The sequence below is a fragment of the Aegilops tauschii genome, chromosome 5 (genome assembly GCF_002575655.3).
Source record: "Aegilops tauschii subsp. strangulata cultivar AL8/78 chromosome 5, Aet v6.0, whole genome shotgun sequence".
NCBI lineage: Eukaryota > Viridiplantae > Streptophyta > Magnoliopsida > Poales > Poaceae > Aegilops > Aegilops tauschii.
This window is the reverse complement of record NC_053039.3, coordinates 335,592,303-335,664,391: the sequence shown is the minus strand read 5'-3', so window position 1 is coordinate 335,664,391 and position 72,089 is coordinate 335,592,303. Positions and strand designations below refer to the sequence as shown.

Here is a 72,089-nt window from a genome sequence, read left to right as displayed (position 1 = left end):
GGTTCTTCCAACTCTTCTAACTCTGGCTATCAGAACAAGTCTCAGAATCAAGCTCCAAAGTCCAATGCTCCTTATCACCGTCCACTCTCAAAGGTGACTTGCAACAAATGTCAGCAGAAAGGTCACTATGCTAACAAGTGCTTCAACCTGAGGCGTCTTACTCCTCCTCCTCCTGTCAGATCTTCCAGCAATGCAATGGTCAAGCATAATCCAAAGTCTGCTAAGGTGAACATGATGAATGCAGCTCAAGCGGAGGAATCTACTGATGTGATAATGGGTAATCTTCCTGTTAACGATATTCCTGCAAAAGTTCTTTTTGATACTGGTGCATCTCTTTCTTTCATTTCAAGACCTTTTGTTGCCAAGCATGAATTTGTGACGGAAAAGATCCCTATCCCGTTGAAGGTTGTGTCTCCGGGCAAACAAATGACATCTAATAATTGTGTCCCGGATGTTTCCATCAAGATGGGCGACTATATATTTCTGTCTAAACCAGTTGTTCTTGGTGACTCGGATATTGATCTTATTCTCGGGATGGACTGGCTTTCTAAGCACAAGGCTCAACTTGATTGTGCTGCCAGGGAAATTCAATTGACACACTCGTCTGAGGATGTGATTATCTATGCCGCTCGTGATGAAACCATTCGGTTTTTCTCTCTCAATGAGAAGGGCGAATTGAATGCCATCTCTCAAATTCCAGTCGTTTGCGAGTATCAAGATGTCTTTCCAGAAGAGCTTCCGGGTATGCCTCCTCATCGGCCAGTTGAGTTCGTTATCGAACTAGAGCCAGGCACTGAACCCGTTTGCAAGCGTCCATACAAGCTTGGACCCAACGAGCTGAAGGAATTGAAGAAGCAACTCGATGAACAAGAACGTCTGGGTTTGATCAGACCGAGTTCTTCTCCATGGGGTTGTGGTGTTCTTTTTGTCAAGAAGAAGGATGGCACGGACCGACTTTGTGTCGACTACCGTCCATTGAACAAGAAGACAATCAAGAACAAGTATCCACTTCCCAACATCAATGAGCTATTTGAGCAACTCAAGGGTGCTAAAGTATTCTCGAAGCTTGACCTTCGTATGGGTTATCATCAGATTCGCATTCGTGAAGAAGATATTCCCAAGACAGCATTCAGAACAAGCTTTGGTTCTTATGAATATACTGTCATGTCTTTCGGCCTTGTCAAGGCTCCTCCGGTGTTCTCTCGGATGATGAATTTCATCTTCAACCCCTATACCAATGAATTCGTTTTGGTGTATCTCGATGATATCTTGGTCTTCTCCAAGAATAAGCAGGATCATGCCAAACATTTGCGATTGGTGCTCGACAAGCTCAGAGAGTATCAATTCTATGCGAAGTTCTCTAAATGTGATTTTTGGCTCGATGAAGTTCTTTTCCTTGGTCACATCATCTCTGCCAAGGGCATCGCTGTTAACCCTGAGAAGGTGTCCGCAGTTGTGGATTGGGAACCTCCTCAAAATGTCAAGCAGCTTCGAAGTTTTCTGGGTCTTGCAAGCTATTGCCGAAGATTCGTTCAGAATTTCTCCAAGATTGCAAAGCCTCTTTCCAACCTCCTACAGAAGCATGTGAAATATGTTTGGTCTCCTGAGTGTGACGTCGCTTTCAACACTCTCAAAGAGAAACTAGTCACAGCTCCTGTCTTGACTCCTCCTGATGAGTCCAAGCCGTATGAAGTTTTCTGTGATGCTTCTCTCCAAGGTCTCGGTGTTGTATTAATGCAAGAGAAGAAAGTTGTGGCCTATACCTCTCGGCAGTTGAAGCCCAACGAGAAGAACTACCCCACTCACGATCTTGAGTTGGCGGCAGTTGTCCATGCATTAATAACGTGGAGACATCTCTTGTTGGGAAGACAAGTGGACATTTTCACTGATCACAAGAGTCTCAAGTATATCTTCACTCAGCCCAACCTCAACCTCAGGCAGACTCGATGGGTCGAAATGATTCAAGAGTACAATCCGAGTATTGAATATACTCCAGGCAAAGCAAATGTCATTGCAGATGCTTTAAGCAGGAAGGCTTATTGCAACAGCTTAATCCTCAAGCCTTTCCAACCGGATCTTTGTGAAGCTTTCCGCAAGCTGAATCTCCAAGTTGTTCCTCAAGGCTTTCTTGCCAACCTCATAGTATCTCCTACTTTGGAAGATCAAATTCGTGAGGCACAACTCCTTGATGCCATGGTGAAGAAGGTGAAACGTGGTATCGACAAGGGTCTTTCCAAATACAAGTGCTATCGCATTGATGACAGAGACACTTTATTCTTCGAGGACCGGATTGTGGTTCCTAAAGGTGATCTAAGGAAAGTCATAATGAACAAGGCGCACAATTCTCTCCTTTCCATTCATCCTGGAAGTACGAAGATGTATCATGACCTCAAGCAGTCGTATTGGTGGACTCGAATGAAGCGAGAGATTGCTCAATTCGTGAATGAATGTGATGTCTGCCGAAGAGTGAAAGCAGAACACCAACGACCAGCTGGTCTCCTCCAACCTCTTGCTATCCCAGAATGGAAGTTTGATCATATCGAAATGGACTTCGTGACTGGATTTCCAAAGTCCAAGCGCGGAAATGACGCTATCTTCGTTGTCATCGACAAGCTCTCTAAAGTGGCTCATTTCCTTCCAATCAAAGAATCCATCACAGCAGCTCAGCTGGCAGAGCTCTACACCTCCAGAATTTTCTCTTTGCACGGCATTCCGCAATTGATTTCTTCAGATCGTGGAAGCATCTTCACCTCTAAGTTCTGGGACTCCTTCCAGAAGGCCATGGGCACAAACATTCACTTCAGCACAGCTTTCCATCCTCAAACTAGTGGCCAAGTCGAGCGAGTCAATCAAATTCTTGAAGATATGCTCAGGGCTTGTGTCATTTCTTTTGGCATGAAATGGGAAGATTGTCTTCCTTATGCTGAATTCTCCTACAACAACAGCTTCCAAGCGAGTTCGGGCAAGGCGCCATTCGAGATTCTCTATGGCAGAAAGTGCCGTACTCCTCTCAATTGGTCAGAGACTGGTGAACGCCAACTTCTTGGCAATGACTTAATCACTGAAGCTGAAGAAATGTGTAAAGTCATCCGTGATAATCTCAAAGCCGCGCAATCGCGTCAGAAGAGCTACTATGATAGTAAGCATCGTGATTTGGCTTTCGAGATCGGAGACCATGTCTACCTCCGCGTCTCTCCAATGAAAGGCACTCGTCGCTTCGGTATCAAAGGGAAGCTTGCCCCTAGATACGTGGGTCCTTTCAAGATCATTGGCAAAAGAGGCGACCTCGCCTATCAACTTGAGCTTCCTTCCAACTTCGCGAACGTGCACGATGTGTTCCATGTGTCACAGCTCCGCAAGTGCTTCAAGACGCCTGAGCGCACTATCAACTTCGAAGAGATTGACCTCCAGGAAGATTTGTCTTATCATGAGCACCCCGTTGTTATTCTTGAAGAAACTGAGCGCAAGACTCGCAACAAGTCAATCAAATTCCTGAAAGTGAAGTGGTCGCACCATTCCGACTGGGAAGCCACCTGGGAACACGAGGACCATCTCCGTTCCAAATATCCGGAGTTCTTTCAGTCCTAGATCTCGGGACGAGATCCTCTCGTAGTGGTGGAGTGTTGTAACACCCCGCATGTAACTTGCCATATTTGTAACTCCGACTCTTGCCATTTCCGGCTATGTGTTATGTTTTTCCCTCCGTTGTCGGGTTTTGTCTTTCGTTTTGTATTTTGTCATGTCATGCATTTTCATATCATGTCATCATGTGCATTGCATTTGCATACGTGTTCGTCTCATGCATCCGAGCATTTTCCCCGTTGTCCGTTTTGCAATCCGGCGCTCCTATCTCCTCCGGTGCACCCCTCTTGTTTTCTTTCATGTGCGTGTGTCAAACTTTCTCGGAATGGACCGAGGCTTGTCAAGTGGTCTTAATATACCACCCGGAGACTACCGGTCAAGTTTCGTTCCATTCGGAGGTCGTTTGGTACTCCAACGGTTAACCGGGCATCCGCAAAGTCCATTTGAGTGTCCAGCAAAAACCCCCTCTAAAACCAGCCCAAAACCCACCAAACTCTCTTCCATGCTCTAGGTCGTTCGATCACGATCGTGTGGGCGAAAACCGCACCTCATTTGGAGTCTCCTAGCTCCCTCTACCTATAAAACTCCATCTCCCCCGAAAAACGAAATCACAGACGAACCCTAACCCTCTCCCTCCGCGCCGCGCCGGACGCGTCCGCGTCGGCCGGACAACGTCCGCCGCGCCGCCCGGCCAACCGGAGCGCGCCACGTCACCCTCTCTCTCTCTCCTCCACCGCGCGGCCCGCCGGAGCCCGTCCCCGGCCCCCGCGGCCCAAACTCCGCCGCCGCCCGAGCCCGCGACTCCGCCGCCGGATCCCGTGCGCGCCGCCGCACCTGGCCCGCGCCGCCACGGTCCCGCCGGCCATCGCCGCCGCCGCGCCTCCGGCGCCGCCCCTCGCCGCCGGCGTCCCTCCCCGCCGTCGCCTCGCCCGCCTCCGGCCGGCGCACCCCCGCCGGCCTCTCCTCTCCTCCCGCCGGCGAGTCCCACTGCCCGAGCTCGAGCTCGAAGAGAGCTGCTCGATCCAGATCCAATCGGTACCGTTGACTTTCTCGCCCCCTCTTATTTCTCCAAGTCCTGGAAAATCTTCAGCATGTGCTCCTGTTCCCGATGCTATAACTTCTTGCATGTAGCTCTGATTCGCGCGTGTAATATGTAAAATTGTTCGCCTCGTGATGCTCTACATTTTGTTCAATTGCACCATGTTCATTAGAGGTCATCTTGATGCCCAAATCTCTGTTGGAAGAGGGCTAGTTGCTGTTATTCTCTGGTTCTTATCAGAACTTGGAGATTTGTCATTTTTGTATCATTTATTCTGTGCATCTTTTGAGCATGAACTCTACATGTGTTTTGAAGTATGCCATGCCACCTTTCCAGTGGTGTAGTCCATGTATTTTTTTTTGACATCTGTGGTGACTAGCACAAGCATGCAAAGTAGGCCCCGTAATAATTCTGATTTCAGGGACTTAGTGATTTCTCCAAGTCCTTGTCTGCTGTAATTTTGTTGCCATGTAAATTTATGGGACCCCCTTGACAGTTCGCCTTGAATAAAACTCCTCCAGCAAGGCCCAACCTTGGTTTTACCATTTGCCGCCTAAGCCTTTTCCCCCGGGTTTTCGCGAGCCCGAGGGTCATCTTTATTTAAACCCCCGGGCCAGTGTTCCTCTGAGTGCTGGTCCAAACTAGAGCCACTTGCAGCGCCACCTTGGGGAAACTCGAGGATTGGTTTTAGCTGTACGTAGTGTTCATCCGGTGTGCCCTGAGAACGAGATATGTGCAGCTCCTATCGGGATTTGTCGGCACATTCGGTCGGCTTTGCTGGTTTTGTTTTACCATTGTCGAAATGTCTTGTAAACCGGGATTCCGAGACTGATCGGGTCTTTCCGGGAGAAGGTTTATCCTTCGTTGACCGTGAGAGCTTATGATGGGCTAAGTTGGGACACCCCTGCAGGGTATTATCTTTCGAAAGCCGTGCCCGCGGTTATGAGGCAGATGGGAATTTGTTAATGTCCGGTTGTAGATAACTTGTCACTTGACCCATTTAAAATACATCCACTGCGTGCGTAGCCGTGATGGTCTCTTCTCGGCGGAGCCCGGGAAGTGAACACGGTCTGAGTTATGAATGACGTAAGTAGGTGTTCAGGATCACTTCTTGGTCATTGCTAGATGACGTCCGTTCCGTTGCTTCTCTTCTCGCTCTCATTTGCGCAAGTTAGCCACCATATATGCTTTTGCCGCTGCAGCTCCACCTCTTTGCACCATCTTTTCCTACAAGCTTAAATAGTCTTGATCTCGCGGGTGTGAGATTGCTGAGTCCTCGTGACTCACAGATTCTACCAAAACAGTTGCACGTGCCGACGATGCCAGTGCAGATGATGGCGTCGATCTCAAGTGGGAGTTCAACGAGGAACGTGGTCGTTACTATGTGTCTTTTCCTGATGATCAGTAGTGGAGCCCAGTTGGGACGATCGGGGATCTAGCATTTGGGGTTGTCTTATTTTCATCTGGATTTTGGCCGTAGCCGGCCTATATGCTTGTATTTTGGATGATGTATGAATAATATTTATGTATTGTGTGAAGTGGCGATTGTAAGCCAACTCTTTATCCCATTCTTGTTCATTACATGGGATTGTGTGAAGATGACCCTTCTTGCAACAAAACCACTATGCGGTTATGCCTCTAAGTCGTGCCTCGACACGTGGGAGATATAGCCGCATCGTGGGCGTTACATAAGCTCTATGGAGAAACTGAAAGAGGGTTTCAACAAAGAGCGGGCAGATTGGGAGACTGAAAAAGCCGCTTTGATGAAAAGGGCTGAAAACGCAGAAGCCGCTCTTAAACCGGTGGTTGACGAGCTGACTGGTGTAAAGCGGCAAGTGCATGCTATGAACGCTGCTATGTTTGGTAAGCATCTTGTCTTTAATATTGTCAACATATCTTCCCATGCGTTGCCGGTTTACTGATGTTTGCAATGATGCAGGAACTCACATTGGTCATCTGGGCTCTGATGTTCAGAAGAAGCTGAAGGCTGCCTATACGCTGATAGAACAACTGTATACCGGCGCTCAATGAATTATCTGCACCGCTTCTCACAATAAGCCACCCCAACGTTAATCAAAGATACCTTAGACAGGCTATCTATGCTGCCTGCCCGGGTAGAAGAGCTGAAGAGGTTTGCTGCAAGGGCTGGCGCTCTAACCGCGCTAACCTGGGCAAAAGCATGGGTGCCTGATCTTGACCCGACGGACGTGGCTAAAGGCTACCCAAGCTTGAAAGAAGACGGATTAGAATTTTGCACTGATGATCTCTGCGCCATAAACCGGGAAGTACGTCCACTGGCTTGTCAACTTGCTGAAGAGGCTGATCTTTCACATTATCAGGCGAGTTATGATATCAATAACAAGCGGGTTGCTGCACCAGCTCCTGAGGCTCAAAACCTGATCCCTCCAATCCGTAAGCACACTTATGCCCCTGATATTGAACCGTCCACCCTTATAAGCGACGAAGCTATGTTCCAAGCTTTAACTGGGATCGACTGGACAACTGTTGACTTCCAGCCGCTGGGTAGGGACGAAGAAGAAGAACCGGTGCAAGATGACCCGCAGCCGTCAGGTCAAGCTGCTCAGTGATCATAACCCGGGGGCCGGTTTAATCTTCCATACTGCAATGTTTATTGAGAAACAATTATTCCTTTGGGCACTGAAACGCCTTGTAATAGGCTAGTTAAAACACTTGGTCTGTTATGCCTTCGTGCATATTTATCTGCAAATGATGCGTGTTAATCCGCCATGCTTGAGATATGATGTTCATAATCCATAGCTATTTATTCCAGTTGTCCCTGCAGATAAAAAGCTTAAAGCGCCCTGGCGGTTTACCACCGGGCGGGTCATGATACCCAACTATATATATGACCAAGATTTATAACCAAGGTTGTAAAAGATAACCAAGTATGGAAATATATGATACCTGCGACCTTTAGGCATAGTGTTGGCTGACCAACCTTGTAATGAAGGTAATAACCTTAATCCGGAGTAAAAGTATCTCCTGTTATATAATGCCGGTTTACAACAAAACCGTTCCGGGTTGTGATAAACACCGGCTTATTCCATACTGGTGACTATGAGTCAAAACCAGACCGGGCTGATAGTCTCCGGATTATAACTTGGTCATGTACTGACAACTTGTAGTTGACAGCCCAACCGGGTTGATAAACACTGGTTTGAAAACATCACAAATCTTAGCAAAAGAAAAAGAAACTTAGCAAAAGGCAAATAAAACTGTTGTAGTCGAGGCTTTTCACGGGCTGCCAGCCCCAAATTTGATCAAGAGGTGTTGCTATGGTTCGGGTTCGACCAAGCCCCCAAGTGATGCTATGGCATTACGCCGATCAAAAGGCATTGCTATGGTTCGGGTTCGACCAAGCCCCCAAGTGATGTTGTGGCTTTACACCGATCAAGAGGCGTAGCCATGGTTCGGGTTCGACCATGCTCCCAAGTGATGCTGTGGCATTACGCCGATCAAGAGGCGTGGCTATGGTTCGGATACGACCAAGCCCCCAAGTGATGTTGTGGCATTGCGCCGATCAAGAGGCGTGGCTATGGTTCGGATACGACCAAGCCCCCAAGTGATGTTGTGGCATTGCGCCGATCAAGAGGTGTAGCTATGGTTCAGATACGACCAAGCCCCCAAGTGATGCTGTGTCATTGCGCTGAACAAGAGGTGTAGCTATGGTTCGGATACGACCAAGCCCCCAAGTGATCTGATATCAAGCTTTAAGAAGCTAAATCAAGGGGTAAACCGGACGCCGCTTTGTAAGCTCCATGTAACCACACGTGATCTAAGAAAACAACGGATACCCTGCTTTAGCTGAGGTTCCGGTTTATTATATTGATCATAATATATTCAACGTCATAATATGTACATAAGCAGAGCCTGTAGCTCAAGTATAGTAGGGCCGAAGATGAGCAATATTCCACGGCCGGTTGGTCTCCTCCTCCGATTTATGTCAAACTTTGTGCTCTCGAACATCGATTAGGTAGTATGACCCATTGTGCAGATCCTTGCTGACCACAAAAGGTCCTTCCCAAGGGGGGGATAGCTTGTGCATATCTGTCTGATCCTGGATGAGTCGAAGCACCAAATCTCCTTCTTGAAAGGTTCTGGTTCTAACCCGGCGGCTATGATAACGACGCAGATCTTGCTGATAAATCGCCGAACGGGCTGCCGCCACATCACGCTCCTCATCTAACAGGTCAAGAGCTTCCTGCCGTGCCTTCTCGTTATCCGCTTCAACATATGCCGCTACACGAGGCGAGTCATGACGGATCTCACTAGGAAGAACCGCTTCCGCTCCATAAACCATGAAGAACGGCGTGTAGCCTGTTGATCTGTTAGGTGTGGTATTGATGCTCCATAACACTGAAGGTAACTCCTCAACCCAACAACCCGGCGGCCGTTGCAAAGGAACCATAAGCCGGGGTTTGATGCCTCTCAAGATCTCTTGATTGGCCCTCTCCGCTTGACCATTGGACTGGGGGTGAGCCACTGATGACACGTCAAGCCGGATGTGCTCACGTTGACAGAACTCCTTCATGGCACCCTTCGACAGATTGGTACCATTGTTTGTTATAATGTTGTCTAGAAAACCAAATCGGAAGATCACCTTTTTGATGAATTGAACTGCCGTGGCTGCGTCACACTTACTAACTGGCTCTGCCTCCACCCACTTCGTGAACTTATCAACCGCCACCAAAAGGTGGGTCTTCTTGTCCTTGGACCTCTTGAAAGGCCCAACCATATCCAGCCCCCAAGTTGCAAACGGCCACGTGATTGGAATCATCCTCAATTCTTGAGCTGGTACATGAGCACGCCGTGAGAATTGCTGACAGCCATCACATCTTTTAACCAAGTCCTCGGCATCAGCATGAGCTGTCAACCAATAGAAACCATGACGAAACGCCTTGGCCACCAAAGATTTTGAAACGGGTGGTGTCCACAATCTCCTTCGTGGATCTCACGCAAAATTTCACGGCCTTCATCAGGAGATACACAGCGTTGAAACGCCCCTGTCACACTGCAATGATGTAACTCTCCATTGATAATAGTCATGGACTTGGACCGCCGGGTTATCTGCCTGGCCAAAGTTTCATCCTCTAGTAACTCGCCCCGGTTTATATATGCCAGATACGGAACCGTCCAATCCGGGATAACATGTAGAGCCGCCACCAACTGAGCCTCCGGATCAGGAACAGCCAAATCCTCTTCACCAGGGAGCTTGACGGACGGATTATGCAAAACATCCAGGAAGACATTAGGTGGAACCGGTTTACGTTGGGAACCCAGGCGGCTTAAAGCGTCTGCCGCTTCATTCTTCCCCCGTTCCACATGATCCACCTGATAACCTTTGAAGTGACCTGCAACAATATCCACCTCACGACGATATGCTGCCATTAGTGGGTCCTTGGAATCCCAAGTGCCAGACACTTGTTGAGCCACCAGATCCGAGTCACCGAAGCATTTAACTCGGCTGAGATTCATCTCCTTAGCCATCCGAAGACCATGGAGTAAGGCCTCATATTCAGCTGCATTATTAGTGCAAGGGAACATTAAACGGAGAACATAACAAAACTTATCACCTCGTGGGGAAGTTAACACGACTCCAGCCCCCGAGCCCTCCAATTGCCTGGACCCATCAAAATGAATAGTCCAATAAGTGTGATCCGGCTTCTCTTCTGGTGCTTGTAGTTCTGTCCAATCATTGATGAAATTCACAAGTGCCTGAGATTTGATCGCCGTTTGGGGTATGTATTTCAACCCGTGAGGCCCGAGCTCGATAGCCCACTTAGCAATCCGACCAGTTGCCTCCCTATTCTGGATTATATCCCCCAAAGGAGCAGAGCTGACCACCGTGATGGGATGACCTTAGAAATACTGCTTAAGCTTCCGGCTTGCCATGAAAACCCCATACACCAATTTTTGCCAATGCGGGTACCTCTGCTTGGATTCAATGAGTACCTCACTAATATAGTAAACCGGCCGCTGAACCGGATATTCCTTTCCTGCCTCCTTGCGCTCCACCACAATAGCCACACTAACAGCCCGAGCGTTAGCTGCCACATATAGCAACAATGGCTCTTTGTCAACCGGAGCAGCGAGAACCGGTGGATTAGCTAGCTGCCGCTTTAAGTCCTCAAATGCCTCATTAGCGGCGTCACTCCATACGAAGTTATCCGTTTTCTTCAGCATCTGATACAAAGGGATGGCCTTCTCCCCGAGGCGACTGACAAAACGGCTCAACGCGGCAATCTGGCTTGCCAGGCGTTGAACATCATTGATACACTTCGGTTTAGCCAAGGAGGTGATGGCTTTAATCTTTTCCGGATTAGCTTCAATGCCCCTGTTAGACACCAAAATGCCCAAGAGCTTTCCTGCAGGTACACCAAAGACACATTTGGCCGGATTAAGCATCATTTTATAAACCCGCAGGTTATCAAAGGTTTCCTTCAAGTCATCAATCAGTGTCTCCTTCTTCCTTGATTTTACCACAATATCATCCACATAGGCATGAACATTGCGGCCGATCTGTTTATGAAGACAATTCTGTACACATCGTTGATAAGTTGCCTGTGCACTCTTAAGCCCAAAGGGCATGGACACATAGCAGAAGGCTCCAAAGGGAGTTATGAAGGCTGTCTTCTCCTGGTCCTTAACTGCCATTTTGATCTGATGATAACCAGAATATGCATCCAAAAAACTTAAACACTCACAACCCGCCGTAGCATCAATAATTTGATCAATACGGGGGAGGGCAAAAGGATCTGCTGGACAAGCTTTGTTGAGATTTGTGTAGTCCACACACATACGCCAAGTGCCATTCTTCTTGAGGACCAACACCGGATTAGCCAACCACTCAGGATGGAATACTTCAACGATAAATCCAGCCGCCAAGAGCCTGGCTACTTCTTCCCCAATAACTTTGCATCTTTCTTCATTGAACCGGCGGAGAAACTGCTTGACTGGTTTATACTTAGGACCAACATTGAGAGTGTGCTCAGCGAGTTCTCTCGGTACACCGGGCATGTCAGAAGGCTTCCATGCAAAGATGTCCCGATTCTCACGGATGAACTCGATGAGCGCGCTTTCCTATTTCGGATCCAAGTTAGCGCTGATGCTAAACTGCTTGGACGAATCACCAGGTACGAAGTCAACAAGTTTAGTCTCATCAGCCGATTTAAACTTCAGGGCCGGATCATGCTCCGTAGTTGGTTTCTTCAACAAAGTCATATCTGCCGGATCAACATTGTCCTTGTAAAACTTCAACTCTTCTATTGCACAAACCGACTCAGCATAAGCCGCATCACCTTCTTCACACTCCAGAGCAATCTTGCGGCTCCCATGCACGGTTATAGTTCCCTTGTGACCCGGCATCTTGAGCTGTAGATAGACATAACAAGGCCGTGCCATGAACTTAGCATAAGTTGGCCGTCCAAATAGGGCATGATATGGGCTGCTGATTTTCACCACTTCGAAGGTCAAGGTTTCTGATCTTGAGTCATGCTCATCTCCAAAAGCCACCTCCAAAGCTATCTTACCAACAGGATATGCCGACTTACCAGGCACCACACCATGGAACACCGTATTGGACGGTTTAAGATTTTTATCTGTTAACCCCATGCGACGGAAAGTTTCATAATAAAGGATACTGATGCTACTCCCTCCATCCATGAGTACCTTAGTGAACTTATAGCCTCCCACCTGAGGTGCCACCACCAGAGCCAGATGACCCGGATTGTCAACCCGGGGTGGATGATCTTCTCTACTCCACACAATCGGCTGCTCGGACCAGTGCAGATAACGGGGCACGGCCGGTTCAACGGCATTCACTACCCTTTTATGAAGCTTCTGATCGCGCTTGTCCAAGCTAGTGGTGAAGACATGATACTGTCCGCTGTTCAACTGCTTTGGGTTGCTCTGGTAACCTGACTGCTGCTGCTGCTGATTGCCATGATGATTATAGCCACCTTGATTACCCTGATTACTTTGATTGTTATGTCCACCCTGATTGCCATGGAATCCCGAACCAGAATTTCCTCCGCCTGAACCACCTCCTGATCCATGATCATACCGGAAAGAGTCAGAATTTTTGAACCCTTGCATGATGTAACAATCTTTCCAAAGGTGTGTGGATGGTTCCTCCTTCGTCCCATGCTTTGGACAGGGCTGGTTTAACAGATACGACAAACGGTCCGGGTTAGGATTTGGCATTCCATTGCGCCGGGGCAGTTTACCCTTACGTCGCTGGCCCTTGTCATGTGTATTAGTGTTAGCCACAAAGTCTAAACCGTGGTCCGCTTTACGCTTGCCGCCATTTCCATGACCCGCCGGGTTGTGGTGCTGCCCCTTGGCGTTGCCGCTCTTCTTTCCCTTCCATGTCTTATCATCGTCAGACTCGGGATCCTTGGTACTATCAGAATCGGCATACTTCACTAGTGCAGCCATGAGGGTTCCCATGTCATTACAATGACATTTAAGCCGTCCCAACTTCAACTTCAATGGTTCAAACCGGCAATTGCCTTCCAATGTTAAAACTGCTATGTCAGCGTTGATGCGGTGTGATGAATGCAAAATCTCCGAAACCCGGCACACCCAATGAGTTGTTGACTCTCCTTCCTCCTGGACACAGGAAGCTAGGTCCACAATTGACATGGGCTGCTTGCATGTATCCTTGAAATTCTGAATAAACCGGGCTCTCAACTCGGCCCATGACCTGATAGAATTAGCCGGTAAGCTCTTTAGCCAAGTGCGGGTCGTTCCTTCTAGCATCATGGTGAAGTACTTCGCACATGTCGCATGATCCACGTCTAGCATCTCCATGGCCATCTCATAGCTTTCAACCCATGTTTCAGGGGATAAATCAGCGGTGTAATTCGGCACCTTGCGCGGGCCCTTGAAATCTTTGGGCAGGCGCACATTGCGCAATGCCGGGATAAGACATGGCACTCCCAAGGAACTAGAGGTAACTCCTGGTTCCACCGATGTGGTTGGACGAACCGGAGTAAGCTGACGGGCCTCGTGCTGCGCCGCTAACTCGGCCTCTCTGCGTGCCCGAGCCCGGTCCACCACATCCTGAGCATCACCGGCACCACCCGCCGGGTTATGGCCATGGGGCAGATCACGGTTCCGCGCATTGCTTGATACTGCCGGTTCATCCATACGCCTGCTGTAACTCCGGCTTGGACGAGGAGTGGAATGAACCCGATCGCGACTATATGAATAAGCCTCCTGTTGAATCAAGGCTGTCTGAAGAAGCTCCTTAACCCGACGCGTCTCGACCGCTGCTGGAGAATCGCCTTCGATCGGGATGGCCGCCAGCCGTGAAGCGGCAGCGACAATGTTGTCCATTGGGTTAGAATAATGACCCGGTGGTGTGGGGACATGAGGTACCACAACGTTGTTCTGACGAGGCGGATCCACCAAACGTGGCTGAACCGGCGCCCTGCTCCGGGTGCCTCTGCCCGGTTTACCACCGGCGGATTACTGGTTCCTGCTCCTGGGGTGTTAAAGATATTTCTAGCGTCATAAACCGGCGGCAGGCGATATCGGTGCCTCCTCTTCAGGACTTCGTTCGACGCACTCTGATCCAGCATAATCCAGTAAGCTTGTGCATCTAAAGCGGCCCGCTCCGCGGCTATCCTGGTATCCTCAGATGCTAAGTCGGCTTTTGCCTGGGTGATCTGATCTTTCACTTTCGCGATTTCCGCATTGTGTGTAACCTGATCCGCCGGGTTAACCTCCGCCATCAGCGTTGCCAACATATCAAATAAATCAGATAGAACCTGAGACGGCGGTCGCACAGGGCCTCCTGCCCCAGCCGCTGCCGCCGCTGCTGATCCGGAAATCATCACCGCTGCGGTCGAAGAGTGGAGCGTTGGTTGCGTGCCGGCCATGAAGATCGCCACCCGGTTTGGCAGATCAGAGGGGTCCGGAATACTGTCGCCATCGGAACAGACCCCAATCTGGCCATCTTGTAACTGATATAATGACTCGGTCTCTCCAGTCGACGACTCGTCGCCGGAATAAACGACGGTCTCACCACAAGATTCCGATCTATCCTCAGATTCCCCTCCATAAATAACTCCCACGAAGGCACGCTTCATGACAGGCTTGACCCGGGCAGATCTCGCATGCTGAGCCGTTTCGACGAGGTCGGTGCAGATGTCCGGCTCAGGGCCCGGTTCACCGATCTTGCCAATGAAAACGTGTATGCTACCAAAGGGGACCCGGTACTCATACTCGATTGAGCCGGCCTCGGGGCCCCAGCCTGCATCGTCGATGTAGAGCTTGCCACGACGACTCTTGATCATCCGGCCCACAGCGTAACCCTTGAGTCCTTCGAAGCTGCCCTCCAAGAACTTGAAACCATCGTGCGATAGCCCCACGGTGGGAGCCAACTGTCGTGGTTTTGTCATGACAGATGTCCTAGAGAAAGGACTTAGTCGTGGAGCCATCGCTACGGGTTAGCTTGAAGGGGTTAAAGCGGACAAGGGACGCAAGAGAGTTTTATACTAGTTCGGCCCCTTCGATGAAGGTAAAAGCCTACGTCTAGTTGTGATGGAATTGATGGGGTTTCGATGACCAGGGAGCGAATACGCTTTGCCTGGGTCTCGAGTTGTTGTCTGTTGTCCCTGAACCGCCGCCGGGTCGTCCCCTTATATACATGGGTTGATGTCCGTCGGTTTACAGACTCTGAGGCCTGCCCATAATCATGTCCGGCTCGGTCTCTGCCACGCATATCTTACCACACAAGTTTACATCTCAATACCGGTTTGTGTCTACATGCCTTAAACCGGCTTTGGGCCCTGGGCCTTCATGAAGCGTCACCGTCTGTCTTCATGGGCTTCAGATACAGATGAACTACTTATGAAGTTAACCCGGTCTCTCCTGGCCGGTTTACGCCCAGTGGTAATATCCCCAACAATTCTGCAATGTGATGTCCAATTGTCGTGGGTAGAATTTTGTATTGTTCTGCATGTGAGGAATAAATCGTATTTGGCTGCACTTAATACATGAGAAACATATACAAGTGCTATATTTCCTAATTCTTAATTATGCTTGGCTTGGATAAATGGGTTTTCTGTGTGACTTGAATTAATCTGATGAATCTGCAATGTGCTTATTTTCATCAACATATTTTACTGATAGCATGCGAACCCTTACTTAACCTGATGATTAACTACCTTATATGTGTTGCAGGGAAACAATGGGAAGCACATGTAGGTCCTGCTGTCGAATATTTTGGTTTTTAACAATATTTTAGTTTTTAACAATTTGGTCTTGCACATGTAGGTCCTGCTGTCCGAGGTTTTGACCCACTGTTTGACCCTTATTGCATATGGGGAAATGAGTTGTCCATGAATATCAATCAAATCAAGAAACTTAGAAAGATTGTTAGGATAAAGAAATTAGCGACAAAAAACAACAAGATCTTTTTCTGCACAATGATGAAGACATCAGTTCACTACAAGATGGTACTAACTATTATACCTTGCCTTTTTTCTTATTACTTTGCCCCATTTCCAATATAGAGAAGATATTTATGCACATCCTTGTTTTCAGGCATTTCCAAAGCATTTCACTGATGATTACCTCTCAAACCACCTCTATGGTCAGGAGGCGAGGAAGGTTTTCATACAACACCCACGGTTCAATATTGAAGTGTTCCTGAAGAGGACGAAGGACGGACGGTCAATCATCCACAGGCACTGGCCTAAAGTTGCAAAGACCTTCAACATGAATGAAGGCTCAATATTCGCCTTCCACTTCAGCAGTTTTCCAGATGAGATGCATCTGTCTATATACCATCTATGATGCTAATTTCAAAAGGTTCTACATGTTGCATGTGGAATATGGTGCTGGTGCAGTTGTGTAATGGGGTAGTTGAGTGCTAAAGCTATATCATGTTGTACTCTGATGTATTTCAATTATGAAATTCTGCTTCCTTAATATGGTAATGAAATATATTGTGTGTTTAATATGAATGTCAATTAGATTAATAAATGAATTATTAATAATAGGGCAATTAGCCTGCTAATGGCGAATTAGCCTGCTAATTGGGTTTTGATATTGCAAACGGTTATTGAAAAAATACCGTGGGCGATGACTTCAGACAACGCACACATTTTCTAGGAATAAACCGTGTTGGATTAATGAACAATCACACACGACTTTCTGTTGAAAACTGTTTGCGTTAGGCCACCTTGCGCAAATGTTTACCACATAAAAACTGTGTGTGATGGACAGCCTTTGTCACACAGTTTCTTCTACGGACCGTGTGTGATACATTCAATAACGCAAACGATTTAACGGGAAAAATTGTGTGTGATGTACTTGTGAACGGATACGTTTTCCTTGGAGCGACTGTGTGGGATGTACATACGAACGGAAATGTTTAGCGGAGACTGACTGTGTGGGATGTACTTGTGACCGGAAATAATTTCGCCTGTATAATTGTATTTTTTAGCTCTACTGTACGTATTTCCGTATTTGAGCGCTCGCCGGTCGCACACGACCTCATTTTGCCGAGCGTGTGTGCCAGGAGGGCATATCCCCGACGGTTTCTGGGTCGTGTGGGAAGGAGCCCCCTATCGCCCACACTCACTTGGCGACGGTTCCAAATGCCATCACGGAAAGGGGTTAAAAACCGTTTCTTTAGGACCGACGCGTACCAGTGCATTCAAAGCCACATCATCAAATTTCAACCCTTTCTGACTTCATTTGATATTTTTCATGCATTTGCTGATTTTTAAGCTAAATGACCCTGAAATTCAAAAGCACTTCAAAAGAACTCTGAAAAGGTTGAAAGTTGGCATGGTATCATCATTTCACCCACATAGCATGTGCTAAAAAGTTGAGAGGGTTACGGCAAAAATTGGATGCACTTCATGTACAAAATGAACAATCTCTTTCGAAGTATCAGGGTTTCGGACGAAAACTCATCTGTTACAAAGGGATTTCATTTTTTGAACTTATTTGAACTCTAGACTTTTTGTGTGTTCAAATGCACCATTCAAAGCCACATCATCAATTTTCAACCCTTTCTGACTTCATTTGGTATTTTTCATGCATTTACTGATTTTTTTAAGCTAAATGATCCTGAAATTCAGAAGCACTTCAAAAGAACTCTGAAAAGGTTGAAAGTTGGCATGGTATCATCATTTCACCCACATAGCATGTGCTAAAAAGTTGAGAGGGTTACAGTAAAAAATGGATGCACTTCATGTACAAAATGGATAATCTCTTTCGAAGTATCAGGGTTTCGGACGAAAACTCATCTGTTACAAAGGGATTTCATTTGTTTGAACTTATTTGAACTCCAAACTTTTCGTGTGTTCAAAATGCACCATTCAAAGCCACATCATCAATTTTCAACCCTTTCCGACTTCATTTGGTATTTTTCATGCATTTACTGATTTTTTTGAGCTAAATGACCCTGAAATTGAAAAGCACTACAAATGAACTCTGAAAAGGTTGAAAGTTGGTAATGTATCATCATTTCACCCACATAGCATGTGCTAAAAAGTTGAGAGGGTTACGGAAAAAACTAGATGCACTTCATGTACAAAACAGACAATCTCTTTCGAAGTATGAGGGTTCATACGAAAACTCATCTGTTACAAAAGGCATTTCACTTCTTCACATGTAACTCTAGTGATATTATAGATCAAAGGCATCATCATAATAGTTGTGGAGAGAAATCCTTCACTTTTTCTTCGCTTGTGTCCTTTGCTTATTGCGCCGTAACCATGGATAATCTTCATCGTTTAACAGGGTGCTTGGGTCAGCCTTGACTTTGAAGGGAGGAATTTCATGAAACTTTTCATAATCTTCAGACATGTCTGTCCTGTCCTCCACTCCCACGATGTCTCTTTTTCATGAAAGAACTATGTGGCGCTTTGGCTCATCGTATAATGTATTCGCTTCCTTATCTTTTCTTTTTCTTGGTTTGGTAGACATTTCCTTCACATAGAAAACCTGCGCCACATCATTGGCTAGGATGAATGGTTCGTCAGTGTACCCAAGATTGTTCAGATCCACTGTTGTCATTCCGTACTGTGGGTCTACCTGTACCCCGCCTCCTGACAAATTGAACCATTTGCACTAAAACAAAGGGACCTTAAAATCATGTCCATAGTCAAGTTCCCATATGTCCACTATGTAAGCATAATATGTCTCCTTAACCCTCTTGGTTGCTGCATCAAAGCGGACACCACTGTTTTGGTTGGTGCCCTTTTGATCTTGGGCGATCGTGTAAAATGTATTCCCATTTATCTCGTACCCTTTGTAAGTCAATACAGTCGAGGATGGTCCCCTGGCCAACGAGTACAGCTCATCAGAAATAGTGTTTTCACCCATGAGACGTGTTTGCAACCAACTGCCGAAAGTCCTGATGTGTTCACATGTAATACAGTCGTCACACTGCTCCGGGTGTTTGGAGCGCAGAATATTCTTGTGTTCATTGACATACGGGGTCACCAAGGTAGAATTTTATAGAACTGTGTAGTGTGCTTGAGACCAAGAATGCCCGTCCCTACATATTATTGAGTCTGCTCCTAGCGTGCCTTTTCCAGTCAGTCTCCCCTCATACCGCGATTGAGGGAGACCAATCTTCTTAAGGTCAGGAATGAAGTCAACACAAAACCAAGTGACCTCCTCTGTTTAATGGCCCGTGGAGATGCTTCCTTCTAGCCTAGCACGGTTACGAACATATTTCTTTAAGACTCCCATGAACCTCTCAAAGGGGATCATATTGTGTAGAAATACAGTGCCTGGAATGGCAATCTCGTGGACTAGATGAACTGGGACGTGCGTCATGATATTGAAGAAGGATGGTGGGAACACCAACTCGAAACTGACAAGACATTGCGCCAAATCACTCCTTAACCTTGGTACAATTTCTGGATCGATCACCTTCTGAGAGATTGCATTGAGGAATGCACATAGCTTCACAATGGCTAGTCGAACGTTTTCTGGTAGATGCCCCCTCAATGCAACCGGAAGCAGTTGCGTCATAATCATGTGGCAGTCATGAGACTTTAGGTTCTGGAACTTTTTCTCTGCCATATTTATTATTCCCTTTATATTGGATGAGAAGCCAGGCGGGACCTTCATACTGAGCAGGCATTCAACGAAGATTTCCTTCTATTCTTTTGTAAGAGCGTAGCTGGCAGGACCTTCATACTGCTTTGGAGGCATGCCGTCTTTTTCGTGCACACGCTGCTGGTCCTCCCGTGCCCCCGGTGTATCTTTTGTCTTCCCATACACGCCCAAGAATCCTAGCTGGTTCACGCAAAGATTCTTCATCGCGTGCATCGCATCAAATTGGCATGCTCTTTGTTTCTGAACAGACGTTTCAACCGTGGTATTATAGGAGCATACCACATCACCTTGGCAGGAACCCTCTTCCTGGGCCGCTCGCCCTCAACATCACCAGGGTCATCTCGTCTGATCTTATAGCGCAATGCACCGCATACCGGGCATGCGTTCAAATCCTCGTACGCACCGCGGTAGAGGATGCAGTCATTAGGGCATGCATGTATCTTCTGCACCTCCAATCCTAGAGGCCGTAGAACCTTCTTTGCTTCGTACGTACTGTCGGGCAATTCGTTATCCTTTGGAAGCTTCTTCTTCAATATTTTCAGTAACTTCTCAAATCTGTTGTCAGATACACCATTGTCTGCCTCCCACTGCAGCAATTCCAGTGTGGTACCGAGCTTTGTGTTGCCATCTTCGCAATTTGGGTACAATCCTTTTTTGTGATCCTCTAACATGCGATCAAACTTCAACTTCTTCTTTTCACTTTCGCATTGTCTCTTTGCATCAACAATGACCCGGCGAAGATCATCATCGGGCACATCGTCTGGTTCCTCTTGATCGTCAGCTTCCCCCCATTGCAGCATCACCGTATTCAGGGGGCACATAATTTTCATCATCCTCTTCTTCTTCATTGTCTTCTGTCATAACCCCTCTTTCTCCGTGCTTGGTCCAAACAATATAGTGTGGCATGAAACCCTTCATAAGCAGGTGAGTCTGAAGGATTTTCCGGTCAGAGTCAGCCTTCGTATTCCCACATATAGGGCATGGACAACACATAAAACCATTCTGCTTGTTTGCCTCAGCCACTTCGAGAAAATTATGCACGCCCTTAATGTACTCGGAGGTGCGTCTGTCATCGTACATCCATTGCCGGTTCATCTGCGTGCATTATATATAATTAAATATGTCAAAAACCATTACAGAACATCATGAATACAGAAGTGAATTAATAGAAGTTCATCATCACATTAAAACCAAAGTACAGTAGTGATCAAATGTTATTACTAAAAAATAAATACATAAAGTTCATACATATATAGTTCTCATTAACAACATATATATAGCTCTCTAGAGCATCTAATTAAACCATGCAATGAAACTATGTAAAATATTTCAATGCAACAACAAATGCGATCATAATCGCAACTAAGGTAATAATTGATCCAACGGCATAATGATACCAAGCCTCGGTATGAATGGCATATTTTTTAATCTTTTTAATCTTCAAGCGCATTGCATCGATCTTGATCTTATGATCATCGACGACATCCGCAACATGCAACTCCAATCTCATATTCTCCTCCTCAATTCTTTTCAATTTTTTCTTCAGGTAATTGTTTTCTTCTTCAACTAAATTTAACATCTCGACAATAGGGTCGGTTGGAATTTCCGGTTCACATACCTCCTAGATAAAAACATCTATGTCACGTTGGTCGACATAATTGTCATAAACACTAAATTAACCAAATAGTTATAAAATATTATATATATATACCACATCCGAATCACAGACAGGACAAGGGCCAACGGAGGCGGATACCAAAACCATCGCACTATATAATAAGAAACAATAATAAAAGTAAGAAAATTATACAAGTATCTATCTAAATCATACAAGTAATAACTTTTTTCTTTTAGAAAGAAGATAAGAACAAGAAGCTCACCACGGTGGTGCCGGCGACGAGATCGGCGTGGGCGATCAACGACGGTGAGGACGGGGACGGGACAGGACGGACCGCCAAACCTAGACAAATCTTGAGGAAAATGGAGTTTGGACAAGGAGCTTCAAGAGGAGAAAACTTAAGTGTGGCTCGGGCATTTCATCGAACACCTCATGTGCATAGGAGGTGAGCTAGAGCACCACAAAGCTCTCCCCCGCTAGCCAAAAAAATAGAGCAGTGCACTGCTCTGCTCGTGGGCAGGGAGTATATATAGGCCTCTTTTTAGTCCCGGATTGTGGCTAGAACCGGGACTAAAGGACCCCATTTGGTCCCGGTTCCAGCCACCAACCGGGACTAAAGGTTGTGGGCCAAGAGCGAGGCCCATTGGTCCCGGTTCGTGTCTGGAACCGGGACCAAAGGGGCCAGATGAACCGGGACCAATGGCCCCCGAGGCCCGGCTGGCGCCCCTGGCCTTACGAACCGGGACTGATGCACCCATTAGTCCCGGTTCGTAGGGAATCAGGATTAATGCCCTTTTCAGGCCTGGACCAAATCTCTGTTTTCTACTAGCGTATCTGCGGACAGATGCGGGAGAAAATTTACGGGTTGCCGTTGAAGATGCCCTAATCACCTAGCTTCACGTACGGGGCATGCATACAGCTGGCTTAGTTGAGATCTGCCCCATGCCCAAGCAGATACGTGACGACCTCCCAAGCTAATCAGCCTTAATTTGTCGTGCTACTACGAGTCAGGCTGATTAACATATGCACTATTGTCAACTCTATGCGGTCCGATCAAGAAACGGTTTAGCATGCAAAGCACTTGGAAGGGCTTAAGTATGAATTGCAACTCCCATGTACTTGGGGCCTTGGCGTCCATACGTCTTGAGATCTACCCCACATGCACGTTACTTTGCTAGCTTTGCTTGGAACTATGAGAAGTCGGTCCTCTTTTCGCTTAGAGAAGTGCCGAAGTACCAAACTGGATTCCATTGTTGCAGAGGGTGGCTTGTCGTCTAGCAAGCTGAAGTACTTCAAAGTCAGTCCGTTCCATAATATAGCGCGTATAAATTTTCAAAAAAAATCAAACTTTAAATGTTTTGATCATGTTTATAGAGAAAAAACTATTTATATCTATAGTATCAAATATATAAAATATGACTACGTCTTATACACTGCATTATGGAACGGAGTAAGTATTGTCCTCGTCGAAGCAATAGAGGTAGAATACGTACGTCGCTAGTAGTACAAAATATATGATTGAACTCATGATTGCGATCTCAAGAACAAAAATATCCATCTGGCTCGGTGTCCAATTTTGGCTACCTCCACTAATCAGGCAGAAATGGACACCTGTTAGTATGAGATTCCATTGCACGTGAGACCGTGAGAAAGAAAGACTAATATTATTCACTCTGCCATTACATCCCCGCGGTCCCCGCCTATAAATAGGAGCCTCGTCTCCATTCTCATGTCAAGCAGCCACCCACTCCCACCACCCATCAAACAAGCTAGCTTGCTCTTGATCGACCGAGATTCATAAGCAAGCAATGGCTTCCAGCAGCGCCGCGCTTAAGATGGCCACCATGTGCATGCTGGCCCTGTTCGCCAGGCAGGTGCTGATGGCCGCTCCGGCGTCGGCCGCGGTGCCCGCGCCCATCTGCGTCCCCGGCAACTGCCCCATCTGCGTCGAGGGCGCCTGCCGCTTCTGCGTTCCCGGCTGTTCCCAGTGCGTGATCTGCGTCCAGCTCTGCATCTGCGACTGCAACCTGGAGACCTTCCAGTGCAACGGGGTCTGCTACAACAACTGCATGCTGAGGACGCCGCTGCACTAGGACGACGCAAGTACGCGATGAGCGTGCATGCTTGTGGCTGTGAGGGCGTGACCAGCCGGCGGGCGTGCAAGCGTGCGTTCCGTCGATTCGTATGATTTGATATTCCACGTACCTGTTGTTCTTTTCCGTTCTTGTCATCGTGGTTGCTTTTCGTTCCGCTTCTGAAGCGGCTGGCTTCGAATAAGGGATCGATCGATCCCGGCCATGCATACTTCTATCTCTCATGGTGTTGTCATTACGTCGTCAAACAGTTACAATACTATGTATGTATGTGTAGTAACCCTTTGGGTTATCATGCATGCCAATTGGTGTACGGTTATCGGCGATTTTGTTATTATGTACTTTCTTCGTGCAAAAGATGTGGCAGGTACAACATATATATTTTCCTTTGGATGTACAAAACACGATATATACTTCTCACGGCGCAAAATACAGGAAAAAGGATTTTCATTCAAAATCAGCTATAGCGGGCTAAAGCGAGATATAGCGGACTATTTATGAAGACAACAATTTAGCGGTGCCCTGCTGAAAAGGCTATAGGAGAGCTATAGCCGGCTATTTAAAACTATGATTTTTAACCATTGCAAATCAGACCTTTTTTATGATAACTTATGTTCTTGACTGCGAGCATGGCAAATTCTTTCAGCAGACATGGCAATGATTTACCATGTTTGCTGAAGGAACCTGCGTTGCTCCCAACAACGTAAGTTGCCATAAAAAATGTCAGATTTGCCGCCATGGTTAAGAATCCGTTGTCAGATTTTTGACATAACTGAGAAAATTGTACTCCTATATGCTTGGTTCTGAAATCATTTATTGTACTAGAGTGACTAGTTCTGATCGACTTAAAAATATTTACCTGTTGGTTGACTTTCATAACCGTCCATGATGTTTTCATCCCTTATATTATATATGAAGGAAATATGCCCTAGAGGCAATAATAAAACTGTTATTTATATTTCCTTATATCATGATAAATGTTTATTATTCATGCTAGAATTGTATTAACCGGAAACTTAATACATGTGTGAATACATAGACAAACAGAGTGTCACTAGTATGCCTCTACTTGACTAGCTCGTTGAATCAAAGATGGTTAAGTTTCCTAGCCATAAACATGAGTTGTCATTTGATTAACGGGATCACATCATTAGAGAATGATGTGATTGACTTGACCCATTCCGTTAGCTTAGCACGTGATCGTTTAGTTTACTGCTATTGATTTCTTCATGACTTATACATGTTCCTATGACTATGAGATTATGCAACTCCCGATTACCGGAGGAACACTTTGTGTGCTACCAAATGTCACAACGTAACTGGGTGATTATAAAGGTGCTCTACAGGTGTCTCCAATGGTAATTGTTGAGTTGACATAGATCGAGATTAGGATTTGTCACTCCGATTGTCGGAGAGGTATCTCTGGGCCCTCTCGGTAATGCACATCACTATAAGCCTTACAAGCAATGTGACTAATGAGTTAGTTGCGGGATGATCCATTACGAAACGAGTAAAGAGACTTGCCGGTAATGAGATTGAACTAGGTATTGAGATACCGACGATCGAATCTCGCGCAAGTAACATATCGATGACAAAGGGAACAACGTATGTTGTTATGTGGTTTGACCGATAAAGATATTAGTAGAATATGTAGGAGCCAATATGGGCATCCAGGTTCCGCTATTGGTTATTGACCAGAGAAGTGTCTCGGTCATGTCTACATAGTTCTCGAACCCGTAGGGTCCGCGCGCTTAACGTTCGTTGACGAGATAGTATTATATGAGTTGTGTATGTTGGTGACCGAATGTTGTTCGGAGTTCCGGATAAGATCACGGACATGACGAGGAACTCCGGAATGGTCCAGAGATAAAAATTGATATAAGGGATAATAGTGTTTGGTCTCCGAAAGGGTTCCGGAATTCACTGGAAGGGGTTCCGGATGTTCACCGAAATGTTTGGGTACGAGAACACTTTATTTGGGCCAAAGGGGAAAGCCCACAAGGTTTTTGGAAAGCGCAAAAGGAAGTTTTGCGGAGTCCAGGGGCCAGACGTCAGGGTCCCTGGCGTCTGGCCCTGGAGTCCGAGAAGGACTCTTGCCTTTCGGGTGAAACCGACTTTGTGGAGGCTTTTACTCCAAGTTTCGACCCCAAGGCTCAACATATAAATAGAGGGGTAGGGCTAGCACCCAAGACACATCAAGAAACACCAAGCCGTGTGCCGGCAACCCCGTCCCCTCTAGTTTATCCTCCGTCATAGTTTTCGTAGTGCTTAGGCGAAGCCCTGCGGAAATTGTTCTTCATCAACACCGTCACCACGCCGTCATGCTGCCAGAACTCATCTACTATTTCGCCCCTCTTGCTGGATCAAGAAGGCAAGGACGTCATCGAGCTGAACGTGTGCTGAACGCGGAGGTGCCGTACGTTCGGTACTTGATCGGGACGGATCGTGAAGGTGTACGACTACATCAACCGCATTGATAAACGCTTCCGCTTACGGTCTACGAGGGTACGTAGACAACACTCTCCCCTCTCGTTGCTATGCATCACCATGATCTTGCGTGTATGTAGGAATTTTTTTGAAATTACTACGTTCCCCAACAATATATACAAATCCCAATGATAATATTAGATGGCTCTTATTGACTGACAAATGAGTCACTTAAACTCTAAAAAACACAATCTCTTATACAAATATATCCAGTATTAATAATTAGGGAAAATAACATACATTATGCTATAGGAATAGGAGAAAAAGAAGAGATCATAATTGCTCTTCAGCCAAAAATCCTGCACACGCTTGAAACGCCTCCAAAAGGCTTAAATAACGCACAAGAAACTAACATCGCTTGTTAGATACCCACTAGCTCTCCCTCTTTTTTTTGAAATAAACATCGATTTTATTGATTAGAAATAACGGTTACATCGTCAATAAGAAAAGATACAATATCATCCATAGGCTCCTCAAACCAATCCCTTATCACAGAGCTTCTCTATTACAATGCTCAAATCTAGTAATGAGAAAATCACATGCCATGAAACCGCAATCATCGAACACTGCCGCCGCCGCTCCTGCTGATTGTCCTCCATTCTTCATCGTGTCAATGGTCAAAGTTGACAATAAGTCGATTGCAACCTGCCTTCTATGCAAGGCATAAGCCAAACCTTAGGGCCAACGTTTCTGCTGTTAATACATCAGCACACAAATCCATCCTTCAATTTCCACCACAAATGAACCTTCCTTTGTCGTTTTTGAGGACAAACCCTGTTGTGCCTCTAAGTTGATCATGATCAAAAGAAGCATCAACATTCAGTTTAACAATACCCATAGGAGGTCTGCTTCACCCCCCCCCCTCCCCTGTTTTACTAATTGCCTTACGGGATTAGGCATTAACCTAGTTCGCCGTCCTAGCACAAGCCCCCATCAAAGTTTGAAGTGCATCTTGGATCTTTCCACTAGTAGAAAAAGGGTCAAATGTGAAGCAGATTAGTGCCGGTTTGATTTTGAGCCGGCACTAATGTGTCCATTAGTGCCGGTTCCAACGGCTAGGCGGGCGGAGATCATTAGTACCGGTTCGTGAACAACCTTTTGTACCGGTTCATGTCACGAACCGGTACTAATGATGTTGCGTCAGGCTGTGGTCAGGCTGGGGCCCCACGGGCACCTTTAGTACCAGTTCGTGCCATGAACCGGTACTATAGTTTCTTAGTAAGCTGTTTTTTAGTCCCACCTCGCGAACAGAGAGGCACTAGGAGCGGTTTATAAGCCCTGAGTGCAGAGACGATGAAGGAGAGGCGCAAAGCTCATCTGCACGTTGCTTAGCTTTAAGCCTTGAGGAATAGTGTAGACTGCACGGAGCTATGTGCAGTGCAGTTTGCACTATTCCGAAAGTCTTGAAGCTAATTAACGAGCATTGTGCCTCTTTTTTATCTTTAATAACTTATTACAACTCCGGACTTCTTGTGTTACGACAAAAACTGGACGCACTTCGTGTACAAACTAGACAATCTCTTTCGAAGTATCAGGGTTTCTGACGAGAACTCATCTGTTACATGGGCACTTCATTTTTTTTAAACTTATTACAACTCCAGACTTTTTTGCGTTCCGTACAAACCATTCAAAGCGACGTCATCAATTTTCAAAACTTTCTGACATCATTTTCTATTTTTTAGTCATTTACCGATTTGTTTAGAGAGCTAAATGACCGTGAAATTGAAAATCACTACAAAATGAACTCTGAAAATGTCGAAACTTGGCATGGTATCATCATTTCACCCACATAGCATGTGCAAAAGAGTAGAGAGGGTTACGGCAAAAACTGGACGCACTTCGTGTACAAACTGGACAATCTCTTTCGAAGTATCAGGGTTTCTGACGAGAACTCATCTGTTACACGGGCACTTCAATGTTTTTTAAACTTATTTGAACTCCAGCCTATTTTTGCGTTCAATATGCATCATTCAATGCGACGTCATCAATTTCCAACATGTTCTGACATCATTTGCTGTTTTTCAGTCATTTACCGATTTGTTTAGAGAGCTAAATGACGGTGAAATTGAAAATCACTACAAAATGAACTCTGAAAATGTTGGAACTTGGCATGGTATCATCATTTCGCCTGCATAGCATGTGCAAAAGAGTAGAGAGGGTCATGGCGAAAACTGGACGCACCTCGTGTACAAACTGGACAATCACTTTCGGAGTATCAGGGTTTCGGACGAGAACTCATCTGTTACACGGGCACTTCAATGTTTTTTAAACTTATTTGAACTCCAGCTTATTTTTGCGTTCAGTATGCATTATTCAAAGCAACGTCATCAATTTCCAACACGTTCTGACATCATTTGCTGTTTTTCAGTCATTTACCGATTTGTTTAGAGAGCTAAATGACGGTGAAATTGAAAATCACTACAAAATGAACTCTGAAAATGTTGAACTTGGCATGGTATCATTATTTCGCCCGCATAGCATGTGCAAAAGAGTAAAGAGGGTCACGGCTAAAACTGGACGCACCTCGTGTACAAACTGGACAATCTCTTTCGGAGTATCAGGGTTTCGGACGAGAACTCATCTGTTACACGGGCACCTCAATGTTTTTTAAACTTATTTGAACTCCAGCCTATTTTTGCGTTCAGTATGCATCATTCAAAGCGACGTCATCAATTTCCAACACGTTCTGACATCATTTGCTGTTTTCAGTCATTTACCGATTTGTTTAGAGAGCTAAATGACGGTGAAATTGAAAATCACTACAAAATGAACTCTGAAAATGTTGGAACTTGGCATGGTATCATCATTTCGCCCGCATAGCATGTGCAAAAGAGTAGAGAGGGTCACGGCGAAAACTGGACGCACCTCGTGTACAAACTGGACAATCTCTTTCGGAGTATCAGGGTTTCGGACGAGAACTCATCTGTTACACGGGCACTTCAATGTTTTTTAAACTTATTTGAACTCCAGCCTATTTTTGCGTTCAGTATGCATCATTCAAAGCGACGTCATCAATTTCCAACACGTTCTGACATCATTTGCTGTTTTTCAGTCATTTACCGATTTGTTTAGAGAGCTAATGACGGTGAAATTGAAAATCACTACAAAATGAATAGCAGAAAATAAATAATGCAGAAAAGAAAAAAACTATATAATTTTTTTTATATTCATAAAGAAACTAAATACAGCAAAAAAAATTACTCGGAAATAAATAGAAGAAAATTATATAAAAATTGTTGGGGCGCTGCCCGCTGGGCCTGCCAACCCTAGGGTTTGCAAATACAGGCCCAGAAGGGCGAGCAGGCTCAACGGGCAGCGCGCCAAAGTTAGGCCCAGAAGCCTGCTATAGAGAGGAGTTCGAGACAGCAGCCGCGACGGGGCTTTTAAACTGGTGCGGGCGCCCCTCGGCTAGCGAGGTGGGACTAAACTTGCCCGCACGGCTCCTGTGCCAGCGCACACCTTTAGTACCGGGTCGTGGCTCCAACCGGTACTAAAGGGGGGCCTTTAGTACCGGTTGGAGCCACGAACCGGTACTAAAGGGGCAGTTTCCCGCCCCTTGGCCTGGCGAAAATTGGCCTTTAGTACCGGTTGGTAGCTCCAACCGGTACTAAAGGTCCTCCTATATATATGGCACTTACGAAAAATTCAGTTTCATCGACCACCACTTCTTCTCCAACTACTTCGCGCGACATCGCCGTCGCCCCCGCCGCCCGTCGTCGCCGTCACCGCCGACGCCCTCACCGCCTGTCGTCGCCGTCACCGTCGTCGCCCTCACCGCCCGTCGTCGCCGTCACCGCCGTCGCCCCCGCCGCCCGTCGCCGCTGCCCCATACCACGTCGCCGTCTCGATCGCGCCGTCGCCCCCGGCCTGCCGCTCGTCGTCGCGCCGTCCCCGTCGCATCGCTGTCTCGCGCCGCCGCCCGTATGCCGCCGCCCCCCCGCTCGTACACACACACACACATACACACACACACATACACACACAGACAGACACACACACACACATATTGTTTTTACTTATTTTCTGTTTTCTGTTGTTTAGATTAATGTTAGATAAATTACGTAGATAAGAATGTTGGAATGTTAATGTTAGATGAATTATATGGAAAAGATGTTAAATATTAATGTCAATTTTAGATGAATTAGCTAGATATTAATTAGGTATATATATGAGATTTGAACTAGTTGAATTAATATAACTAGTTTATTTTTAGTATGAAAATTAATAGAACAAGTTTATTTTTAGTAAGAAAATTTAGGTATATGAGATTATTTAAACTAGTTGAATTAATATAACTAGTTTATTTTTAGTAAATGCTTAGTTGAATTAGTAGAACTAGTTTATTTTTAGTAAGAAAATTTAGGTATATGAGATTTGATGATCTAATTGAAATATTACTATATATATAGCTACTTTATATATTTTAGTAAGAAAATGAATAGAACTAGTTTATTTTTAGTAAATTCTTAGTTGAATTAGTTGAATTAATAGAACTAGTTTATTTTTAGTAAGAAAATTTAGATATCGGAGATTTGATGATCTAATTAAAATATTACTATATGGAACTAGCTACTTTATTTTAGTAAGAAAATTAATAGAACACGTTTATTTTTATTAAATGCTTAGTTGAATTAATAGAACTAGTTGAACTAATAGAAGTAGTTGAATTAGTTGAATTAATAGAACTAGTAAGTGTTTAATGTTTCACCTATATGAACATAGGAAATGTCGTCTGACGACGAAAAGAATTTCATTAAGTGCGAATTCTGTGAAGACCAGCGCGGCCTGTGCGACAGAAATTTCCTTGTTGATGATAGGCGCTTCAGCATCAAGCTGGATGAGACCTTCGAAGTGGATACAGTAAGTCACAACGACAAGTCTTTTTTCGTAATTAAGCATGACTTATATATGCTTCATTTGCTTCAACTTATAATTTTAAATTTTCACTATTCTACTAGCGCATCCCCTGCCATGCAAGAATTTTTGCCTTGGATAAGATAGGTTTCAGTGCTATGGAAACTATGGAGGTAAAGAAAGTTACCTGAAGACCGTACTTTCAACGTCAAATTATACAATGCAGACACGTACACCTATTTTGAATGCAAAACTTGGCAAGCACTATGCAAGGCTTATGCATTTGAGCCTGATATGGTTATCACCTTTGATATTCGTCCGGAAGATGATATTGAAGGTAATAGAGACATCTGGGTCGATGTGCAGACGCCTCCAGTTCTACCATTATGTGAGTTTCTCAACCATATTTATGTCTTTGATATTGTTTATTCAAAAATAGTTGACAACTAATTTTTATTGACAGCTTATTTTCATTCAAGCAAACATGTCCGGCGCTTGGTAGACAGGACCTACTACTGTCCCGGAGCTGAACTAAACTGCGAGGAGATAAGTCATTATGTTTCATGGCTTGAGGATCTTGATGCTGTTAAGAGAAATCATTTTTCTGAATTTGAAAATCTTAGTACTCAAAACGTGCGACCAATAGTGATCGTATTGAACTATGGTCACATGTATTTAGGAAAGATGGTAAGATTTTTACTATTAGTCCTCAGTGCATCTTTTGCATACATTATTTTTCAAGCTAAACTTTCATTGCTAAGTATATTAATTACTATACGATGTTCTTCAACAGGGACTCCCGATGACAGTTGTGCCTCAGTGGATCGAGACTAAAGGTCGCATGTCAATTGTTAGCTTACGGCCAAGATATCCTACAGTGCACATGAGTGCATTCAGGATTTCTGAAAGCGATGAATGCTTAATAGTGAAAGATTGGAGCAAAATTGTTAACGATCGCAGAGAAGTACTAGGGGGCAGCAATCAGAAGCGCAACCCACGATTAGGAGACAGGTTCATCTGCATGCTCCAATATGATGAATCAGGAGAGCTATACAAGTTCTATGCTATTTTACCTGAGAGAGAGCAGCAGGAGTGATTTAGCTAGTTATCATGCTCTTAGTACTTGTTGTCCTCTCATGCGTGTCCGTGTTCTTCGTCCTGAACTTAATCTCAAAGAGTGATTTGCTTTTGTGGTGTTATGAACACTTATAATATGATGATGATGATGATGATTAGGAGGAGTTATTATATCATTTATGAAAGAAACCGCATATTAGTTTCAACTGGATGGATCCTAGCTAAGTGATCAAGTATATGCCATATCCATATTACTTAGATCACTAAGTGATCAAGTATATGCCATATTACTTGATCACTTAGTGATCTAAGTAATATGGATATGGCATATACTTGATCACTTAGCTAGGATCCACATGCATACTGTCGAAACTAATCTGCGGTACTTTCACCTAATGATTTAACAACTCATTATAATGTAAAACAATCACTAAATTAAATTAAAAACACAAAACTAAAGGAAAAATAAAAATTAAAACCAAAACACACCCAAACATTTAGTACCGGTTGGTGTTACCAACCGGTACTAATGTCCTACACTCACCCGGGCATGGCTCGTGTCACGTGGTGGCACGTTAGCGCCGGTTCGTGCCAAACCGGTACTAAAGGGGGGGCCTTTAGTCTCCACTCCATAATGCCGGTTGCAGAACCGGCACTAAAGGCCCTTACGAACCGGTGATAAAGGCCGGTTCTGCACTAGTGTTCCTTCATGAACCGGCTTCCGTCTATCCCACCATAGTAGCTCTCCCTCTCTCAATTAATGGTGGATCTCAGTTCATGGTAGCAATACAACTTGGGGGGAAGAAATAGAGACGGGAATTACAGGAGAAACACACACACACACACCATTGAGACACCACTGCTTGGACACAGAAACATGAACAGAGGAGAAACAAACAAAAGTGACGTTTTGGTCCCGAACTCATAAGAACCTACATGAATAGTAAAATCTAGAAATAAAAAGAAAATAAATTCAAAAGATTTAAAAAATACAACAACCATTGCTTTAAATTTTTAACTGCTTTTCGTGATGAAATGACATTTGTGGATGTGTGGGGAAAATAAACAAAAATAGTGCTCCAAGATACTTTTAAAAATAGTACTTTGGCAACACTGACCTTTTTTTTGTAGACCTCCACAAATACCATTGTTGGAAATCGTAGCATAATTTAAAATTTTCCTACGCTCACCAAGATGCATCTATGGAGTCTACTAGCAATGAGGGGAAAGGAGTGCATCTACATACCCTTGTAGATCGCGAGCGGAAGCGTTCCAATGAACGTGGATGACGGAGTCGTACTCGCCGTGATCCAAATCACCGATGACCAAGTGCCGAACGGACGGCACCTCCGCGTTCAACACACGTACGGTGCAGCGACGTCTCCTCCTTCTTGATCCAGCAAGGGGGGAGGAGAGGTTGATGGAGATCCAGCAGCACGACGGCGTGGTGGTGGATGTAGCGCGTCTCCGGCAGGGCTTCGCCAAGCTTCTGCGAGAGAGAGAGAGAGAGAGAGAGAGAGAGAGAGAGAGGTGTTGCAGGGGAGGAGGGAGGCGCCCAAGGCTGTATTTTGCTGCCCTCCCTCCCCCCCCCACTATTTATAGGACCCCTGGGGGGCGCCAGCCCTTGGGAGATCAGATCTCCAAGGGGGGCGGCGGCCAAGTGGGGGGGAAGGGGTGCCTTGCCCCCCAAGGCAAGGGGGAAGCTCCCCCCCCCTAGGGTTCCCAACCCTAGGCGCATGGGGGGAGGCCCAAGGGGGGCGCCCCAGCCCACTAAGGGCTGGTTCCCTTCCACTTTCAGCCCATGGGGCCCTCCGGGATAGGTGGCCCCACCCGGTGGACCCCCGGGACCCTTCCGGTGGTCCCGGTACAATACCGGTAACCCCCGAAACTTTCCCGGTGGCCGAAACTTGACTTCCTATATATAATTCTTCACCTCCGGACCATTCCGGAACCTCTCGTGACGTCCGGGATCTCATCCGAGACTCCGAACAACTTTCAGGTTTCCGCATACATATATCTCTACAACCCTAGCGTCACCGAACCTTAAGTGTTTAGACCCTACGGGTTCGGGAGACATGCAGACATGACCGAGACGCCTCTCCGGTCAATAACCAACAGCGGGGTCTGGATACCCATGTTGGCTCCCACATGTTCCACGATGATCTCATCGTATGAACCACGGTGTCGAGGATTCAATCAATCCCGTATGCAATTCCCTTTGTCAAACGGTATTTTACTTGCCCGAGATTCGATCGTCGGTATCCCAATACCTTGTTCAATCTCGTTACCGGCAAGTCTCTTTACTCGTACCGCAATGCATGATCCCGTGACTAACGACTTAGTCACATTGAGCTCATTATGATGATGCATTACCGAGTGGGCCCAGAGATACCTCTCCGTCACACGGAGTGACAAATCCCAGTCTTGATCCGTGCCAACCCAACAGACACTTTCGGAGATACCCGTAGTGCACCTTTATAGTCACCCAGTTACGTTGTGACGTTTGGCACACCCAAAGCACTCCTACGGTATCCGGGAGTTGCACGATCTCATGGTCTAAGGAAAAGATACTTGACATTGGAAAAGCTCTAGCAAACGAAACTATACGACCTTTTATGCTATGCTTAGGATTGGGTCTTGTCCATCACATCATTCTCCTAATGATGTGATCCCGTTATCAACGACATCCAATGTCCATGGTCAGACAACCGTAACCATCTATTGATCAACGAGCTAGTCAACTAGAGGCTTACTAGGGACATGGTGTTGTCTATGTATCCACACATATATCTGAGTTTCCTATCAATACAATTCTAGCATGGATAATAAACGATTATCATGAATAAGGAAATATAATAATAACCAATTTATTATTGCCTCTAGGGCATATTTCCAACAGTCTCCCACTTGCACTAGAGTCAATAATCTAGTTCACATCACCATGTGATTAACACTCACTGGTCACATCACCATGTGACCAACATCTAAGGAGTTTACTAGAGTCAACAATCTAGTTCACATCACTATGTGATTAACACTCAATGTGTTCTGGTTTGATCATGTTATGCTTGTGAGAGAGGTTATTAGTCAACGGGTCTGAACCTTTCAGAACCGTGTGCTTTACGAATATCTATGTCATCTTGTGGATGCTACCATGCGCTATTTGGAGCCATTTCAAATAATTGCTCTACTATACGAATCCGGTTTACTACTCAGAGTCATCCGGATTAGTGTCAAAGTTCGCATCGACGTAACCCTTTACGACGAACTCCTTTCCACCTCCATAATCGAGAAAATTCCTTAATCCACTAGGTACTAAGGATAAGTTCGACCGCTGTCATGAGATCCTTTCCCGGATCACTATTGTACCCTCTTGACCAACTCATGGCAAGGCACACTACATGTGCGGTACATAGCATAGCATACTATAGAGCCTACGTCTAAAGCATAGGGGACGACGTTCGTCCTTTCTCTATCTTCTGCTGTGGTCAGGTCTTGAGTCTTACTCAATACTCACACCTTGTAACACAGCCAAGAACTCCTTCTTTGCTGATCTATTTTGAACTCTTTCAAAATCATGTCAAGGTGTGCTGTCTTTTGAAAGTATCATCAGGCGTCTTGATCTATCTCTATGGATCTTGATGCCCAATATGTAAGCAGCTTTATCCAGGTCTTCCTTTGAAAAACTCCTTTCAAACAACCCTTTATGCTTTCCAGAAATTTTACATCATTTCGGATCAACAATATGTCATTCACATATACTTATCAGAAATGTTGTAGCGCTCCCACTCACTTTATTGTAAATACAAGTTTCTAACAAACTTTGTATAAACCCAAAAACTCTGATCATTCCATCAAAGCGTATATTCTGACTCCGAGATGCTTGCTCTAAACCATGGAAGGATCGTTGGAGCTAGCATACCTTTTAGCATCCTTAGAATCGACAAAACCTTTCTGATTGTATCACATACAACCTTTCCTTACGAAAACTGGTAAGGAAACTTGTTTTGACATCCATCTGCCAGATTTCATAAATGCAGCTAATGCTAACATGATTCCGACGGACCTAAGCATCGCAACGGATGAGAGAAACTCATCGTAGTCAACTCCTTGAACTTGTGAAAATACTCTTTGCCACAAGTCGAGCTTCATAGACGGTAACATTACCGTCCATGCCCGTCTTCTTCTTAAAGATCCATTTATCTCAATGGCTTGCCGATCATCGGGCAAGTTCACCAAAGTCCATGCTTTGTTCTGATACATGGATTCTATCTCGAATTTCATGGCCTCGAGCCATTCATCGGAATATGGGCCCACCATCGCTTCTCCATAGCTCGTAGGTTCATTGTTGTCTAGCAACATGACTTCCACGACAGGATCACGCATTACTCTGAAGTAGTGCGCATCCTCGTCGTCCTACAAGGTTTGGTAGTGACTTGATCCGAAGTTTCATGATCACTATCATAAGCTTCCACTTCAATTGGTGTAGGTGCCACAGGAACAACTTCCTGTGCCCTGCTACACACTAGTTGAAGCGACGGTTCAATAACCTTATCAAGTCTCCACCATCCTCCCACTCAATTCTTTCGAGAGAAACTTTTCCTCGAGAAAGGACTCGTTTCTAGAAGCAATTACTTTTGCTTCCAGATCTGAAATAGGAGGTATACCCAACTATTTTTGGGTATTCTATGAAGATGCATTTATCCGCTTTGGGTTCGAGCTTATCAGCCTGAAACTTTTTCACATAAGCATCGCAGCCCCAAACTTTTAAGAAACGACAACTTAGGTTTCTATAAACGGTGTCGTCTCAACGGAATTGCGTGGTGCCCCTTTTAAAGTGAATGCGGTTGTCTCTAATGCCTAACCCATAAACGATAGTGGTAATTTGATAAGAAACATCATGGTATGCACCATATCCAATAGGGTGCAGTTATGATGTTCGGACACACCATCACACTATGGTGTTCTAGGCGGTATTAATTGTGAAACACTTTCCACAATGTCTCAATTGTGTGCCAAACTCGTATCTCAGATACTCATCTCTATGATCATATCACAGACATTTTATCCTCTTGTCACGACGATCTTCAACTTCACTCTGAAATTACTTGAACCTTTCAATAATTCAGACTAGTGTTTCATCAAGTAAATACACTCAGCATCTACTCAAATCATCTGTGAAGTAAGAACATAACGATATCCACTGCATGCCTCAGCACTCATTGGACTGCATACATCAAAATGTATTACTTCCAACAAGTTGCTCTCTTGTTCCATCTTACTGAAAACGAGGCCTTTCAGTCATCTTGCCCATGTGGTATGATTTGCATGTCTCAAGTGATTCAAAATCAAGTGAGTACAAACGATCCATCTGTATGGAGTTTCTTCATGCATATATACCAATAGACATGGTTCGCATGTCTCAATCTTTTCAAAAACGAGTGAGTCCAAAGATCCACCTACATGGAGCTTCTTCATGCGTTCTACACCAATATGACTCAAGTGGCAGTGCCACAAGTATGTGGTACTATCATTACTATCTTATATCTTCTGGCATGAACATGTGTATCACTACGATCGAGATTCATTTTAGGTGCAAGACCATTGAAGGTATTATTCAAATAAACAGAGTAACCATTATTCTCCTTAAATGAACAACCGTTTTGCGGTAAACATAATCCAATCATGTTCAACGCAAACACCAAATCTCGATGGTAGAGGGAGCATGCGATGCTTGATCACATCAACCTTGGAAACACTTCCAACACATATCGTCATCTCACCTTTAGCTAGTCTCCATTTATTCCGCAGCTTTTATTTCGAGTTACTAACACTTAGCAACCGAACCGGTATCTAATACCCTGGTGCTGCTAGGAGTACTAGTAAAGTACACATTCATGTAACGTATATCCAATATACTTCTGTTGACCTTGCCTGCTTTCTCATCTACCAAGTATCTAGGGTAGTACTGCTTCAGTGACCGTTCCTCTCATTACAGAAGCACTTAGTCTCGGGTTTGGGTTCAACCTTGGGATTCTTCACTAGAGCAGCAAACGACTTGCTGTTTCATGAAGTATACCTTTTGCCCTTGCCCTTCTTAAACTAGTGGTTTTACTAACCTCAACAATTGATGCTCCTTCTTGATTTCTACTCTCGCGGTGTCAAACATCGCGAATAGCTCAAGGATCATCATAACTATCCTTGATATGTTATAGTTCATCACGAAGCTCTACTAGCTTGGTGGCAGTGACTATGGAGAACTATCACTATCTCATCTGGGAGATTAACTCCCACTCGATTCAAGCGATTGTGGCACTCAGACAATCTGAGCACACGCTCAACGATTGAGCTTTTCTCCCTTAGTTTGCAGGCTCAAGAAATTTGTCAGAGGTCTCATACCTCTTGACGTGGGCACTAGTCTGAAATCCCAATTTCAGTCTTCGGAACATCTCACATGTTCTGCGACGTTTCAAAAACGTCTTTGGTGCCACAATTCTAAACCGCACTGAACTATCACGTAGTCATCAAAACGTGTATGTCAGATGTTTCGTAACATCTACAGACGACGCTGAGGTTCAGCACACCGAGCGGTGCATTAAGGACATAAGCCTTCTGCGCAGCAATGAGGACAATCCTCAGTTTACGGACCCAGTCCGCATAATTGCTACTACCAACTTTCAACTAAATTTTCTCTAGGAACATATCTTAACCAGTAGAACTAAAGCGCAAGCTATGACATAATTTGCAAATACCTTTTTGACTATGTTCATGATAATGAAGTTCATCTGATTATGAACTCCCACTCAGATAGACATCCCTCTAGTCATCTAAGTGAAACATGATCCGAGTTTAACTAGGCCGTGTCCGATCATCACGTGAGACGGACTAGTCAAGATCGGTGAACATCTCCATGTTGATCGTATCTTCTATACGACTCATGCTCGACCTTTCGGTCCTCCGTGTTCCGAGGCCATGTCTGTACATGCTAGGCTCGTCAAGTCAACCTAAGTGTATTGCGTGTGTTCCGAGGCCATGTCTGTACATGCTAGGCTCGTCAACACCCGTTGTATTCGAACGTTAGAATCTATCACACCCGATCATCACGTGGTGCTTCGAAACAACGAACCTTCGCAACGGTGCACAGTTAGGGTGAACACTTTCTTGAAATTATTATAAGGGATCATCTTACTTACTACCGTCGTTCTAAGCAAATAAGATGCAAAAACATGATAAACATCACATGCAATCAAATAGTGACATGATATGGCCAATATCATCATGCTCCTTTGATCTCCATCTTCGGGGCACCATGATCATCTTCGTCACCGGCATGACACCATGATCTCCATCATCATGATCTCCATCATTGTGTCTTCATGAAGTCGTCACGCCAACGATTACTTCTACTTCTATGGCTAACGAGTTTAGCAACAAAGTAAAGTAATTTACATGGCGTTATACAATGACACGCAGGTCATGCACAATAATAAAGACAACTCCTATGGCTCCTGCCGGTTGTCATACTCATCGACATGCAAGTCGTGATTCCTATTACAAGAATATGATCAATCTCATACATCACATATATCATTCATCACATCTTCTGGCCATATCACATCACATAGCACTTGCTGCAAAAACAAGTTAGACGTCCTCTAATTGTTGTTGCAAGTTTTTACCTGGTTTGTAGGATTCTAGCAAGAACGTTTTCTTACCTACGTATGACCACAACGTGATTTGCCAATTTCTATTTACCCTTCATAAGGACCCTTTTCATCGAATCCGTTTCGACTAAAGTAGGAGAGCCAGACACCCGCTAGCCACCTTATGCATCTAGTGCATGTCAGTCGGTGGAACCTGTCTCACGTAAGCGTACGTGTAAGGTCGGTCCGGGCCGCTTCATCCTACAATGCCGCCGAAACAAGAAACGACTAGTAGCGGCAAGAAGAATTGGCAAACTCAACGCCCACAACTGCTTTGTGTTCTACTCGTGCATAGTAACTACGCATAGACCTGGCTCATGATGCCACTGTTGGGAATCGTAGCATAATTTAAAATTTTCCTACGCTCACCAAGATGCATCTATGGAGTCTACTAGCAACGAGGGGAAAGGAGTGCATCTACATACCCTTGTAGATCGCGAGCGGAAGCGTTCCAATGAACGTAGATGACGGAGTCGTACTCGCCGTGATCCAAATCACCGATGACCAAGTGCCGAACGGACGGCACCTCCGCGTTCAACACACGTACGGTGCAGCGACGTCTCCTCCTTCTTGATCTAGCAAGGGGGAAGGAGAGGTTGATGGAGATCCAGCAGCACGACGGCGTGATGGTGGATGTAGCGGGTCTCCGGCAGGGCTTCGCCAAGCTTCTGCGAGAGAGAGAGAGAGAGAGAGAGAGAGAGAGGTGTTGCAGGGGAGGAGGGAGGCGCCCAAGGCTGTATTTTGCTGCCCTCCCTCCCCCCCACTATTTATAGGACCCCTGGGGGCGCCAGCCCTTGGGAGATCAGATCTCCAAGGGGGGCGGCGGCCAAGTGGGGGGGGGAAGGGGTGCCTTGCCCCCCAAGGCAAGGGGGAAGCTCCCCCCTAGGGTTCCCAACCCTAGGCGCATGGGGGGAGGCCCAAGGGGGGCGCCCCAGCCCACTAAGGGCTGGTTCCCTTCCACTTTCAGCCCATGGGGCCCTCCGGGATAGGTGGCCCCACCCGGTGGACCCCCGGGACCCTTCCGGTGGTCCCGGTACAATACCGGTAACCCCCGAAACTTTCCCGGTGGCCGAAACTTGACTTCCTATATATAATTCTTCACCTCCGGACCATTCCGGAACCTCTCGTGACGTCCGGGATCTCATCCGGGACTCCGAACAACTTTCGGGTTTCCGCATACATATATCTCTACAACCCTAGCGTCACCGAACCTTAAGTGTGTAGACCCTATGGGTTCGGGAGACATGCAGACATGACCGAGACGCCTCTCCGGTCAATAACCAACAGCGGGATCTGGATACCCATGTTGGCTCCCACATGTTCCACGATGATCTCATCGGATGAACCACGGTGTCGAGGATTCAATCAATCCCGTATGCAATTCCCTTTGTCAAACGGTATTTTACTTGCCCGAGATTCGATCGTCGGTATCCCAATACCTTATTCAATCTCGTTACCGGCAAGTCTCTTTACTCGTACCGCAATGCATGATCCCGTGACTAACGACTTAGTCACATTGAGCTCATTATGATGATGCATTACCGAGTGGGCCCAGAGATACCTCTCCGTCACACGGAGTGACAAATCCCAGTCTTGATCCGTGCCAACCCAACAGACACTTTCGGAGATACCCGTAGTGCACCTTTATAGTCACCCAGTTACGTTGTGACGTTTGGCACACCCAAAGCACTCCTACGGTATCCGGGAGTTGCACGATCTCATGGTCTAAGGAAAAGATACTTGACATTGGAAAAGCTCTAGCAAACGAAACTATACGACCTTTTATGCTATGCTTAGGATTGGGTCTTGTCCATCACATCATTCTCCTAATGATGTGATCCCGTTATCAACGACATCCAATGTCCATGGTCAGGAAACCGTAACCATCTGTTGATCAACGAGCTAGTCAACTAGAGGCTTACTAGGGACATTGTGTTGTCTATGTATCCACACATGTATCTGAGTTTCCTATCAATACAATTCTAGCATGGATAATAAACGATTATCATGAATAAGGAAATATAATAATAACCAATTTATTATTGCCTCTAGGGCATATTTCCAACAACCATTTCATCACAAATAATTTAACCAAGTGAACCACTCACCAATGTTTATCATAAAAAAAATTCAAACTTTGTACTATTTGTTTATATTTTACTGTTCATTTGGGTGCACTTGGGGAGTAGAAACTCTCCATATACTGAAACAAACAACACCCCATGAGATGAAACAAACTCGAAGGTGCAAGCTCACCAACCGCCGGGAGGTGCTCCATTTTCCCGGGCCATCACTAGAGCTTGCTCACTGGCATCGGATGCACACATGGTTTCGTAAGCTCCTGCGTCCATGCGAATCATGCTAGCAGCGGCTAGGCTCTCGTGTGATGATGCCACTCGGCCCGACCACTCATACGACGCCGCTTGCCCCGCAATTGTTGTGGCTATGGTAATGGCGGATAGAGATAATGAAGAGGGGGATGCCCACTGGCATGTGGGCTCCACATTTCAAGGTGGATATTGGGTTTGAGACGTTTGGGAACATAAAAAAGCACTACCCACAAAACCTATGCTATCTTACAAATTGGAGTTGGCGATGGTGGTGTTGAATTCACACCCCCCCCCCCCCCCCCCACTCCACTCTAATCTCCTTCATCCATTTCAAACGGACCAGACCTCTTCAATTTGAAGAAGGCGAAAAAATGGTTTCATGCTTTATATTATAAAGAAGAGGAGGAAGAAGAAAGCATATCTTGCAGTGGTGCTCCCATTGCTGCCACAGTTATGCATGTGCCGTGTTGGCTGCTAGATTGAGTGATGTGCACTGATTGTTATATAACTACTAATCCGGTACAACTGAATCATTTTTGTGTTTCGTAGCAATGAACTAGCATTATGCTAGTGAATTAGTCATGAATCTCATATTGGGGAAACACTGATACTTCCTTGGTGGGGATGTCGCAAGGAACTGCTCACTCATTCTTGTTGTCATAGTTGTTGTCTGATTGTGGGAAACTTTTGATCTATTCATCTTTAATCATGAAAGTAAAGCGAACACACGAAATAATAAAAATTACACCCAGATTCGTAGACCACCTAGCAACGAATACAAGCACTGAAGTGAGCCGAAGGCGCGCCGCCGTCATCGCTCCTCCCTCGTCGGAGCCGGACAGAACTTGTTGTAGTAGAGAGTGGAGAAGTCATCGTGGCCCCGTAGAACCAACGCACCAGAACAATAATCGCCGCCGATGAAGAGAAACTTAGATCGGAAGGATGCAACCTGAAGACGCATGAAACCTTACTCATTCTTGTTGTCATCGTTGTTGTTATTGATCTTGCTTAACTTTGTGTTGCATCTTTGAAATAATAGATTGTGAGTATTTTTGTGCAGCCACGGATTGCATGCAAAGGAATTTTGTAAACACGGCAATTATCTCTCTCCATTTGCTATGCACATTCCCTGTCACTGCCAGTAATCATCGGCCGACAGTTCAGTTATCTCCCTCCGGCTAGGAGCTAGCATCACCCTAAAAATAATCCGACAGATCCTTCTAACTTCTTCCTACCCACTACCAAAACAATCATCATACTGCCCCGAGCAGACACAGAAAGAGAGGACGAAAAAGAATGGACATATCTACAGTGAGCTTCAGGCGGCTTCAGCTCATCAGCTGCCGTTGGGCAACTCCTGCTCTTCCCGGTGCGACGGGAGCCCCCGGCTCCGCAAGGTGCGCGTGCTCGACGTCGTCATGGCGTTCGACGCGGATGCGGATGCCGACGCGGACGCGGACGCGTGCGACGTCGACGGGGTCGTGCCCGACGACGAGCCGTCGGAGTACTGCGACGAGCTGCGCAGGCCGTGCGCCCTCCTCCGGTACCGCGACCCGGGCGCCCCGGGCCGCGTCGGCTCCTCCAGCGTGCTCTGCTTCTTGGAGAGGATGATGACCACGCGCTTCATGTCCGGCCGCAGCCGCGGGTCCGCCTGCACGCACAGCAGCCCGATGCGGACGCACATGAGCACCTGGTCCGGCGTGGCCGACGCCTTCACCGACGGGTCCAGCAGCTCCATGCTCCGCTCCTCCTTGTACAGCTTCCAGGCCTGCATGCACGCAACACATTCTTATCCTTCCAGGCTAGCTGCATGCACGAGATGGCACGGATCATCAATGGAGGAAACCGCACATACTAGTACGTACGTAATCGAGGAGGTTGTCGGCGCTGGATCGGGGCGGCGGGATGAAGGAGGAGTTCTTGCGGCCGGAGAGGATCTCGAGGACGAGGACGCCGAAGCTGAAGACGTCGGCCTTGGCGGAGAGGTGGCCGTGCATGAGGTACTCGGGCGCCATGTAGCCGTTGGTGCCGGCGACGCGGGTCTGGACGTGGGAGCGGCCGTCGCCGGCCTCCGGGAAGAGGCGGGCCATGCCGAAGTCGGCGATCTTGGCGACCCAGCGTTCGTCGAGGAGGATGTTGCTGGCCTTGATGTCGCGGTGGATGATGGGCGTGTGCGCGTCCTCGTGCAGGTACAGCAGCCCCCGCGCCACGCCCACCACCACCTCCAGACGCCGCGGCCACGTCAGCTCCGCGCGCAATGGCCTGTCGCCGTCGCTGCTGCTGCCGGCTGGACATTCGAAAGACAAGGATGATGACATTAGAGCTACGTACAGTACAGAGCATGCCGCGATCACAGCTCGCAAAAATTCAGAATCCTCTGCGTTTCAGTATGCAAAATCAGAAATCGAAGTAACAGAAGTACACGTGATTTAGTGACAAACGACACTATATCATCTGACAAATAATCAATGGGCGAACCAACCTGTGGTTGGATGGTTAGGTGGACAGTGGTATCCCAGCCCCTGGTCACCAGGGTTCAAGTCCTAATGCTCGCATTTATCCTGGATTTATTTCAGGACTTCCGGCAATGTGTATTCAGTGAAAGGAGACGTTGACGCCTCGACGAATAATCATTGGGGCTGCCTAGAGGTGAGTCGATTGAAAAGTTAATTTGCGCCAGTCGATCTGTTTTTAGCCATTGGATGTGAAATGAACGGTTATATTGTTTCTCAACACCCTGCCTCATCCCCTCTTCTTCTTCTTCCCTTAACCGCCACACCTACCACCGGCCTAACCGCCGTCCTTCGCGACCTGCGGTCGGCGGCGCTGCCGCGCCAGCCCGGCTGCCCCTTAACCACCGCCCACCCTTGTACTTCCGCCACCCACTGCCATCCCTCTAACCTCGGTAGACCTCGAAGTCCGACGCCGGTGAACCTGCACCCCCGGTCACCCCTAAGATAGACAAGGAGGCGCATGCTCCCCTTGCACCCGCCGCACCCCTAAGATAGACACGGAGGCTACTCCGCCGTGGCTGCTGCTGCCTCCGCCGGCGGCCTCGGTGCTCCTCCGCGGCTGCTGCTTCTTCTCCACCTAATCGACTAGCCCAAATTTGAATTTCAGGCGACTGACGTCCAACAAAACTGATAATCAATTATTTCGGGCCTTTTTGTACGACTTCCTCGGCTGTAGAGTACAATGTGGCCAGCAATCATCTCCCCTTTATTTCCTGGGGGGCAAAAAAAATCTACACTTTGTTTGATACTCTTGATTCTACTGTAGGCTCTCCTCGATCACCAAACAACCAGCTCGGAATAACAAGATTCCAACAGTCACTTGCAAAGGCATACAGTTCCTAAACTTGGCACCACACACACAGGGCAGCCCCAGCAAGTTAGCGTCGCCGTGTGCTGCCCGGCACTCTGCGATGACACGTCGGATCGGACCGGACGGCGACGTGCCAGCGCCGCCTCATGGACCGGATCGGCCAGGGGGGAGGAACTCAATCAAACGGAGGGAGCAAGAAACGTGCACATGAAGTGAATCCGGTCCCGGGTGCAGCGCGGGTGCACTGCACCCAGCCATAGGCACCCACGTTGGACTAACATGAGGAAAACCAAGGCATTCTTCGATGATTCCATGCCAGAAACAGCGAGTGCAAGACTTTGACTCAGTTAAAAAGGTTATCGCGGGAAAGGGAGGGCCCGGCGAAAGCAGAAGAATAGTTCGGTTAGGGTTTGGAGATCGACTGCGATGTCCATCCACAGGGGGCGCAAAACAAAAGAATGGTGCACGTTTATTGCTTTTCCTCGTGTATGTAAGAACCGCGCGTGCAGGAGTTGGAGATTTGCAGCCAAGAGCAAGTGCGTCAGAACTCCCTGCCTCACGATCGAACGCGACTTAAGTAGTGGCGTCAAAAGCCAACTTTCTAAGCGTGCGTCCAGCCACCTGGTTAAGTTGTAGCCTAGAAAGAAAAGCAACCGATCGGAGAGGAACAATTGGCCACTGATTCTGGTTTCGTTGATCAAACTGTCACTTTCAGGGCCCCTCAATTGGGTGCGCGCCCCCAACGAATTTTGACGGGAAGCGTACGGCCCCGTATAAGTAAAAAAAAAAAAGCAAACTACTACTCTTCCTGAGCAAGCGTTCGGTCTGCATATTGATAGAGTGCACGATCGAACGTAGCTGAACCATGACCCTGGATGGCATCATCACGGCATCATGTGATGCATATGCGTACTTGCCGTACGTACGTCGCTTCTAGAAGGGCAGGAACGAATGCACAAGCACAATAGCACGCAAGCAAAGAGAGCAACGGGATGACGAGTCAAGAGTAAAACCAGGGCCTGGGAAGGATATAGTATTATTTCGCGCTAACAGATTTCTTGTTTGTGTTGTCAAAGTTAAACCGGCAAGGCAACACATACATACATGGACATGGTCTCATCTTCTTACAACGCGCCGCGGACACGAATTTTCCAAACAAAGCGTGCTGTGCTGACTGAGCTCCATCCACGCGTTCGACCATTCGTGCATTGGAATTTTTCAAAAGGGCCCCGCTTTGCAAAATCTGCTTTTGCCGTTTATGGCCTGGACCAGTGGTCAAGTGTCTATTGATCACACGGTTGTCCTGTTCCTGCTTCCTAAAGGGGTAACAGCGACGACAGCACAGCGTACTACGGGTTACAACAGTGGACCGTTCGTTATTCATCGCGCCTACGTCATGGATGACCAACGAGCTGAAATTAACATATGCATTTTTTTTCTAGTAAAAACTCATAATTCTAGCATGTAGTACAGTACAATTCTAAATCCAAGTTCGCAAACTGATACCCAATACAAATGTCAAGTTGCCAACCCAACTACTGTACGGCGTAGTCTCCTACATAATCCAATTCAATCTTGAAAGGATATGGATGTGGCTATCAACCTATGATGACAAATTAAATTAAAAAGACCAAAAATGTCTGCACTTGCTGACTGCGTCTGCATTTTTTACTGTCTACTACTCCAGGTATAGTTTTAGCACGCCAGGTATATCTCTGCATGCAGTTTTTTTTTTAGTTTTTTTTTTCTCTAGATAGATGCTTCCACTGTTGCAGAGCATGGCCCTATTCCATCATACAGTACCATAGATTGATGTGAATGTGTATACGACTATATACGGTGCTGCTGCGACATTGCTCTCATGTCTCATCGGTTCAGCAATCAGCAATTCAGCATGCGTGTGCATTCTGAAAATGAATAGCAATCATTTTAGCAGACGTCTATGCGGGCATCATTTCTTCTTTGACTTCTATCGTTCTGTAAGAGATCTGCGTACGCTTGCGGAGAGGCGTCGGCAGCATGGTATCCTCACTGACGCGAGCAATGAACGGATATGTACGTTTCTAGCTACTCTGTGTGAACTCGCTGATGCAACTTTCCGGTGCATTAATTTCCTAGTACTACGAAATATCACCACCAACCATGTGCATCTTTTCTTGCGCAAGCGTGTTTCTTCGTCTTCCGATCGCACAGGGTTGGTCGGAAATCACGTTCAAATGCGCAAAATGGGGAATTATGGGGAATTCACTCACGAATCAACCAACCAACTAAATTAAAGCATGGATTGGAAGGAAGGCAAGGGAATGGCGACGAGAAATTCAGGTGGAATCGAGTGACTCACAGTGTGTTTTGCTGCCGGTGGTGGGCGGCGGGGCGGCGGCGGCGGAGAAGAGGATCTTGTCGAGGCTCTCGTTGGGGACGTACTCGTAGACGAGCAGCTTCTCGTCGGCGCCGTGGGCGCAGTAGCCGAGCAGGTTGACGACGTTGCGGTGCTGGACGCGGGACAGCAGGTTGGCCTCGTTCTTGAACTCCCGCGCGCCCTGCCTGGACCCGGCGCCCAGCCGCTTGACGGCCACGTCCCGTCCGTCGGCGAGCTGGCCCCGGTAGACGGGGCCGAAGCCGCCCTGCCCGAGCTTCTGCTTCTCCGAGAAGTTGCGCGTGGCCGCCGCCAGCGCCTCGTACCGGAACGCGCGCTGCTCCCGCGCCGCGATGGCCTCCAGGTCCTCCTCCTCCCGCCGCGCCGACGCCGACGTCCCGCGGCGGGAGGCGAAGGGCCGCCGGATCCGCTCCAGCAGGTCCCGGGGCTTCATGTCCTCCGCCGCCAGGCCGGCCGGGCTTCGCCGGGGAGGGGAGGGGACGCGGTGGGCGTCTGTCGCGCGCCGTGCGCGTCCGGGCGGGCGAGGGATGGAGGAAGTTTGGCAGTGAGGCCGACGCGCGCGTGTCGTGTCTGCCTTCGGGGTCGGGGTGGTGTGTGGAGCTGGGACGAGAGGTGAGGAGCGCGAGGTGTTTGAGAGCCGTCGCTGCCGCGGGAGAGCGAGGAAAGTTCAGGCGACTGCGCGTTGACAAACGGGTGGTGTGCCCGTCCGGGCTGCCGGTGCCGTGACCACGGGCTATCGTTGGCTCTGCGTTTGCATATATTTGGGACGTGCGGTACAAATATTTACTGTGCTGCAACAGATTTGACCGTGGCTGTGATGGAGTAGCGCCAGATGGGCGACGTTCCCCTGACTTCACTGTGCTGCCAGCAGTAGGCACACACGACAAGCGACGCCCCTTCTCGGCGACTTCCTTCGGCTCCGGGAAACTGCGGCGAAACGGCGGGCGCCAAGATTGACCCACGTTTTTTCACTTTCCTTTGTTGCAATTGCATAAAGCCGCCCATTTTTGTTTGGTTTTCGGTGGCACCGGCGACGGCGAAGCAATGCACTGGCGACGTCTTCCCTCAGAAAGAAACTTTTTTTTTCTCTGGCGACATCTCTGTGTGACTCTGTTTGTTGTTTTTATAGGTCCACTGATCAGGTGACTACTTGAGAGCGAATCATGCTACTAGTATTTTCTAGCCGGCCGGTATCACTGTCTGGAGGCTCATCCAGCGTCAGAGTCCGGCTCCGTGATCCGGCGCGCAGGCGGGGCGGCCAACAGAAGATTCCATTTGTGTTCACAGAAAAGAAACAGAAAGAAGAAGTTCCAGCCGCCGCAATCTGCGTGCGCATTGTGAACTAGTAGCAGCATGAAACGCGGATAAATTTTTTTAAACGGATGCAAAAGATTTGCTCATCCATTAAATAAGAGAAAAATAGAGTTTGACAGTTTGTAAGTGACTCTACAAATAAACGGCATGGCAATTACTCTCGTACAACAATACGTCCTAGTTTCTTAGCACCCGCTGTAACCCATAGGTTGGCCTCAAGCAGTATATTTTGAAGAAGAATAGGCGGTGGCGCACTCTTGTGGCGAAACACTGAAAACGTCAGGTAGGAGCACATCACAAGCCAAAAAATTCAATGCCTAGTGACCAGAGAATGACAACTTTTAGCTGGCAAGCCTAACAATTTCGTGCTTCAGTTTACTTTTTAAAAGAAAATTGCCGTACGTGTCGACTAACTTGTCATCATCGCGTCATTGGAATTGCCACACGATTTGCCACGTGCTCGTACCTGACGTCAAGTACTTATCATTTCCGTAAAATCTTAAAGCATCTACAGCCGGGGACCTCAAACATGTCTCAAACGCCCGGGCGGGTTGATCGGTCACAAAAAAAAACTGACCCACCCGGATGCCTCAAACCGTCCTCAGACGCATAGGTTGTCCGGCGCACCTCATATCCAGCCCAAATATAGGGAGGATATGGGGCGGCCCAGGCGCGTCGGCCAGTCAGCCCAGCCCACCCCGACCGCGCATATATCCCCTCCGATGAACCCTAGACCTCAGTCCACTCCACTCTCTCAGTCCTTTCCTCTTCCTAATCCGTCCTCTCATCTTCCCAATCCGCCTTCTTCTCTTCCTAATCCGATCCATGGCGGACGATCGGAGCAGCTCCAGCGCCAATGGCAACGAGAGCAACGTCGATGCAGCCGCTCTCCGCATTGCTTTGCGCTGCTCCTGTCTAGATCAGGGCGGCGGCTTCAGAGGCAACTCACGGAGCGACGCGCCATCCCTCTTCGCCCGTCGTCGCAGTGTGGGCGACGTTGTCGGGCCGTCCCGTCCGGCACGCAGCACTGGTGGGAGCGCCACCGAGTGAATTGCAAAAAACCAACAGATTTGGGGCTTCATCTGCGGAAAACCACCAGGTCGCTAATCATTTGCAAAAAACACCACACATTCAGTAAACATTTTGCAGTTTGCACTGAACAGGTGATTTAGCCCATTTAATCACTTTCTGACATATGGGGCCGGACTGTAAGAAGCTGACTTGGCAAAATAATCATACACAGACCCCTAATAGATTTAAAAAAAAGCAATCAGCCCCCTGGACCATGCAAGGTGAAGCTCTGTGGCTTGGCTGACCTGGATGCGCACGTAGTTGCGGCCGCAGGTGTGGCCGAACGCCATGGCGACGGCCTGATCGACCATGTCGGCGACGCCCTCGGCGGTGAGGCGGGCCATTTCGGCGGGGGACGGCGAGCGCGGGGGGATCGGTGTGCGCCAGCCGGCGGACGGGGTGGCGGAGCCGGAGGCCGTGCCGCCGGAGGAGGACCCGGAGCCGATGGAGACGACGAGCAGGTCGTCGACGCCGGCGGCGAGGGGGAACTCCTGCTTGTTGTGCAGCACGTGCGTGATGGCCGCCGCGGCGGGGTTGCCCATGGCTGCCACGCCACCGGACGCAGCGGCGATGGCCGTAAGGCCGTTCATGAAGCAGACCGCGGCCGCACAGACGTCTCGGAGGCGGAAGTCGAAGCTGTCCGACGACCTCTCCCCGCGCCGGAACAGCGCGGCCCACCTCCCGCGCCATCCACCTCCACCTCCGCCCCACCCGCCCTTCCCGAGGCTCGCCGCCACGAACGCCAGCGCGTCCGTGGCCGTATACTTCGTGGGGGAGGGGACGCGTTGACCTCGTTCGCCTGCCCTCTGCCCGGCGGCAGAAGCATCCAAGCCGTGTCGTGAGGACGGCTGGACACATCACCAGGGCGCACCATGCTGGGCAGGTCGGCCACCGCGACGCGCCTTGCCGGCCGGTGTGCCCCCCTGTCGCTGCGCGCGAGGAAGGAGATGCCCTTCGTGGGGGAGGGGGAGGGGGAGGGGCTTGATTGCTTTTTTTAAGATCCAGGGAGGTATATGTCAATTTGTTGCCAAATCAGCTCCTTACATTGCGGCCCCACTTGTCAGAAAGTGGTTAAACGGGCTAAAGCACCTAATCAGTGCTTTTTGCAAAAAGTTCACTGAATGCGCGGTGATTTTTGCAAATGATTAGCGACCTGGTGGTTTTCCGCAGATGAAGCCCCAAATGTGATGGTTTTTTGCAATTCACTCAGCGCCACCAGCTTCGCCCCAATCCAAGTACGCCGCCTAGCCGCCACCCCGTCCATTATACCTCTGGAGAGCGTCCACGGGCACCGTTGGTGCTTGTGCCCTTGCCGGTGTCGGGTCGGTCGAGGACGCCCGAGTTGAGGGTGCGGGCAGCAAGGTACGAGCAGCAAAACGTGAGGGAGGCCATGGCGGCGCCAAGACGGGTCCGCGAGGCGTCGGGCCCTCGCGCGAGCACCCATCGATCCCGAGGATGTGATCATTGCGTCCGTCCTCCGGCGCTCCCTAACAACTGCGGAGGCGATTACGCGGCGGCTATGGCGGAAGAACACCAAAGCGCTCCGGCTCGCTACCGAGCTGTCGGAGCGCGGGGCGTCGGTGAAGGCAAGGAGGCACGCCGAGGAGCAGGAACGCTTGCTTTGGAGGTTTGTCGGGGGTCACATGGAGCTGTCCGACGACGGCTCAAGCTCCGACAACGACGACAACGACCCTCCGGCAGCTGAAGCCTACACCGAAGGCCAAAGTAGCACCGCCAATCGCAAGGGGAAGGGGGCGGCTCGCCCTTCCCCGTTTAATTAAGTTTTTTTATCGTATGTTTAGGGTACTGTCCGATTGAAACTGCTTCTTTTGATTGTCCGATGATCGTTTCTGCTATAATTATGTCCGATTTAACTAGATTTCATGCTAGTTTGTTGATCTATGTAGTTTTATTTTAGTACGTGAATGTATTTCATGAATATAAAAGGCAAAAATTGAGATACACGGGTGCGAACGCATTTAAATAAGGAGTGCCCAGCGTCAGCAGACACGTCTGAACGCGTCCGCGAAGGTTTAAGAGTCCGGATTTGCTAAATCCGACCGTAGATGCTCTTAGACGAGCCTTGCAATTGTGTATACTCGAGACGGATCTGACCACAGGTGCCCTTCCAATCGACGACAGCGTCAGGCTGGCCTTGGAGCTCAAGTTTGCATGAGAAAAATGACGCGCCTATCATCAATCCGTTAGGTGGACGTGTGCAGCGGAGACGTGTCCATCAGCCAGTTCAGCAGGACGCGCCGGTCGTCTGGACGCAAGAAGAAGAGTCAAGAGATGTGCAGGGACGACTTTGACCTCACCGGAGAGGTCGTCGGCCACATTGACGCGGCCGCCGTGGGTTATCCCACCGCCAGCCATCCATTCCTATCGCCTCTAGGTTTGGGAACTCTTTTAATGCTTCGTCCTCACACCTGTCCGCCGGTCTCCCTCTAGCGTGATGGTTAATTCCTTCCTTCAGGTCCCACAGTTCTTCTCAGGAGTGCTAAATAAAAAGAAGAAGAGTCAAGACGCGTGCGAGGTTCTTTTTCTTGTCGTTCATCTTCTTTATTACTCCCAAGTATGATTACGTGCGTGAGGACGCACGTACGCGCACCGTCTCCGGTCATCTCGACAAGCCATCTTATGTCGCTGTAGCAGCTGAAAATTTGGCCGTGCATGTTAGCAAAATTGCTTACGGATGGTGTGATTACAAGTCAGCAATGTAACAACTCGTAAACAAGAACGGTTAATTCCGTAAAAAGCACTTGAATGTTAAAGTAACTGTTTAACTATTTACAAGTCGTCTGAATTTAAAATTTGGGTCGGGCGATCTCAGGCAGGCTCGCCGGTAGCATGGTGGTGGGTGGTGGTTGAGGGGAGGGTTGGACGACGAGGCTGGGACGGGAGTGCCGGCGGCCGCGGGCGGTGGAGGCCAAGGTACGCAGGGCGGTTGTGAGGCTCGAGGTTGAAGATGAACATCACCATCCGTTTTACATGTAATGCTAAGAACAGATCAACTGAACCAAATTGATTTTTCATTTACCTGACTTCTAGCCAGTCCCTTAAAGTAAACCCAACTGTTAAAATAACATGATCTCCATCGTACAACAACACAAAGCACCAACATGGGACTTTGAGTCACTCCGAAAAAAGGATCAACCCATGTGGCACTCTTGAGAGCGGCATGTGCGATGGATTGGCTACATCACAACAGTCCCGTCTACCAGTCTTTTCCCCTAGTCGTCACCTAGGAGGCCGCCTTCTGAACGTCGCGCGGCGTCGAGGTTTCTCACGGTGCTCTGGTGGCGCCTCCTGCAATCCCTGCGTGGGACGGCTGCTGTGGCAATGACTTGTATCACACAATGTTTGCACACCATGGTGATATAGGACAATGCTCGTGGGCATGGATCGGGATGCGCGACGCCGATATGGCGGTTGTACGCTCTTGATCAAGCGGCGGTTGCGCTCGCGTGGACATGCATCAGCGATAGTGATTTACCTTTTCTGCTCCAGATTCGGCCATGTAGGCCCATGTGTCAGCGAGCCTAGGCATGGATCTCTCCGATGAGGTGGTAGTCAGCGGTGGTGTGCTCCGCGATCGCTGTTGATCCTTAATCCTTATGGTGACCACTATAGCCTGTGGCGGCGGACTCTTTACAGATTGCGATGGCCATCAAAAAGTCTCTGAGAGACTTCCTCTCTCCAGATCTAGTGGTTGACTTTAGCAGGAAGATGCAAACTATGAACGATGGGTTGACGCAGAGGGATAGTTGTGCGGCGGTCGCACATCACATGTAATTGCTGGGATTGCAGAAAAGTGGTGGCCGCAATACATAAGTTACGTTGATGGTGGTGCTAGTCAAGCACTGCTACCTCTTGAGCATGCGTTGGTTTTCCCTTGAGGAGGAAAGGGTGATGCAGCAAAGTAGCGTAAGTATTTTCCTCAGTTTTTGAGAATCAAGGTATCAATCCAGTAGGAGACTACACGCAAGTCACCTCGTATTTACACAAACAAATAAGAACCTTGCAACCAACGCAATAAAGGAGTTGTCAATCCCTTCACGGCCACTTGCAAAAGTGAGATCTGGTAGAGATAATAAGATAAATATTTTTGGTATTTTGATAATATAAACTGAAAGTAAATATTGCAAAGTAAAATAGATTGGAAACTTGTCAGGGGATGGACCCCGGGCAGGCAACGGAACCCGGATCCTCTTCAAAAAACAACGGGGCTAGCACCGCCCCTCAATACCGGCACGCGCTTGGCCGGGTCGCTCGGCCCGGCCAAGCCCCGCAAGCCGGCCAGACTAGCCGACCCGGCAAGACACGTCGACTCGGCCTCAACAATTAGCGCAAGACAGCCGAACCCGGCACGGCCAAAGCCTCCTCACCAAGCCAGCGCCACCCATGGCGTGCTACGCAATCCAGCCGCGGGTCAACTCCCGTCCCATCCAGGCCGTATGATGGGGACGAGACTTCAATCAACGATGACCGAGGCAATAGTGCCCCGCCCATGCCTCTGGTCAGCAGGAACGTGGCAACAGTGCCGCTCACCTACCCGCTGACCAGGGCCGGCGTGGCTACAGTGCCCCCGCCCTCACCGCTGACGACAGCAAGCGGCAACCTGACGGAGAGCACTGTACACGACTCGACTCGGCCACGCCCTGACGATCGACAAGACGGCGCACAGTCCCCCTAGGCATGCGGGGCCCGCACCTAGGGGAACCCGGCGAACCACAAGCCCTCAGCGGGACCCAGCCCGGGTCCCCGGACACCGACAATACGGACCCACCGACTTGTAACATTACCATTGTACCCCCGGGGGGTTGGACTATAAAACCCCCCGGGAGCCCACGATCATTCGAGGGGCGAGCGAGAGGACTAGCCACGAAACAGCAACACCGGAGAGAAGGAGCAGGCCAAGCCTTGGTCAGCTTCCTTCCTCCTCCATACAGCTCCACGAGCAACATTGTACTATCGATCATCCAACTACACTCGGCAGGACTAGGGGTATTATCTCTCCGGAGAGCCCCGAACCTGGGTATGTCCGGCGTCCCGTGCCCGCTCATGCCAACCTCGCCTTTGGAGTCCACCAGCGCCCTCGAGCCTCCTCCTCTCTTTAGCCATCCCTTGGCATCTGTCGTGCGCCCACCACAACAGTTGGCGCCCACCATGGGGCAGCTCGAGGAGCTGGCCAGGAGCGTGCTTCAGACGGGGCCCTTCTCCTGCACCGACGAGTCTGTCGTGCTGGCGGACGACGTCGTCGGCGCGCTTGCCGCCTCCTTCGCGGCGCTGCGCATCTCCGATGCGTTCGCGGCCGGCGAGTACCCCAGCGAGGTGCTCAGCTACTCCGACTCTCCCCTCTCCCTCGGTGGCGGCGTTTCCGCCGGGGCAATGGACGTCCTTGTGGAGGTCTTCGTCACCGGCGATGGCGCCTCCTCCTCGTCGAGCAAGACGAGGAAGGCTGCCGAAGCCAGGGCCGCAGCGGATCGGATCGAGCCGTCCGATCCGTTGCGCGCCGCGATGCAGAGCCTCCGCACCCCCATCGGCACCGACGTCGACGCCACCAACGTCGCTGAGGCCCGAACCCAGCTCGAGGAAAGGCGCCAGCAGATGCTGGACCTATCTGAGACGCTCGCCGCCACTCAGCGTCGCCTGGACGCCGCTCAGCTGGAGCGCGACGCCGCCTACGGATTCACGCCCGTCGCGGCCAAGCCAAGCCGAGTCGCCGATGTGCGTGCCCGGGGAGGAGCGATCGGCCGGGCCCTCGGCGCCGTCCCAACCGTCTACGAGACCCCAGCGAAGAACATGCGCGCTGCCCAGGCAGCCGTAGTCGGCCTGGACCAGCTCGCGGGTGAGGAGCTGAAAGAGCCCATCGGGCGGATGCGTGAACTCCTCCACGTCGCCAACACCCAGCAGGACCGCCTCAACCAGCTCGCCAAGCCGGCGGGATCCGGCTCCGCCCGCCTTGGCAGGCCCGACGAACTTCTGCACACCGCTTTCTCGCCATCCGGCGAGGCGCACTCCGGCCGAGCCCGGACTCGGCGCGACCCGGCCGCTACAGCCGCCGGCGGATTGGGCGACGAGCCCGTCCTGGAGATCCAGCGCGGACCCGGCCAGCATGGCCGACGTCCGGCTCCAACCGACTCGGCCCCCCGTGGCCTGACCGCAAGTCGACTCGGCCCGCGCGCCATCGACGACGCCGACGCTCGCCACCGCCTCGATCAGCTCGCTCGCTCCCTGGAGGTGGAGGAGAGCGGCGCTATCGGGCCGGCGTGCTTCGGCCCGCGCATCCGGGAGGAGCCCTTCCCTAAAAGATTCATGCTCCCCCGCGACACCCCCAAGTACAACGGGACGGTGAAGCCAGAAGACTGGCTCACCGACCACACCACGACCATTGGCATCACCGGTGCCAATCGTCGTCTCGCCGTGCGCTACGCACCGCTCATGCTCCAAGGGTCGGCCTGCACGTGGTTGAACAGCCTGCCGATGGGCAGCATCAACACGTGGGTGGACTTCGAGGAAGCCTTCGTCCGCAACTTCACGGGGACCTACAAGCGACCCGGCCGCCCTAGCCAGCTCGCCATGTGCGTGCAAGGGCCTACGGAGACCGGTCGCGAGTACCTCGCACGCTGGACCGAGCTCCAGAACAGCTGCGAGGGCGTCCATGAAGTCCAGGCGATCTAGTACTTCGTCAGCGGGTGCCGAGACGGCACCCTCCTCAAGCACAAGCTCTTACGCTCCGAGTCGGCCACCATGGCCGCGCTCATGGTGACGGCGGACAAGTACGCCAACGCCGACTCCGCCATGAAGATCCAGGTGGCACTGGATGAAGCCGGCAAGGCGAAGCCGGTTCCCCCTCCGAAGCTGGCCGGCGAAAGCAGCCGGCAGCAGCATCACCAGAACAACAAGCGCAGGGCCGACCAGCCGGCGCTGCGTCATGACAACCGGCTCGTCGCGGCCACCGAGCCCGCGGCGGACCCGGCGGCGAAGCACCGGCAAACCGGCAAGACGGCATGGCAACCCGCCATGAGCTTCGAGCAGATGCTCGACGCCCCCTGCAAGCACCACAGTGGCGCAAGACCCTCCACGCACACGCTTCAGCAGTGCGCCATCACCAAGCGCATCATGAGGGGCGATGTCCCGCCCCCACCGGCTCCGGCTCCAGGCGCGGGACAGCCGCCTCCGCCTCCACCGCCGCCTCCAGCTGGCGGCGCGATGCGCGACGACGCCTACCCGGACCAGAGCGCGGCCTACGTCGTCTTCACCAGCCTTGGCGACGACAAGCGCAGCGAGCGCCTCCTTCGGCAGGAGGTGAACACCGTCGTCCCGGCCAAGCCGGAGTTCATGCATTGGTCGGATCGCACGGTCACCTGGACCCGACAGGATCACCCGACAGTCATGCCGAGCCCGGGTGGTTACGCCCTCGTCCTCAACCCCACCATCGTCGCGCGGCGCACATGCAAGTTCTCCCGAGTCATCATCGACGGCGACAGCAGAATCAACATCCTCTACCGCGACACGATGACCAAGCTCGGCCTTAAGGCCGAGGACCTGGAGCCAACCCGAACGATCTTCCACAGCATCGTGCCCGGCCTCTCCTGCTCCCCCATTGGCCGGGTCCGGCTAGATGTCCTGTTCGGTGACAGCAGCCACTTCCGGCGCGAACCGATCTGGTTCGAGGTGGTGGACCTGTCCAGCGCGTATCACGCGTTGCTGGGCCAGCCCGCGCTCGCCAAGTTCATGGCGGTTCCCCACTACACGTACCTGAAGATGAAGATGCCGGGTCCCAGGGGCCTCATCACCATCACCGGCGATTACCGCAAGTCCCTGGAGTGCGCCCGAGACGGTGCCAAGTTGGCCGAGTCGCTGGTCATTGCCGAGGAGCGGCGCCAGCTCGACCGGATCGTCGCCCTGGTAGGCGAGGCCTCCGCCGCATCGATCCCGACCTCGGACCCGGCCGACGAGGCCGCCTTCAAGCCCTTCAAGGAGACCAAGAAAGTGAAGCTCAACCCAGAAGACCCCGGCTGCAGCAAGTACGTTGTCATAGGCGCCCGCCTCGACAACAAATAGGAAGGCGAGCTCGTCGACTTCCTCCATGAGAATCGGGATATCTTCGCATGGACCCCCAAGGACATGCCGGGTATCCCGAGGAAGTACACCGAGCACAAACTTCACGTCCGCAAGGACGCCAAGCCTGTCCATCAACCCCTACGACGATTTTCCGAAGAGAAGAGAAGAACCATTGGTGAAGAGGTCGCCAAGCTTTTGGCGGCCGGCTTCATAATGGAAGTGTTTCACCCCGAGTGGCTGGCCAATCCAGTCCTCGTCCTAAAGAAGAACAAGATCTGGCGCATGTGTATCGACTACAGGCATGTCCCAAGGATCCGTTCGCCCTCCCGCGCATCGACCAAGTCACCGACTCGACCGCCGGGTGTGAGCTCCTGTCCTTCCTGGACGCTTACTCGGGCTACCACCAGATCAAGCTGGACCCGGCCGACGCCCTGAAGACGTCCTTCATCACGCCCTTTGGGGCGTATTGCTACATCACCACGTCGTTCGGCTTGAAGAACGCCGGCGCCACCTTCCAGCGCTGCATGCAGAAATGCCTGCTGCCGCAACTCGGCCGCAATATCCACGTATACGTGGACGACATCGTGGTGAAGACCAAGCAGCACCTCACGCTCCTCGACGATTTGAAGGAAACCTTCGCCAACCTCCGCGAATACAAGGTCAAGCTTAACCCAGAAAAATGAGTCTTCGGCGTCCCGGCCGGAAAGCTACTCGGCTTCCTCGTGTCGGAACGCGGCATTGAGGCAAACCCGGAGAAGATCAAGGCCATCGAGCGCATGCGCAAGCCGGCTCGGCTGTGTGATGTCCAGAAGTTCACCGGATGCTTGGCCTTGGTCAGCCGGTTTCTAAGCCGGCTGGGCGAGAGGGCGCTACCCCGGTACCAGCTGATGAAGAAGACGAGCCCGTTCGAATGGAACGGCAAGGCAGACGAGGCCTTCCAAGACCTCAAGCGCATGCTCTCCACCGCACCAGTCCTGGCCGCGCCGACCGACAAGGAGCCGCGACCTCGCGGGCGGTCAGCACGGTGCTGGTGGTCGAGCGACCAGAGAAGGGCAAGATCCAAGCCGTCCAGCGCCCAGTCTACTACCTGAGCAAGGTGCTCTCCATCTCCAAGCAGAACTACCCGCACTACCAAAAGATGTGTTACGGCGTGTACTTCACCGCCAAGAAGCTGAAGCAGTATTTCCAAGAGCACGTTGTCCCCGTGGTCAGCACGGCGCCTATCGGAGAAATCATCGGGTGCCGGGATGCCTCTGGCCGGGTTGCCAAGTGGGAAATCCAGCTAGTCGGCCACACCATCCTCTACGAGCCCCGCACCGCGATCAAGTCTCAAGCCCTGGCCGACTTCCTCGTCGACTGGACCGAGACCCAGTACTTGCCGCCGCCTCCCGACTCGACGCATTGGCGCATGCACTTCGACGGGTCCAAGATGCGACTCGGCTTGGGGGCCGGCATCGTACTGTCATCCCCGAAGGGCGACTGGCTCCGCTACGCGCTCCAGATCCACTTCGCCGCCTCCAACAACGTCGCCGAGTACGAAGCCCTTGTGCACGGCCTCCGGCTTGCCAAGGAACTCGGCATCCGGCGCATCCTGTGCTACGGCGACTCGGACCTGGTGGTGCAGCAGTGCTCCGGCGAACGGGACGCCCGTGACTCCAACATGGCAAGCTACCGCTTCCTCGTCCAGAAGCTGTCCGGATCCTTCGAGGGCTGCGAGTTCCTCCACGTCCCGCGCGCGGAGAACGAAGCAGCCGACCCACTCGCCAAGATCGCCTCGTCACGACAAGCCATCCCGTCCGGTGTCTCCCTCGAGCACATGCGCAAGCCGTCCGTCAAGCCATCGCCGGACTCCGAGTCCATCATGTTCCAGACGACCCGGCCGTGGAACGCGGAACTCCTCCGCCCGTTTTACAGTTAGCCGCACAAGCGTATGTATCATCGCCTTTTGTGAACGCATGAAACTATGGGGTCCCCGAACGAGACTCGGGGGCTGCCTTTTGTCGACCAATTTATTGTGTCCCTATTTCCTTGCATCACTATACCATTGAACCCGACCACTGGTCCGACTCGCTCCACCTGGGGGCTCGGGGGCTGGCCGGCTCGGTCGCCACCCCGCTGCCTTACTTGGTGATTCCTGATACAGTTAGTATGCCGCGGTCCCCCACTTCGCCCTAAAGCCACAGATCCAGCTTTGGCTGTCGGCTGGCAAGCACAACGGGCCAAAGCTCCTTCGCGCTTCATACACTAAGTCAAAGGCTGCCGGGTCGATCGACCCGGCCCACCATTCATCAAATGAACAGCCGCACGACCGGCTACTCGCCAACCGGCTTCGCCGGATTGCCGCCAGCCGGCCCAGTGGGTGTTTCGCTCGCGCTCAACGTTTCGAGGGACCCAAGTCCTGCGCGCTCCTCTCAAAGAACCGAACTCCTTGTCACGGACCGGAGCCTCGGCCGTCTGACTCGCGGGGGGGGGGGGGGGGGAGGTTTGAGAAAGGAAAAGCGCATGAAATCGGTCCAAAAAAACCGAAGGCAAAAATGCAAAAGCACCCATGACATCTACACAAGTATTTAAGAAAAGGCCCACGGCCCGAGTTCATTACACCCTAAAACCCCCAGTGGGTGGGTGGACCTGCTATTTAACAGATTTTACACAAAGTGTCTCAGGCATCTCCAGCGCCGCGTCGTGACATCGATGGCTCTCCCCTGGCGGCCTCCGGGTCCAGCGAGGTGCCGGTGTCCTCCTCAGCACCCGTGTCGCGGTAGATGCCCGTCTCCTCCGAGCTCCCCTCCGGATCATGGAGGAGCAAGCCGTAGTCGTCGCCGTCCACGGCCCTGCCGTCTTCCGTCCGCTCCGGATGGAACTCGTCGTGGAAGGCGAACTCGGCGATGTAGCTGGCCCGGGAGGCAATCCGGCCGGCTTGCTCCTACAAGAGCTGCTCCGAACCGGCCCGCTGGCCCATCAATGCATCCAGCTGCAGGTCCAGATGCCAGGACAGCGCGAACTGGAGCGCCATCTCAGCACCGGCACGAGCGGCGAAGACGCGCCACTCGCCAAGCCGGTCCGGCCCCATCTCCAACCAACGCGCCAGGCGCAAGAAGCTGCTCGGTTGGACGGAGTCCGGCCATAGGGCCGCCGTCATTGCGGTGCCGGCCTGGGACAGCCGCCCCAACTGCGTTCCCAGGACCTACAGGCGGGCCTCAGCGGCGGCGATGATCTCCGGGAAGGTCCAGGCCACCCGCGGATCCGCCCGGACCCAATGACGCCGGTCGGGTCGCGCTGATAGCGGACGGCTTCCTCCGCCAGCCGCTGTGTCTCTGGGAAGGCCCCTGCCGCAAAGGAAGAAGCGAGTTAGAAGAAGAACAACAAGGAAGAAAAGCCGGATCCCGACCCGGCAGACGACAAGAAAAAGCACTTACTGGAGAAGGACTCTTCCAGGTGCTGCGCCTCAAGCAACGTACCACGCCGCTCCCGCTCGATGGCGCGGTCGCGCTCCTCGAGCGCCTTCTCCAAATCGGCCGCCTTGGCAAGGGCCGCCTTCAGCTCGGCGTCCTTGTCTTCGGCCGTCTTCTCGGCCGCCTCGCGGCGACGGCCCTCGTCCTGACGGGCCCCCTCAGCCGTGGTGACCTGCCCCCGCAGGCGATGCACCTCGGCCTGGAGCCGGCCCTTATCGTCGGCCAGCTGGCCGCGCTGCTGGTCCGCCTCTACCAGGGCCTGCTGCGCCTCTGCCACCTTGACGGCTTCCGCCTTAAGGAGCTCCACCTCGGCCTCGAGGCGGCTCTTGTGACCCGCCAGCCGCTCATGCAGCCGGTTGGCCTCGTCGAGAGACCGCCGAGCCGCGGCCGCCTCCGCCCTCGCCTGCGCCGCCTCGACGCCAAGACGGCCGGTGTCGGCAACGAGCCGGTCGTAGTGATGACCGGCCCGAAGCAGACGAGTCCGCCAGGACAGCACCTCGGCTGCGAAAAAGAAGGACTCAGCAGAAGAAAAAAGCAAGACTTAAGATTTGGCCAACTGTTACACAGTTGGCCCGAATCTCGGGGGCTACACCCAGTGGGTGCGCTAGCGCGCCCCCAGTAGAAAAGAGCACAAGAATACCTGCGGCGACGCGGAGCTCCTCCTCCTTGGCGGCAAGCTGCTCCATGAGCTCCCGGTGCTTGCCCAGGAGAAGATTGTAGGCGGCGACCCGGAAGGCATCGAGATGCTGAAGAAAGCAGAAATCAGAACAAGGCCAACACTCTAAAGATTCGACCCAACTACTACGTAGTTGGCCCGAACCTCGGGGGCTACACCCAGTGGGTGCGCTGGCGCGCCCCCACAAAGAAGAAATTAAAAGAAGACTTACCAGAACGGCGCGCTCCAGGTCGCGCGTCCACTCCACCTCGGCCTGGGCGAAGGCCTCGAGCCGTTCCGTCCGGCCTCGCAGGCGGCGACTGACGGCGTCCAGCGCCGCCTCCTCCTGGGTCTGAGGCCCGAAGACAACGGCGCCCCCGCTCCGCACCGGCTGCGGCACGGCAGCTCGGCGTCCTCCCTGCCGGGGCACCAAGGCGTACTCCCCGCTGGCCGCTCCCGACGCGGCCAGCACCTCCTCCGACGCCCCTCCCAGCGCCGACGACGACCCGGACGCCGGGACGCCCTGCGTCGCCGTCTCCGGCCCAGCTGCCAAGGTGGCCTCCGGCACCGCCGCCCGCGGTGCCTCCTCCAAAACCGGCGGCGCCTCCGACACCGCCGCCCGCAGCGTCTCTTCCAAAACGACGCCGCCTCCACCACCATCAGTCCCCGCTCGCTCGACCACGTCGGCCCGCGGCGGGGTGTCATCCTCCACCTCCACGACCTCCCGGTCGGGGATCACCACCTCAGCCCGGCCTCCACGGCCGCGCTCCCTCACCGACGACGGCTCAAAGACAGTCGCCGCCACCACCGTGCCCTCTGGCATCTCGCGCCAGGCCGGCTCCGCGCCGGGTCACGCCCATGCCGCCGCCGCGTCGGTCCAAGCACGGACCGACGCCGCCTCTAGCTCCGCCTCAGCCCGGTTCCTGTCCCGCCAGGCCAAGGCTTCGGCGTCGTTCGGATCCAGACCGAGGTCCGAGTCGGCCCGTCTCTCCACCTCGGCCTGGTCGGCGAGGTCGGACCGGCTCCTGCGGAACGCGGCCCCTTCGGCGGTCGCGGCTTCCGCCGCCGCCCTCGCCAGAGCGATTGGCGACCTGGAGAAGAAGACAAAATGAGCAGAAAAGAAACAAGACTAGCTCAAGAAAAAAATCTGAGCGCAAACGAGAGATGAAGCTTACCCCGCCAAGACCGGGACCGGGGTTGGCCTCCTGTGCCCGCCGCCGCGCTTCCTCTTGGCCGGCCTCCCGGCCCCGGCCGGGTCCGCCGTGCGCTTCGGGGCCCGGGGTCGTGGGGCGACGCTGTCTTTCCCATGCGGGCAGCTCGGCACCGCCCCGTGCGAGGACCCGGCTCCGCTCGCGTCGTCGCCTCCCCCGCCCAACACCACTACACTAACAACTGGCGTCAGCATCGACCGTTTCGTGCCGCGGTCAGCAATTCAAGACACATGAAGAAAAACACAAGACTTACCCACGCGACGCCCAGCGCCGGCGTCGGACTCGGCCTCCTCCTCCCCTCCATGAGTCGCGGGCTCCTCTGGCGCCACCGGCTCCACCTGCGACGGGGCCCGGGCGTAAGGATGCCGAATTGCGTTCAGAAGTACCCCCCGCGTCGCGTCAGGACGGATGAGAAGGTGCGCGGCAGCAAAGTAAGAAGACCAGACACTCACCTGCGGCGCCGGGTTTGACTGGCTGTATGGCGCCTTGCCGAACCGCCAGTCCTCCCCAAGGTTGGCCTTGGAGATGTCATTCACGCCACGCGCGACCTGCTCCGCGGACAGCCGCGTCGACCCCATGCGGTTGGGGTCTTGAAGGCCGACCATTTCGCCGATGAGGCAGGAGCGCCCCTGAAGCGGAAGGACCCGGCGCATGATGAACGCGGCGAGGAGGTCGGTGCCGGTGAGCCCCTCATGCGTCCTCATCACCGTCAGCTGCTCGCAGAGATTAACAATCTCCTGCGACGGGCGCCTGGGCGAGTAGCCCCAGTTCGTCTTCGCCCGCGGCGGTGCGATGGCGAAGGCCGGAAGGTTGATGCGATCCGCACCAAGGTTGCGGACGTAGAAGAAGGAGTTCTGCCACTTCTTGGCAGAATCCTCCAGCGGGATCTTGGGGAAATCCGCCCCCGGCCTCTTCGAGATGACGGCGGCGCCGCAATCGGCGAACTCCCCGGCCGACGGGCCCTGCTGCTTCAAGGAGAAGAAGCGCGCCCAGAGGTCGATCATAGGCTCGACCCCCAGGTACCCCTCGCAGAGGGTGACAAAGCCGGAGAGCTGGACGATGGCGCCGGCGCCAAGATGATGCGGCTGGAGCCCAAAGAAATCCAGGAACGCGTGGAAGAAGGTGCTCGACGGCAGCCCGAACCCGCGCTCGAAGTGAGTGAGGAAGACCACGTGCTCCTGCCCCTCGGGCCGAGGCCTCTGCTCGCCGCGCGGCAGGCGGACGCCGACGTCTGTCTCCCGCGGCAGGCGCCGCGTCGCCCGGAGTTGGGCGATGTCCTCGGAGGTGACATTCAAACCCATCCAAGAGCCCGATGGCAGCGAAATGATCAAAGGAAGAAGAAGGAAGATGGACGGCGAAGGAGTTCTGCTCGGAGCAGCGGGCACCGCAGTGCGTCAATTGCAAAGAGCGGAGCGAGAGCAAAGGGACAGGAGGGCGCGAGCGAGAATAATGTCCGCCGCCCCCTGCCCCCCGATTTAGAACCCTCGGTTTGAACGTGGGGAAGTGGGGAAGTGGGATCGTCTGCATGCGCCCGTTCCACTACCCCGTAATAAGTGCGCACGTACACGCGCAGTAACTGCCCGGGGAAGAGCAACCGGCCCCCGGACGCCGCAATAAATCCGCGCGCTTGGGCCGAGGGCGCACGGCGGTGGGTCCCAGCCCGTCGCCCGGTCCTGTCACGCGCGTGGCCTGTCAGGCCCCTCCGACTTCCGGGCACCACGTGGCGCCCGCGCAGAGCTCGAGGGGTTGCCCCAAGATTCGGCGGACTTCTCGGTCCCCGCCACAGCCGGGATGCCACGATCCGGTTTCCGAGAAAACCGGCACACAGTGGGTGTTGCCAGACCCGGCGCTCGCAGAATCCACTTTGCTTAAGGGGGAAACTGTGAAGGCCCACTCATCCGAAGACGGCGGACCTTCACAGCTTCGGGGACTACTGTCGGGGGGATGGACCCCGGGCAGGCAACGGAACCCGGATCCTCTTCAAAAAACAATGGGGCTGGCACCGCCCCTCAATACCGGCACGCGCTTGGCCGGGTCGCTCGACCCGGTCAAGCCCCGCAAGCCGGCCAGACTAGCCGACCCGGCAAGACACGTCGACTCGGCCTCAACAACTAGCGCAAGACAGCCGAACCCGGCACGGCCAAAGCCTCCTCACCAAGCCAGCGCCACCCATGGCGTGCTACGCAATCCAGCCGCGGGTCAACTCCCGTCCCATCCAGGCCGTATGATGGGGACGAGACTTCAATCAATGATGACCGAGGCAACAGTGCCCCGCCCATGCCTCTGGTCAGCAGGAACGTGGCAACAGTGCCCCTCACCTACCCGCTGACCAGGGCCGGCGTGGCTACAGTGCCCCCGCCCTCACCGCTGACGACAGCAAGCGGCAACCTGACGGAGAGCACTGTACGCGACTCGACTCGGCCACGCCCTGACGATCGACAAGACGGCGCACAGTCCCCCTAGGCATGCGGGGCCCGCACCTAGGGGAACCCGGCGAACCACAAGCCCTCAGCGGGACCCAGCCCGGGTCCCCGGACACCGACAATACGGACCCACCGACTTGTAACATTACCATTGTACCCCCGGGGGGTTGGACTATAAAACCCCCCGGGAGCCCACGATCATTCGAGGGGCGAGCGAGAGGACTAGCCACGAAACAGGAACACCGGAGAGAAGGAGCAGCCCAAGCCTTGGCCAACTTCCTTCCTCCTCCATACAGCTCCAGGAGCAACATTGTACTATCGATCATCCAACTACACTCGACAGGACTAGGGGTATTATCTCTCCGGAGAGACCCGAACCTGGGTATGTCCGGCGTCCCGCGCCCGCTCATGCCAACCTCGCCTCTGGAGTCCACCAGCGTCCTCGAGCCTCCTCCTCTCTTTAGCCATCCCTTGGCATCTGCCGTGCGCCTACCACGACAAAACTTATATGATGGAAAATAGACCCGGGGGCCATAGGTTTCACTAGCGGCTTCTCTCAAGATAGCATAAGTATTACGGTGGGTGAACAAATTACTGTCGAGCAATTGATAGAAAAGTGCATAGTTATGAGAATATCTAGGCATGATCATGTATATAGGCATCACGTCCGAGACAAATAGACCAAAACGATTCTGCATCTACTACCATTACTCCACACGTCGACCACTATCCAGCATGCATCTAGAGTATTAAGTTCATAAGAACAGAGTAACGCATTAGGCAAGATGACATGATGTAGAGGGATAAACTCAAGCAATATGATATAAGCCCCATATTTTTATCCTCGATGGCAACAATACAATACGTGCCTTGCTGCCCCTGCTGTCACTGGGAAAGGACACCGCAAGATTGAACCCGAAGCTAAGCACTTCTCCCATTGCAAGAAAGATCAATCTAGTAGGCCAAACCAAACTGATAATTCGAAGAGACTTGCAAAGATAACAAATCATACATAAAAGAATTCAGAGGAGATTCAAATATTGTTCATAGATAATCTTGATCATAAACCCGCAATTCATCGGATTTCGACAAACACACCGCAAAAAGAGTTACATCGAATAGATCTCCAAGAAGATCGAGGAGAACTTTGTATTGAGATCCAAAGAGAGAGAAGAAGCCATCTAGCTAATAACTATGGGCCCGAAGGTCTGTGGTAAACTACTCACACATCATCGGAGAGGCTATGGTGTTGATGTAGAAGCCCTCCATGATCGATTCCCCTTTCGGTGGAGCGCCGGAAAAGGCCCCAAGATGGGATCTCACGGGTACAGAAGGTTGCGGCGGTGGAAATAGGGTTTCGTGGTGCTCCTGGATGTTTTTGGGGTATATGGGTATATGTAGGAGGAAGAAGTAGGTCAGTGGAGCTGCGAGGGGCCCACGAGGGTGGGGGCGCGCCTCTCTGCCTCGTGGCCTCCTCGCTTCGTTCTTGACGTCCACTCCAAGTCCCTTGGATCACGTTTGTTCCAAAAATAACTCTCCCGAAGGTTTCATTCCGTTTGGATTCCGTTTGATATTCCTTTTCTACAAAACACTGAAATAGGCAAAAACAACAATTTGCACTGGGCCTTCGGTTAGTAGGTTAGTCCCAAAAATAATATAAAAGTATATAATAAAGCCCATTAAACATGCAAAACAAATAATATAATAGCATGGAACAATCAAAAATTATAGATATGTTGGAGACATATCAAGCATCCCCAAGCTTAATTCCTGCTCGTCCTCAGTAGGTAAATGGTAAAAATAGAATTTTTGATGTGGAATGCTACCTAGCATAATTCTTAATGTAATTTTCTTTAATGTGGCATGAATGTTCAGATCCGAAAGATTCAAGGCAAAAGTTTAATATTGACATAAAAATAATAATACTTCAAGCATACTAACTAAGCAATCATGTCTTCTCAAAATAACATGGCCAAAGAAAGTTCATCTCTACAAAATCATATAGTTTGGTCATGCTCCATTTTCGTCACACAACAATGCTCTCATCATGCACAACCCCGATGACAAGCCAAGCAATTCTATCTCAAACTTTTTTCAACTTTCACACAATACATGAGCGTGAGCCATGGATATAGCACTATGGATGGAATAGAATATAATGATGGGGGTTATGTGGAGAAGACAAAAAAGGAGAAAGTCTCACATTGACGCGGCTAATCAAAGGGCTAGGGAGATGCCCATCAATTGATGTCAATGCAAGGAGTAGGGATTGCCATGCAACGGATGCACTAGAGTTATAAATATATGAAATCTCAACAAAAGAAACTAAGTGGGTGTGCATCCAACTTGCTTGTTCACGAAGACCTAGGGTATTTCAGGAAGCCCATTGTTGGAATATACAAGCCAAGTTCTATAATGAAAAATTCCCACTAGTATATGAAAGTGACAAAACAAGAGACTCTCTATCATAAAGATCATGGTGCTACTTTGAAGCACAAGTGTGGAAAAAAGAGAGGATAGTAGCATTGTCCCTTTTTATTTCTTTTCTTTTTTTGGGCCTTTTTTTGGCCTTTCTCTTTTTTCTTTTTCTTTTTTTATTTCTTCTTTTTTTATTTGGGACAATGCTCTATTAATGATGATCATCACACTTCTATTTATCTACAACTCAATGATTACAACTCAATACTAGAACAAAATATTACTCTATATGAATGCCTTCGGCGGTATACTGATACGCCCATTTTGCATCATGCTTTTATATCGATATTTATTGCATTATGGGCTGTTATTACACGTTATGTCACAATACTTATCCCTTTTCTCTCTTATTTTACAAGGTTTACATGAAGAGGGAGAATGTCGGCAGCTGGAATTCTGGGCTGGAAAAGGAGCAAATATTAGAGACCTATTCTGCACAACTCCAAAAGTCCTGAAACTTCACGGAGGCACATTTTGGAATATATAAAAAATACTAGAGAAAGAAGAGGGGGCCCACACCCTGGCCACGAGGGTGGGGGCGCGCCCTCCTGCCTCATGGGCCCCCTGGCAGGCCTCCCGTGCCCATCTTCTGCTATATGTAGTCTTTTACCCTGGAAAAAATAATAAGCAAGCTTTCGGGACGAAACACCGCCGCCACGAGGCGGAACCAATCTAGGGCTCGGGCGGAGCTGTTCTGCCGGGGAAACATCCCTCCGTGAGGGGGAAATCATCACCATCGTCATCACGAACGATCCTCTCATCGGGAGGGGGTCAATCTCCATCAACATCTTCACCAGCACCATCTCCTCTAAAACCCTAGTTCATCTCTTGTATCCAATCTTTGTCCCAAAGCCTCAGATTGGTACCTGTGGGTTGCTAGTAGTGTTGATTACTCCTTGTAGTTGATGCTAGTTGGTTTATTTGGTGGAAGATCATATGTTCAGATCCTTTATGCATATTAATACCCCTCTGATTATGAACATGAATATGATTTGTGAGTAGTTATGTTTGTTCCTGAGGACATGGGAGAAGTCTTGCTATAAGTAGTCATGTGAATTTGGTATTCGTTCGATATTTTGATGAGATGTATGTTGTCTTTCCTCTAGTGGTGTTATGTGAACGTCGACTACATGACACTTCATCATTGTTTGGGCCTAGAGGAAGGCATTGGGAAGTAATAAGTAGATGATGGGTTGCCAGAGTGACAGAAGCTTAAACCCTAGTTTATGAGTTGCTTCGTAAGGGGCTGATTTGGATCCATATGTTTCATGCTATGGTTAGGTTTACCTTAATACTTCTTTTGTAGTTGCGGATGCTTGCAATAGGGGTTAATCATAAGTGGGATGCTTGTCTAAGGAAGGGCAGCACCCAATCACTGGTCCACCCACATACCAAATTATCAAAGTAACGAACGCTAATCATATGAGCGTGATGAAAACTAGCTTGACGATAATTCCCATGTGTCCTCGGGAGCACTTTCCTTCATATAAGAGTTTGTCCAGGCTTGTCCTTTGCTACAAAAAGGATTGGGCCACCTTGCTGCACCTTGTTTACTTTTGTTACTTGTTACCCGTTACAAATTACCTTATCACAAAACTATCTGTTACCGATAATTTCAGTGCTTGCAGAGAATACCTTACTGAAAACCGCTTGACATTTCCTTCTGCTCCTCCTTGGGTTCGACACTCTTACTTATCGAAAGGACTACGATAGATCCCCTATACTTGTGGGTCATCAAGACTCTTTTCTGGCGTCGTTGCCGGGGAGTGAAGCGCCTTTGGTATGTGGAATTTGGTAAGGAAAAATTTATATAGTGTGCTGAAATTTACTGTCACTTGTTACTATGGAACATAATCCTTTGAGAGGCTTGTTCGGGGTATCGTCACCCCAACCAGTAGAGAAAAGAGTTGCTCCTCAACCTACTGAACCTACTGAAAATCTTTACTTTGAAATTCCTTCGGGTATGATAGAGAAGCTGCTAGCTAATCCTTTTACAGGAGATGGAGCATTGCATCCCGATTTGCACCTAATCTATGTGGATGAAGTTTGTGGATTATTTAAACTTGCAGGTATGCCCGAGGATGTTATCAAGAAGAAGGTCTTCCCTTTATCTTTGAAGGGAAAGGCATTGACATGGTTTAGGCTGTGTGATGATATGGGATCATGGAACTACAACCGATTGAAATTGGAATTTCATCAGAAGTTTTATCCTATGCATCTTGTTCATCGTGATCGTAATTATATATATAATTTTTGGCCTCGAAAAGGAGAAAGCATCGCTCAAGCTTGGGGGAGGCTTAAGTCAATGTTATATTCATGCCCCAATCATGAGCTCTCAAGAGAAATTATTATTCAAAAAAATTATGCTCGGCTTTCTCTCAACAATCGCTCCATGCCCGATACTTCTTGTACTGGATCTTTTATGATGAAGACTATTGAATTCAAATGGGATTTATTGGAAATAATTAAACGCAACTCTGAAGATTGGGACCTCGACAAAGATAAGGAGTCAAGTATAACACCTAATTTTCATTGTGTTAAATCTTTTATGGATACCGATGTTTTTTGTGAATTTCGCACTAAATATGGACTTGACTCTGAGATAGTAGCTTCTTTCTGTGAATCCTTTGCTACTCATGTTGATCTCCCTAAGGAGAAGTGGTTTAAATATAATCCTCCCATTGAAGTAAAAGTAGATGCACCTATTAAAGTTGAAGAAAAGACTATCACTTATAATGTTGATCCTATTGTTCCTACCGCTTATATTGAGAAACCACCTTTCCCTGTTAGAATAAAGGATCATGCTAAAGCTTCAACTGTGGTTCGTAAGAGTAATACTAGAACACCTACACCCCCTGAGAAAATTAAAGTTTAACCTAGTATTGCTATGGTTAAATATCTCTTGGCTGATAATATTGATGGGCAAGTTTTTTACTTCTGTGATGAAGCTGCTAGAATTGCTAGACCTGATACTAAAAATAAACATAGACCTGTTGTAGGCATGCCTGTTATTTCTGTTAAAATAGGAGATCATTGCTATCATGGCTTATGTGATATGGGTGCTAGTGCAAGTGCAATACCTCATTCCTTATACAAAGAAATTATGCATGATATTGCACCTGCTGAGATAGAGGAAATCGATGTTACAATTAAGCTTGCCAATAGAGACATTATTTCCCGAGTTGGGATTGTTAGAGATGTTGAAGTCTTGTGTGGAAAGTTAAATATCCTGCTGATTTTCTTGTTCTTGGTTCTCCACAAGATAACTTTTGTCCCATTATATTTGGTAGACCCTTCTTGAATGCTGTTAATGCAAGGATAGACTGCAAAAAGGATGTTGTTACTATTGGTTTGGGGGATATGTCTCATGAGTTTAATTTTGCTGAATTTCGTAGACAACCCCATGATAAAGAATTGCCTAGTAAAGATGACATTATTGGTCTTGCTTCTATTGGCGTGCCTCCTAATGATCCTTTAGAACAATATTTGCTCGACCATGAAAATGATATGTTTATGAATGAAAGAATGGAAATAGATGAAGTATTCTTTAAACAGGGACCTATTTTGAAACACAACTTGCTTGTTGAAATCTTAGGGGACCCCCCTCCACCCAAGGGTGATCCCGTGTTTGAGCTTAAACCATTACCTGATACTCTCAAATATGATTATCTTGATGTGAAAAAGATATATCCTGTTATTATTAGTGCTAACCTTTTAGAGCATGAAGAAAAGAAATTATTGAAAACTCTGAAGAAGCACCGTGCTGCTATTGGATATACTCTTGATGATCTTAAGGGCATTAGTCCCACTCTATGCC

The 72,089-nt window shown here is 49.8% G+C and overlaps 1 protein-coding gene across 2 annotated transcripts; it reads right to left on the bottom strand.

Moving 5' to 3' along the window:
- Nucleotides 1-42,979: 42,979 nt before the first annotated feature.
- On the bottom strand, nt 42,980-48,351 carry LOC109772029 (cysteine-rich receptor-like protein kinase 43). Of its 2 annotated transcripts, none has more exons than XM_020330722.4 (3): nt 47,563-48,351; nt 43,753-44,184; nt 42,980-43,665 (listed from the first exon to the last, which is right to left on the bottom strand). In XM_020330722.4, exons 1-3 carry the CDS (start codon nt 48,029-48,031, stop codon nt 43,226-43,228), a joined length of 1,341 nt encoding a protein of 446 aa, XP_020186311.1. In that variant the 5' UTR covers nt 48,032-48,351; the 3' UTR covers nt 42,980-43,225. The 2 variants fall into 2 exon arrangements, with proteins under 2 accessions (XP_020186311.1, XP_020186312.1); XM_020330723.4 differs by having other exon boundaries at nt 43,763-44,184.
- Nucleotides 48,352-72,089: the final 23,738 nt, after the last annotated feature.

Coding starts and splice junctions, on each gene's coding strand:
- LOC109772029 (XM_020330722.4), bottom strand. CDS start 48,031: ATGAAGCCCCGGGACCTGCTGGAGCGGATCCGGCGGCCCTTCGCCTCC. Junction 44,185..47,562: donor CACCGGCAGCAAAACACACT/GTGAGTCACTCG, acceptor TCGAATGTCCAG/CCGGCAGCAGCAGCGACGGC. Junction 43,666..43,752: donor CCTCGATTACGTACGTACTA/GTATGTGCGGTT, acceptor GCGTGCATGCAG/GCCTGGAAGCTGTACAAGGA.